This window comes from Lathyrus oleraceus, chromosome 5 (assembly GCF_024323335.1).
Source record: "Lathyrus oleraceus cultivar Zhongwan6 chromosome 5, CAAS_Psat_ZW6_1.0, whole genome shotgun sequence".
Taxonomy (NCBI): domain Eukaryota; kingdom Viridiplantae; phylum Streptophyta; class Magnoliopsida; order Fabales; family Fabaceae; genus Lathyrus; species Lathyrus oleraceus.
Genome location: NC_066583.1, coordinates 637,867,753 through 637,939,841, shown reverse-complemented (window position 1 = coordinate 637,939,841; position 72,089 = coordinate 637,867,753). Strand labels below are relative to the sequence as shown.

Below are 72,089 nucleotides of genomic sequence, written 5' to 3'. Positions count from 1 at the left end.
TCAAATAAAAGAGAGACCTCAAAAATATTTTAGTGTGTGTATGTGTGAGTTTCCTTAGTATCTTAGGAGTTACTCTCCTACTTTCACAAGACTCTTGTAACTCAGACATACACGACCAATCGATCTTTAACACCTTTTCTCTTTTACAACTCTGAAGCTTTCAAATTCCTTTTTCAGATACATCGATCATATAAACACTTCCCTAGAACCTTAAATCTTCTACTTAATTAGTCTTGAGATATCTTCAAATTAATCACCATCATTAAAGAGTTGAAAATACATCACCACTGACTTAAACAAACATCAACTTTGTAATCATCAAAATATTAAAATGGTCAATATACATCAGAATCATTAACTTCATACATTCGAACACAAAGATTCACAACTAGAATGGATATATAAACTTGTTATGTTATGCTAGAGTTCAACTTTTTTTTCTTTTAAATCTAGCATACTCTGTGTTAGGTTTAAAGTCTTTTATTTAATTCAATTTTTTTTCTTCTTTATAAAATGTGATTACTTATACAAGTTAGGATTAAAAGGAACTAACGAGGTCCAAAACATCATGATAAATTTAATTAATAAATTTAGTTAGTTATTTGTACATAGAGTATCCTATCTAATTTATCTAATTAATTACTTAAACAATAAGCTACTCTATTAAAACCTTTTTTCCAACAAAGAGTAATTTCTATTAACATGATGATGTAATCTCGATATTTCCTTTGTTGCTATAGTGGGAATAAGAAAACACATAGTTTTCTTAAAGTCTGAATTCCAACAAAGAGTAATTCCTATTAACATGGCTTAAATTGTGGCATGTAAAATGTTTTACAACCCCATACTACCATAATAACTAATCTAAAATCGTTCATCCGAGTTATGCACCAGACCAATATAACCTGCTTGTTTTGGGTTTGTTTATGCACTACAATCAATTATTAGGATCCAAGTATCATTATACACATATATGTTCCTTAAAAAACAATTTATTTTTGTACATCGCATGTTCCATGCGATCAAAGGGCTTATACCTACTCTAGTAATCATATTTTGTATTGAACTTCAGAATTTCACATTATCTACTTCAAGAAACTTTGTAGGGATATTCATAAAGCCACATCCACTCCAAAAAGACAAAGTAATAAGTAGTGGATAATAGTTTCAAAATTTTCAAAAAATTAAGGATATGTAGGAGAAAGATTAACACATTGATGTTGCAAGATAAACTTAGTTTGAATAAAACTATGACAAATCTTCCAAATAAAAATTTGAACATTTGCTATAAGAGATAACTTTCATATCGATTAAAGTGATCTTTAAAATCATAATCTTAATGCATATATGACGACCATAAAACATGTTTATGGTAGTATATTCAACATTAAGCTTTTACTACACAACTAGCAATATTAGACAAATGTAACCAAATTTGTTTTCAATATTTGAATTGAAGTAGTAACTTTCAAGGATAATAAAAGAATTAAGTTGGATAATAAAATAATTAAGTTCACAATAATATTATTTTACCATGAACCCATAAATTATTGATCTTTAATACCATAAGCTAAGGAAATATATCTTTCATATTTTCAACTAGAGAATTATTTTAGAGCCATGGTTGAAACTATAAACTAGTATCTTCATCTCCTATATTAATACGAAACTATCTTTCAACATATCGAGAGTTTTGACAATGACTTCCATTTAGGTGAGCCCTTTTATATCAAGAAATATAATACATTTAGAGAGTCATTTATCTTCTAGAAGTAAGTCTCGAAGTTTCTTATCTGATTGCACTAAACTCCAAACAAGTTTGTCTAATAGAGAAGTGTTTTGCAAACGGTTCAGACAAGTCCTAAAACACATAACTTATATGCTTAATAATTATTCTAACCAACCATATGCATGAATCAATTCATCGTACCATGCCAAATAAAAGTCATGATAGCATTATAAAAAGTCTTAACAAATTTGTAAACTATATATAGGTAACAAGTCAAGAAAGGTCTTCACAAGTGTGACACACCCTAAATTGTTCAATAGTATACCTTTTCAGGAAAAAGTCTTGAAGCTACCTTATCACATATTTCCAAGAAATCCTATTTCTCATATGTTTATATTTTATTTTGACATCCTCATGAATGAAATAATTTCTAGAATTTTGATTGTTTGATTTTCATGTACGGAGACGAGAATGCATATTCCCGTGAGTTTTTTAAATTTTATTTTGAAAAAAAATACTAATCTAGAATGAACCATCTTCTTCAAGTGTTTTTGGTAACATGTATATGATGACGAACTCTAGAAAGACCTTTTAGATTTGTTTGATAGTGGAGGTGTATCTACAAATACTATGATATTCAAGTTAGTGATTATCATATATATATATATATATATATATATATATATATATATATATATATATATATATATATATATATATATATATATATATATATATATATATATAAATAAAAGGTTTTATGTTAAAATAATATGTACTTGAGACCGATTTGCAGTTAACCTCTTAAAATAAGATTCTAGAATTTTGTGGCTCTAAAATCTTCTGCTTGTTAGAATTGTCTAAGAAGACATATATCAAAACTTCTCTTAGGGTACTATTTGACAACCTCTAAAGTCATGTTAGCTTTGATCAGGTGTACTTATAATGCATGTCCCTCTCAAGATTTCATAGTACTAGAGCTTTCTTCGTGGGCATATGCCTCATGGGGTTGATGTCGGTGGACTTATCTACCTTGTCAAATCTAACGGTATCTGGATCCTTGGTATTAGTATGATGTTAAGATAATGACCATTTTGTGGACCCAAGGCCCTTGAGTTGTTGTTTTGGATATGAATACTATCAAATGTCTCTTATAACCGTTAGGTAAATAAAATGTGTGGATAAATGGGCTGATGTCTTGTGTAATGTGTTGTTGAAGTTGGGGATATTGAACCTAGTTACAGACTATAACAAGTACCATTTTTCTTAAGAATATTACATTATGCGTCAGTTATTTATTTATGAAATAATATTTGAGAATTAAACTTTTATATTTTTAATCTTTTTAGTCCCGCTAAAATATATTTGGATTGAACTATTACATATGTTATGGACCAACCATATTCGTCTTGGAACAACCGACTTGAGATAGCCTATTCTGGGCAAAAGCATCTTGGTCGGCTACACGGTTATGTTTCTAGAATCTTATCCTTATCGTAAGACTATCCTATACCTTACTACAAGAAACTTACACCTCATGCACATCCAACAGTCTTCTGCATTTCACACTTAAAATATAACGAGGTCGTTATTTCTCTCCCCTATATAACTAGGTCGTTATTTCACACTTATCGTTATTTCTCTAGTACCTGTACCAGCCAGAATGTCATACTGACATCTGCTTTAACATCAACACTTGTGCACCATATCAGACATCCTGTTTGACATCTGTAAACAGACAACCATACTGTTGTAGCACCTGTGCACTTCTTTCAATAATAGTTGTCCTCCAGTCCAGCCACATACAACTTCCATAACAACACTTCACTTCTCCCCCTTTTTAGTCAAAATTGACCAAAGGTGACCAATGAGACAAAATAAATGTCTTATTAGCCTAGCAGAGAATGTTAGATCAGATGTTATAACATTAAGCATGTTAAAACATAATATTCAGGAAGTACACACCATCATCCATATTTCCTTATGATTGTAAGTTTCAGAAGGAAATAACAATATTGTCCAAGGCAATGTCATGACATCCGGTCAGACATTCTTCTGCTCACTCAGCCTTGACACACACCACATCATCCCACTAACTAAAAAAGTGCCATACCTTGTTATCTGAGAACACATAGACCACAAGCTTGATGATTACTTGCAGTGCAAAGACAGAACTCTCCCTGTCATGAACAACCAACTCTCCTCTTGAAACTTGGAGATCACACATGAACATGTCCAACACCCCAAAGTTGGACCTTCACATTCTCCCTGATTCAAAGAGAACCCAGACCACTTGATGAATGGAAAACATAAGACGGATATTCATGTCTTCAAGAGCACACCCTCTGTTCAACCCCCTTGGTTGAACACATCCACACTCTGTGTCAATCTCTCTTCCAACCAGAACAGAAAACCACCTCACAAAATGTTCTAACATGAGTTAGAACATCCTTCACAACATAACACCATCTGATAATCTTCAACTATCATTGAGTCATTAGCTTGATCCACAAGAAACCAGACACAAATTGGGACATATACATTCTCATCCCATTACAAGAGATAGTCTTCCATAGATAGCTCAAACCTCCTTCCACAAGCTCCAAGAGATGAATAGAAAACACCTCCTTTTGTCTTCAACATACTACTTTTCTGCTCAAAAGTACCTTGTCTCAGACTATCCTCAAGAATAATCAGTAGCCATAAGTAGATTATCTTGATTCTTCGAACTCACTTCTGAGATAGACCAAATGCCACTCGTTGATTACCTCCTTCATGAATCCTCATATGAAAAAGTCAAATGCCAATCTTTGACCTATCCACGTTTATCAGACTTCTCCCAAAGATATTCTGACCTTCCAAGTGAGACTTGAACTTCAAGCTATATGTTGAACACAACTTAGATTTTCTAAGACATGAACATGTAACATCCTTTCTATCCAGCAACTCCAAAGAACTGCAGCGAGAACGACCTTTTTGAAGTATCCAATCTACAACCCTGTAGACCCTTCTATCTCAAGTTGATGTGCTACTTCACCAACTAAGATTCTGATGTTGAACCAAATGTCATAACATTGTGTTTTGACATCTAGCTGTTGAATTCAGCTCCTTCTTCTACCACTTGAAAGAACTTCCTCCCTTCATAGAACAAGAGTTCAATGTTCTCATAGACTTGATTGTGGAACCAAGTTTGAGTAAACATCCTCCATCCTGTAGGTTTGCAGTTAAGTCATCCAAGCTCACACCTTGATGAATCCCTGCTTCTCCAAAGACATCAGACACTCTGATGCATGAGTCTTCAGAAGGACCAGTTAGAAACTATCCCTTCAGCTATACCAAGGATTCCACTTCCTAAAGCAAAGTTGTTTCCATGATGTCAAGACTGCTGCCACTTATTCTTGACTCCATAGTGTGCATTAGCTAATGCACTTCCTTACCTAGATCAGAAGTTAACTGATCCAAGTAACCACCATCAGGACTATGATGTTTTCTTCTTCTTGTACACACCAAGGCTGAACATGTTTCTTGCCAGGAAACCTTTTCAGAGACCATATGCTTTTGCTGCCACCAAAGTGATAGATCATAAACCAATGTACTATCCTTCCTGTAATTCTGAACAGGATCTTGAAGATGAGATGTTCCAGCATCTTTTAAAAACATCATTTATCTTGAGCTCCAAGGATAATCAATTAAATACTTGTACTTGGCACAAGTAGACATTGATCTTAAATCCTTTCTCAATATTCCTTTCAGATACTTCCACCATAAGAATACTTTGACAATACTCTTCTAGTGTCAACATCTTCTGCCTGCAAGCACCTCAACAGTTTTGAAAATCTTCCCAGATTAAATTCACCCTTAGGAATGAGAGAGATGAATCCTTCCTTGCAAATGTGTCACACAACCACCAGAACCCATGTGACACAGGTCAACAGCCAACCAGACCCTAGGCTGACCGAACGTGAGGAGGTTAACCAAAACACCCCCTCAAATTAACAATCATGGAAACTTCACACCAATATCCATGCATTGTACACAAATGTCTCAACATGACATACATCACCCCTATCGGTGGCAATTAACTCTAAGAGTTATACCTATACATACTCCAATCACACCAATCAGACTCCAGCTGACCATAAGTACTGGTGAGAGAAAACACCACCCGTCACTAGTAGCTACGCATTACCAGAGCATACTACCTCAACCAATCTCTGAATCTTCATATTCTTACTCCTTGAAAGAACTGTCACTTCTGAGCGAGGTGTTTGAATAACTAGATTCATGGTCCCAATCCTCTAAAATGAAATATCAATCAGGTTACCCCAGTATTGACTTCTAACATCCAGGGGACTTATCTTCCAACACAACATAGTACTTCAGGGAACAACTATCCAATCCTGATCAATCTATAGGAATAAGACAGACAGCAGGAAATTGCACCATGTCACATCTCAACCAGCTTCACTTCTAGAGATCAGACGTCTAAAAGTGACCTTCTTGAGCACACATACAGTTGACCCTACCCTTGTCAACTTAGCACACATAGATGTCTCCTCTTCCAGGTCAGGAGTAGGTTCCAAACAAAAGTATCCCTTTGTTTGACACCTAAACACATCTGCTCTTCAACCAGTAGCTGCATACTTGTTGAACAACATGTTCTAACATCACATAGAACATTAGTTCCACCTCCTTGGAACAAAACCCTCCTTGAAAGTCTTCAAGGTCTTCATATACACTACCCAAGAGAGTAAAAGAATCAGTGATCAGGTGATTCTTACAATCCTGAAGTGAGAACGTCATGATGAGTGGACTTGAGGAGACTCAAGTATCTTTGACATCTTCAGTAGATTATGATGAAATCTTGAATACAGCAGCCTTTCATCCACATGAGGGGAAACTACATCAGAGTTTGAGTTTTGCCAGGTATTATGCAGCGGAAATCATAATACAACTCAACCTATGAACACACACTTTTCCAGAACAGCCTCCAAGATCATACCAAGATTGAATATGATTCAATACTAGCAGAGCTGTCCCACACAAAGGCCAATTGCCAACCTCCAGAGATAGGTACACACAGTTCCTGTCATGAATAGTCCATCCACCTACTTCAAGGGACTATTCAGGGAAATCACAGAACCTTCCACAAGTTCCAGCATCAGTACTAACATAACTCCTTGCAAGATACCAGAAAGTATCACCCATGGATCTCATCCAGAAACAGAACAGGATGCCTGCTCTGATACCAATTGAAATTCTGATATAGTCAGAGTTCAGATGTTCTACACGAAGTCATGACATCTGATCCAACATTGTTACTAATACAGCAAGACAGTTAGAAAAAAATAAACCCCAGTACTCATATGCACACAGTCCCAGATGTCACGACATCTGCTACTCTACCACCATGGACAGAAGAACATCCAGTTTTGTCCATCTAGTACAAAGACACAGTAGAGATCAAACATGGCACTTATGTTTATTGATCCTGCCCAGTTATCAGCATGATGTCTCAATATTGATTTGAACATCACCTGTTCCAACATTACAAAAGGATGAACTATAACAGACCAACCAGTCTATCAGTAACAGCAGTCAATAATGAATGTCATAACATTCTGTTTTACAATCAGACTGCAAGCTATGTGTCAAGTCTGTTATTCTCTTCAAAAACAGACTATAAATAGACTGAGTTATAACAGACAAAATAAAGTGTGCAGAAGGTAAAAACACCAGTAATTGTTAACCCAGTTCGGTACAACATTACCTACTCTGGGGGCATACCAAGCCAGGAAGAAGATCCACTACTAGTAGTATTAATTCAGAGTTAAACTCCCCCGTTTACAACTCTTCACTTAATCCCTACCCAATGCAATCTATACCTAGGAACTCCTAGATAGAAACCTCCAGTTTCCATTCCTATCACTACAATTACCATGTAATGTTTAGACAACTTGAACATGCTTCACAGCTTCGTTCAAGAAAATAACAACTCTTGCCTACAGGCTTTGAGTTACACATAATCTCATGCTTTCAAGCACTGAGAAACACTTGCTAACCTTCCCACAGGTTGGGAGGTTTACCTCACACATACCCCTAATTTTTACATTGTTTGAGGCTTACAAAACCTAGGTTACAATCTACTATTTATAACCTAATCACCCAACTGGATTTGGGCCTTCAGAAATCGCAGCAAATCTTTCCTTTGCTGTTACAGAGCTGGCAGAATTCTTCTGCTACAATCAAGGTCTTCAATCTTTTATTTCCTAAAAGATCTCCATATTTGGAAACTGTATATTCACCAAATATTCTGATTGAGTCTTCAAGATCTCCTTGGAAAATAAGTAAATCTGGTTGTAATCCATGATTGAATGCGCCAGCTAGCCATATCTTCAATCATCCAAAGATTGCCATTAATTGTGTAATCACAAAACACCAGACATTCATACTGAATGTTCTGTGTACAGGATGTCATGACATCGGGTCTAACATCTGGAAAAATCCTGCATAATCCAATTTCCTTTTATAGCAGGTACAACCATATCAGATATCATGACATTGTGTATGTCATCTGAAACAATCCTGCATGAGCATGTCTTCCATAAAAGCTCCAGCAGGTACAACCAATATCAGAAGCCTTGTCAATGTAAGTGGCATTCTGAAACAATCCTGCTTGCATATATTCTTTAACTCCAGTAGGTACATAGGATATCTCATGTTAAGACATCACACATGACATCTTGTGAACACACTTTGTTTTACCAAAATTGCTGCCAACACTTAGAATCAACAAACTCCCCCTTTGGCAAATTTTGGCTAAAACATATATCTGTCCTATTTGTTCACAAGGTAAACTATCAGCAGTTAAACCACATAACAGTAGTTTAATCAGCAGCAGAAGCAAAACAATTACTAGCTATGGCTACTAGTAATACACACATGCACAAGGGTACTTCACCTCCCCCTAAATTTGTGCAACAATCAACAGAATTACTAGTTATTAATGCAACTAGTAAGACACACAAATGCACAATGCACAAGGGTACTTCTTCTCCCCCTAAATCTGTGCATTCATAACAGCTACTGATCTCCAGTACCTGTACCAGCCAGAATGTCATACTGACATCTGCTTTAACATCAACACTTGCGCACCATATCAGACATCCTGTTTGACATCTGTAAACAGACAACCATACTGTTGTAGCACCTGTGCACTTCTTTCAATAATAGTTGTCCTCCAGTCCAGCCACATACAACTTCCATAACAGCACTTCACTTCTCCCCCTTTTTAGTCAAAATTGACCAAAGGTGACCAATGAGACAAAATAAATGTCTTATTAGCCTAGCAGAGAATGTTAGATCAGATGTTATAACATTAAGCATGTTAAAACATAATATTCAGGAAGTACACACCATCATCCATATTTCCTTATGACTGTAAGTTTCAGAAGGAAATAACAATAGTGTCCAAGGCAATGTCATGACATCCGGTCAGACATTCTTCTGCTCACTCAGCCTTGACACACACCACATCATCCCACTAACTAACAAAGTGCCATACCTTGTTATTTGAGAACACATAGACCACAAGCTTGATGATTACTTGCAGTGCAAAGACAGAACTCTCCCTGTCATGAACAACCAACTCTCCTCTTGAAACTTGGAGATCACACATGAACATGTCCAACACCCCAAAGTTGGACCTTCACATTCTTCCTGATTCAAAGAGAACCCAGACCACTTGATGAATGGAAAACATAAGACGGATCTTCATGTCTTCAAGAGCACACCCTCTGTTCAACCCCCTTGGCTGAACACATCCACACTTTGTATCAATCTCTCTTCCAACCAGAACAGAAAACCACCTCACAAAATGTTCTAACATGAGTTAGAACATCCTTCACAACATAACACCATCTGATAATCTTCAGCTATCATTGAGTCATTAGCTTGATCCACAAGAAACCAGACACAAATTGGGACATATACATTCTCATCCCATTACAAGAGATAGTCTTCCATAGATAGCTCAAACCTCCTTCCACAAGCTCCAAGAGATGAATAGAAAACACCTCCTTTTGTCTTCAACATACTACTTTTCTGCTCAAAAGTACCTTGTCTCAGACTATCCTCAAGAATAATCAGTAGCCATAAGTAGATTATCTTGATTCTTCGAACTCACTTCTGAGATAGACCAAATGCCACTGGTTGATTACCTCCTTCATGAATCCTCATATGAAAAAGTCAAATGCCAATCTTTGACCTCTCCACGTTTATCAGACTTCTCCCAAAGATATCCTAACCTTCCAAGTGAGACTTGAACTTCAAGCTACATGTTGAACACAACTTAGATTTTCTAAGACATGAACATGTAACATCCTTTCTATCCAGCAACTCCAAAGAACTACAGCGAGAACGACCTTTTTGAAGTATCCAATCTACAACCCTATAGACCATTCCATCTCAAGTTGATGTGCCACTTCACCAACTAAGATTCTGATGTTGAACCAAATGTCATAACATTGTGTTTTGACATCTAGCTGTTGAATTTAGCTCCTTCTTCTGCCACTTGAAAGAACTTCCTCCCTTCACAGAACAAGAGTTCAATGTTCTCATAGACTTGATTGTGGAACCAAGTTTGAGTAAACATCCTCCATCCTGCATGTTTGCAGTTAAGTCATCCAAGCTCACACCTTGATGAATCCCTGCTTCTCCAAAGACATCAGACACTCTGATGCATGAGTCTTCAGAAGGACCAGTTAGAAACTATCCCTTCAGCTATACCAAGGATTCCACTTCCTAAAGCAAAGCTGTTTCCATGATGTCAAGACTGCTGCCACTTGTTCTTGACTCCATAGTGTGCATTAGCTAATGCACTTTCTTATCTAGATCATAAGTAAACTGATCCAAGTAACCACCATCAGGACTATGATGTTTTCTTCTTCTTGTACACACCAAGGCTGAACATGTTTCTTGCCAGGAAACCTTTTCAGAGACCATATGCTTTTGCTGCCACCAAAGTGATAGATCATAAACCAATGTACTATCCTTCTTGTGATTCTGAACATGATCTTGAAGATGAGATGTTCCAGCATCTTTTAAAAACATAATTTATCTTGAGCTCCAAGGATAATCAATTAAATACTTGTACTTGGCACAAGTAGACATTGATCTTAAATCCTTTCCCAATATTCCTTTCAGATACTTCCACCATAAGAATACTTTGACAATACTCTTCTAGTGTCAACATCTTTTGCTTGCAAGCACCTCAACAGTTTTGAAAATCTTCCCAGATTAAATTCACCCTTAGGAATGAAAGAGATGAATCCTTCCTTGCAAATGTGTCACACAACCACCAGAACCCATGTGACACAGGTCAGCAGCCAACCAGACCCTAGGTTGACCGAACGTGAGGAGGTTAACCAAAACTCCCCCTCAAATTAACAATCATGGAAACTTCACACCAATATCCATGCATTGTACACAAATGTCTCAACATGACATACATCACCCCTATCGGTGGCAATTAACTCTAAGAGTTATACCTATACATACTCCAATCACACCAATCAGACTCCAGCTGACCATAAGTACTGGTGAGAGAAAACACCACCCGTCACTAGTAGCTACGCATTACCAGAGCATACTACCTCAACCAATCTCTGAATCTTCATATTCTTACTCCTTGAAAGAACTGTCACTTCTGAGCGAGGTGTTTGAATAACTAGATTCATGGTCCCAATCCTCTAAAATGAAATATCAATCAGGTTACCCCAGTATTGACTTCTAACATCCAGGGGACTTGTCTTCCAACATAACATAGTACTTCAGGGAACAACTATCCAATCCTGATCAATCTATAGGAATAAGACAGACAACAGGAAATTGCACCATGCCACATCTCAACCAGCTTCACTTCTAGAGATCAGACGTCTAAAAGTGACCTTCTTGAGCACACATACAGTTGACCCTACCCTTGTCAACTTAGCACACATAGATGTCTCCTCTTCCAGGTCAGGAGTAGGTTCCAAACAAAAGTATCCCTTTGTTTGACACCTAAACACATCTGCTCTTCAACCAGTAGCTGCATACTTGTTGAACAACATGTTCTAACATCACATAGAACATTAGTTCCACCTCCTTGGAACAAAACCCTCCTTGAAAGTCTTCAAGGTCTTCATATACACTACCCAAGAGAGTAAAAGAATCAGTGATCAGGTGATTCTTACAATCCTGAAGTGAGAACGTCATGATGAGTGGACTTGAGGAGACTCAAGTATCTTTGACATCTTCAGTAGATTATGATGAAATCTTGAATACAGCAGCCTTTCATCCACATGAGGGGAAACTACATCAGAGTTTGAGTTTTGCCAGGTATTATGCAGCGGAAATCATAATACAACTCAACCTATGAACACACACTTTTCCAGAACAGCCTCCAAGATCATACCAAGATTGAATATGATTCAATACTAGCAGAGCTGTCCCACACAAAGGCCAATTGCCAACCTCCAGAGATAGGTACACACAGTTCCTGTCATGAATAGTCCATCCACCTACTTCAAGGGACTATTCAGGGAAATCACAGAACCTTCCACAAGTTCCAGCATCAGTACTAACATAACTCCTTGCAAGATACCAGAAAGTATCACCCATGGATCTCATCCAGAAACAGAACAGGATGCCTGCTCTGATACCAATTGAAATTCTGGTATAGTCAGAGTTCAGATGTTCTACACGAAGTCATGACATCTGATCCAACATTGTTACTAATACAGCAAGACAGTTAGAAAAAAATAAACCCCAGTACTCATATGCACACAGTCCCAGATGTCACGGCATCTGTTACTCTAACACCATGGGCAGAAGAACATCCAGTTTTGTCCATCTAGTACAAAGACACAGTAGAGATCAAACATGGAACTTATGTTTATTGATCCTGCCCAGTTATCAGCATGATGTCTCAATATTGATTTGAACATCACATGTTCCAACATTACAGAAGGATGAACTGTAACAGACCAACCAATCTATCAGTAACAGCAGTCAATAATGAATGTCATAACATTCTGTTTTGCAATCAGACTGCAGGCTATGTGTCAAGTCTGTTATTCTCTTCAAAAACAGACTATAAATAGACTGAGTTATAACAGACAAAATAAAGTGTGCAGAAGGTAAAAACACCAGTAATTATTAACCCAGTTTGGTACAACATTACCTACTCTGGGGGCATACCAAGCCAGGTAGAAGATCCACTATTAGCAGTATTAATTCAGAGTTAAACTCCCCCGTTTACAACTCTTCACTTAATCCCTACCCAATGCAATCTATACCTAGGCACTCCTAGATAGAAACCTCCAGTTTCCATTCCTATCACTACAATTACCATGTAATGTTTAGACAACTTGAACATGCTTCACAGCTTCGTTCAAGAACATAACAACTCTTGCCTACAGGCATTGAGTTACACATAATCTCATGCTTTCAAGCACTGAGAAACACTTGGTAACCTTCCCACAGGTTGGGAGGTTTACCTCACACATACCCCTAATTTTTACATTGTTTGAGGCTTACAAAACCTAGGTTACAATCTACTATTTATAACCTAATCACCCAACTGGATTTGGGCCTTCAGAAATCGCAGCAAATCTTTCCTTTGTTGTTACAGAGCTGGCAGAATTCTTCTGCTACAATGAAGGTCTTCAATCTTTTATTTCCTAAAAGATCTCCATATTTGGAAACTGTATATTCACCAAATATTCTGATTGAGTCTTCAAGATCTCCTTGGAAAATAAGTAAATCTGGTTGTAATCCATGATTGAATGCGCCAGCTAGCCATATCTTCAATCATCCAAAGATTGCCATTAATTGTGCAATCACAAAACACCAGACATTCATACTGAATGTTCTGTGTACAGGATGTCATGACATCGGGTCTGACATCTGGAAAAATCCTACATAATCCAATTTCCTTTTATAGCAGGTACAACCATATCAGATATCATGACATTGTGTATGTCATCTGAAACAATCCTGCATGAGCATGTCTTCCATAAAAGCTCCAGCAGGTACAACCAATATTAGAAGCCTTGTCAATGTAAGTGGCATTCTGAAACAATCCTGCTTGCATATATTCTTTAACTCCAGCAGGTACATAGGATATCTCATGTTAAGACATCACACATGACATCTTGTGAACACACTTTGTTTTACCAAAATTGCTGCCAACACTTAGAATCAACAACATGGTTCTAAATTTACTCCTTCTGCCACCACACAAGATGCTGCTCTAGCTACTTCTGACGCATTACAGATAATTGTCAATCAATAAAGCACAACTCATCCTCCTCTTGGCAAAACGAATCTCAACACCGAGGTTCCTCCGCATCTGAATCAAATTCATCCCCTACCAGGAAGAAAGATTGTCCGAACAATGCATCTTATAGTTCCAAATCCGCTTCCTATTGAGTAACCTAGGATATTGCACATTTTCAACATTCTTGAAGCGAACCTAAGCATCCAAGGAACGAATGAGTTGCTCAACGAAATTTAAAAAATTGTTCAAAATAGAGCTCTAAGAAGATGAAGGAAAGGTTATTTTGTGTATAAGAAAGCCTTCATCACGCTCATCCTCGAGAGAACACGGTTTAAGAGGTCGTGTCTAGAAGAAACCATTCCACCGATCTGGATCTGACCACTGCAAGGGGAAGCAAAGTCCAGAATTCGAAATGTCGTTCAAAAGGTGGAAAACATAATTCTCCTCCCTAGTTCCCGGGCGGAGACCAAGGCAGTCACGCTCCATCCTCAAATCCTGGAGAACACTAATTGATCAGAGTGTATCCTAAACATCCCTTATGTGCCAGGATCTTAGAAAGCAAGATCCCTAAGTCACTACAAAAGCCTCATAAACTAGGATAATACAATGGAAAAAGAGACCCTGACGAGCACGTCCACCTTGTCAATGACTGCATCAACTACTACAACATTGATGAAGCTTCCAAATTCAAGATATTAGCATTAACATTGGTCGGGCCAACTAGACTATGGTTCAATGGTCTCCCTGACGGTTGCATTGAATCATGGGCAGACTTTTGTGATATACTCACATCTCACTTTACTACTTTGAAGAGACAACCAATTACTATAGCTTCCTTGAGAAGCGTCATGCAAGGAGTAAATGAGAGCCTATGGTCATACATCTATCGATCCACTCAAGTTGCGGTAGCAGTAGAGGGAACCGAGGAAGCCCCACAATGTTGGATCTTCGAAAATGGCCTTCTCCACGATCATCCATTCTGCAGCAAACTTGGAAAGAAAAAGGTAAGAAAAAATCAAGAGATGTTAAACCTGGATCAGTCGTACATAACATTGGAAGAGAATATGAATAATATGTTAGACAACTTGGGCCCAACCACCGACACAAGTTCCAACCGCCTATTTGGGAAGGAGTCTCATCAACGAAAATAAGACACTAACAGGGGGATGCATGATTGGCTTGATAAGTACACACCTTTGAATACTTCTCGAGAGAATATCTACCAAGAGTGCACTAACATTAAGTTCCAGAAAGCAAAAATCCGACCCCATTCCCTATCTGTGACTCTTCCTGGAAAGATAAATCAAAGTACTACCACTTCCATAGAGGACAAAACCATAACACGGACGATTGCGTCCAACTTAAGGATGTGATTAAGGATGTGATTGAAGCACTGATTAAGAAGCGCCAAATATCCGAGTATGTCAAAAGAGACTGAAAATAGTCTACAAAAACCAAGTCCCCTACAAAGGTTTATGAAGTAGGTCCTAGTGGCAAGAATAGACAAACCAGCAAGGGAAAACTCTACTATACCGCTGCCATTACCGGCAATGCACCCCAGGAAAATCTATCTTCCAAAGGGACAGTCAAAAAAGGTAAATTTCTGAGATGATGCCAGTCTAAAAAAAGGTAGTTCATCATCCAAGATCCATGTCCGACTTATGCTAGGGTTTCGGAACTTCGGTAAGGTTTGGGGAATTTCTAATTATCTGTTTCCCCTGATAATCACGACCATCATAGGACAATTCGACGTCTCTCGGATTTTGATCAATAGAGGAAGTTCATGCGACACCCTTTATTCATCGCTATTTGAAAAAATGGCCTTAGATAGAGGAAGCCTAATACCATACGACGACTCAAATCTGCAAGAATTTAACGAGACAACCACTCATCCCTATGAATATTTGGAGCTGATGGTATCTATAGGAGAGGAAAGAGACATCTGATCGATCAACACTCAGTTTCTAGTCATCCCATGTAGAAGCATCTACAATTGCATTGTAGGTAGGCCCTTCAAAGAAGCATTAAATGTCTTAGCCTCGCCCGTACACTTGAAACTCAAATACCACAACCTTCATAGAGAGTCGGTTGTTTTGTGCATAGATGTTAGGGACCAATTAGTACTACTTTTTATATCATTTTATTGGTCCCTTTTACCAAACTTTGATGTAATTACACACTTTTATTCTTAGTAATTGGTATAAATGCAATTAGATTTAATTTATTTTGTTTTGAATAGTTATTTCACAAATTTGTTAGTTTTGTAAAATTTTTAGATGAAAGAGCTTTTGGAAAGCAACATCACAAATTGGAAGATTTTGGATGAAGCTTGCAAAGCAAGGAAGCTGAGAAAGCTTCAGTTCGCGCTGCGAACCTCCTTCGCGCCGCGAAGGCTGCGAATCCAGCAAGCTGATTTTGGGCCAAAAGTGCTGTCCTTCATGATCAGCTGTCTTGCCATTTTGGTGTCTGTCTTGGAATAACTTTTCTGCTTTGGATGGAAATGATCAATTAAGGAAATGTCAACTCTTTTAGGAGAGGAAAACACATTATTCAGATTCATTCACTATCATTCACACATTGATACTTAGATATTTTGTAAGAGAGAAAAACAAAGTTTTTCTTCCATAACATTCTGCTTTGTAACAATGATGATGAGGAGCTAAACACCATTTTGTCAAGATTGGAGGTAGTAGCTATTCTCATTTTTTTATGTATTCCATTTGACTTATATATATGATAAAGATTGTTGATGTATTGAATACTGTTTTTGCCCTAAGTTGAAAACCAGATTTGAGTAGTTGTTGAAAGAGATTATTTGAGTCTTGACATAAAATAGATTTTCAAGTAGTGAATAAGTTGTAGAGATAGATTTATTCATTACTCTTCTTTGGTATCAAACATTAAAGATTGCTATATTGATAGTTAGGTGGAGAGATCGTCTAAGGATCAATATAGTGATTATCACAATATCATTTAGACATAAATGACTTTGAGAGGATACTTGAACATCATCGATAATCTGAAATCTATATAGTTATCATAAGGAATCATAAGCATTTGGAATAGTGAACTCCAATCTTGCCAAGCTTTTACATTTGATTAAAACCATTTTACTGTTTTTAGTGACATTTACTCACAAGATAATTTTCCAAACAAAACAACTTTGTTACTTTTTAAACTTATAACAATTTTGATTATAGAACGGCGGTAATAACAACCAATCTCTGTGGATACGATATAAAAATATTTGCCGAAGATATACTTTTCAACAAATTGGCGCCGTTGCCGGGGATTGGTGTTCGATATTACAAGCATTGCAATAATCCATTGTTTAAGTTTTGTTACTTTTATTACTATCCCTCTTTTGTTTCACTTGGGTTGTTAGTTTTGTAGATTCTAGTGCGTGCGAGGAAAAGATACCGAGGAGCAATTTCAATTTGATCCCGAAATTGAAAGAACACTTCGGAAGCTCAATAGTAAAACACGAAGAAGAAGGAAACTAGCCGAAGAGAGGAACCAGAGAGAAGAAGCATCTACTTCCGCACTTGTTCAAATCGAAGAAGTGGTTGTAGAAGCTTGTGACGGAAACATGGCGGATGACAATCGTACCGAAATGTCCGCTAATAGTCCAAGAAGGAATGCTCAATTTGCCCGTGGAGGAAGAAATACGGAGATGAAGACCGAAATCCTCCAACTTCTCTATGCAAATCCGTTCACCGGAATGGATCATGAAGATCCGTATACCCATCTCATCAAATTTTATGAGATTGCGGGTTCTACGGGAATTGATGAAACGAGTGAAGAGGCGTTATTCAAAAGGATGTTTCCACACTCCTTAGTGGGAAAGGCAAATGAGTGGTACCTTGATCAAGCACTGAGAGTGATGACGGATTGGAATTTGTTAGAAGAAAAGTTCTTAGAAAGATATTTCCCTCAATCCCGATTCATGGAAGCCAAAACGGCTATTGCGGTATTCACTCAAGGAAGCAATGAATCTTTAAATGAGGCTTGGGAAAGATTCAAGTAAATGTTGAGAAAATACAAGGGTCATGGTTTTGATGAGCTCACTCAAATCCATATTTTTCTAAACGGGCTCCAATCAACTCACAAGACACTTTTGGATGCTACCGCGGGTGGCTCGCTTATGTCAAAGAATGCGGAAGAAGCTAAAGTCATTATTGATCGGATGACACTCAATGATCGCCAAAGTCAACATGATCGTAGCCCTTCACAACGTAAACCGGGAGTTATTGAGTTGAATACCAATGACGCCATTCTTGCTCAAAACAAGCTACTTTCTCAACAAGTGGAGTTGCTCACTCAACAGATGGCCAAGCTTCCACAGCAAATGAAATAAATTTAAGGGTCTCAAGTTCGACATCAAGTAGCATGTTGCGAATTATGTCAAGGAGATCACCCTACTGGTTTTTGTCCTTCACTAGAAGAAGTGAGTTTTGTGAACAATCAAAATCAGGGCTATCAAAGACAACCTCCTAACAATCAAGGGTACCAACCTCCTAACAATCAAGGGTACCAACCAAGAAACAGTCAAGGCTATCAACCATCAAGGTTCAATAATCAAAATTTTCAGCAGCAAAGTCCTTATCAACATCCAAATTCTCAAGGACAGCAGTCGCAAGGAGGAAGTTCCAAGCTAGAGGACACTCTTCAACAATTCATGCAAGCTTCCATGGCAAATCAGAAGAGTAATGAAGCAGCAATTAAGAATCTGGAAAATCAAGTAGGTCAACTTGCGAAGCAACTGTCAGAACAAAATGCAGGATCGTCATTTTCCGCTAACACTCAAACCAATCCAAAGGAGCATTGTAAAGCAATTGTCACGAGGAGCGGTAAAGAGTTGATAAGTGAAAAAAGTGAGGAAATTATAGTAGAAAATGATACGGATGAAGTGCTGGAAAAAGAGGACATGGTTGTTGGAAGGGAGAAAGTGGCTGGAACTTCATAGTTCGCGTCGCGATCCCCTTTCGCGCCGCGAAAAGAGCAGGATTTGTCAGCAAAGGAGCAGCCTGAATTGGAGGTGAAAAAGGATGTTGAACCAAGAAAGAAAAAGAAAGGAGAGAAAGGTGTGAGCGTCATTCCAACCCAACATCTACCTTATCCACATGCTCCATCAAAGAAGGATAATGCTAGGCATTATGCACGGTTCATGGACATATTCAAACAACTTCAAATCAATATTCCATTTGGCGATGCATTAGAACAAATGCCACGGTATGCAAAGTTCATGAAGGACATTCTTACAAAGAAAAGGAGACACGTGGAAGACGAAACCATATTGCTTGATGCACGTTGTAGTGCCATCATTCAAAAGACTCTCCCAAGGAAGGAATCCGATCCGGGCCGAGTCGTTTTACCGGTAACCATTGGAAGCACATACATTGGTAATGGTTTGATTGACTTGGGGTCTAGCATCAATTTAATCCCCCTCTCCATTGTTAAAAGATTGGGAAATGTTGAGATCAAATCGACAAGGATGACTTTACAACTAGCCGACAAGTCTACCACTTCACCATACGGAGTTGCTCAAGACATGTTAGTGAAAGTGGACAAATTCTTGTTTCCGGTAGATTTCGTGATAGTAGAGATGGATGAGGATCGTGATGTTCCTCTAATTCTTGGAAGACCATTCATGAAAACAGCCCGGATGATGATTGACATAGATGATGGACTAATGAAGGTGAGAGTACAAGATGAAGAGGTGACCTTTAATCTTTTTGAAGCTATGAAGCATCCAAATGACAAGCATGATTCTTTCCGAATTGACGCAATTGAAGAGGAAGTAGTGGAGGTCGCAAATCAAGTTCATATTTCTAATCCTATAGAAAGATCTCTTATCGGAGCATACAACGTGTTGACCGAAAATGAGGAAAAAGAGATTGAAGCAATGTTGCATGAGTTAGAATCTTGTGGTGAGCTTACTTATCAAGAAGAAACAAAGGAGGACTTGGATGCGATGAAGAAAACGGAAGAACCAAAATTAGAGTTGAAAATGCTTCCTTCACACTTGAAGTATGTGTTCCTTGGTGACGAATGTACTAAACCGGTGATTATAAGCAACACCTTGTCCACAAAAGAGGAAGACAAATTGATTCAAGTGCTGAAAAAGAATGAAGGCGCAATAGGGTGGGTGTTATCCGACTTGAAGGGTATTAGTCCGGCCTATTGTATGCATAAGATCATGATGGAGGAGAATTTCAAACCCGTTGCACAACCTCAAAGGCGTCTAAATCCATCGATGAAAGAGGTAGTTCGGAAAGAAGTTGTTAACTCTTGGAAGCCGGAATGATTTATCCTATCTCCGATAGTGCATGGGTGAGTCCAGTACAAGTAGTTCCCAAGAAAGGTGGCATGACGGTTATCAAAAATGATAAAAATGAGTTGATTCCGACAAGAACGGTAACCGGGTGGAGGATGTGTATTGACTATAGAAGGTTGAACCAAGCTACAAGGAAAGATCATTTCCCACTACCTTTCATGGACCAAATGTTGGAGAGGTTAGCCGGCAAAAATTTCTACTGTTTCTTGGACGGGTTCTCGGGGTACAATCAAATTTCGGTCAATCCAGCGGATCATGAGAAGACGGCTTTTACATGTCCTTTTGGCATCTTTTCTTACCGAAGAATGCCTTTTGGGTTATGTAATGCACCAGCCACATTTCAACAGTGTATGCAAGCTATATTCTCGGACTTGATAGAAGAATGCATTGAGGTGTTCATGGATGATTTCTCTGTGTATGGATCATCTTTTGATTTGTGCTTAAAACATCTTGATGTGGTTTTGGGAAGATGCGTGGAGACCAACTTAGTGCTCAATTGGGAAAAATGCAACTTCATGGTCACGAAAGGTGTTGTACTCGGTCACAAGATCTCCTCTGAAGGATTAGAGGTTGACAAAGCCAAGGTGGAAGTTATCGAGAAACTACCACCCCCAACAAATATAAAAGGAATAAGGAGCTTTCTTGGACATGCTGGTTTCTACCGGAGATTCATCAAAGATTTTTCAAAGATAACAAAGCCATTGAGTAACTTGCTCAACAAAGGTACGCATTTTCTTTTCGATGAGTCATGTCTCAAAGCTTTCCTTGATTTAAAAGAAAAGTTGGTCACCGCACCCATAATCGTGGCACCAAATTGGAAACTTGATTTTGAACTTATGTGTGACGCGAGCGATTATGCGGTTGGTGCGGTGTTGGGTCAAAGAAGAGATAAAGTTTTTCATGCTATTCACTATGCTAGTAAAGTGTTAAATGAAGCACAAGTCAATTATGCGACAACTGAAAAAGAGTTACTAGCCATAGTGTACGCATTGGAAAAGTTTAGAGCTTACTTGATTGGGTCAAAAGTTGTAGTCTACACTGACCACTCGGCGATAAAATATTTGCTAACCAAACCGGATTCCAAACAAAGACTAATTTGCTGGATTCTCTTACTGCAAGAGTTTGATTTGGAAATCCGGGATAAAAAAGGTTCCGAAAATTTGGTTGCGGATCATTTGTCTCGTTTGGTCAATGTAGACATTACAAACAAAGAAGAGGAGGTGAGAGAAGAATTTCCAGATGAAAAATTGTATGCGATTCAAGTGAGGCCTTGGTTTGCTGATTTTTCTAACTACAAAGAAACCGGTTTAACACCGGAAGACCTCACTTGCTATCAAAGAAGGAAATTCTTGGCGGATGCAAGGTATTATGTTTGGGATGATCCGTATCTGTTTAAAGTGGGTGTTGACAATATTTTGAGAAGGTGTGTAACAATTGAGGAGTCAAGAGACATCCTTTGGCATTGTCACAACTCTCCGTATGGAGGTCACTATAGCGGTTTGAGAACAGCCACTAAAGTGCTCCAATCGGGCTTTTATTGGCCATCTTTATTTAAAGATGCACATGAACATGCGAAAAGTTGTGATACATGCCAACGGAGTGGGGGAATAGGAAAACGGGACGAAATGCCTCTAACCAACATGCTAGAAGTAGAAGTTTTTGATTGTTGGGGTATTGATTTCGTTGGCCCATTCCCCTCTTCTTTCTCAAATGAGTACATACTGGTGGCCGTTGACTATGTCTCGAAGTGGGTAGAAGCAATTGCCTCACCTAAGGCCGATGCCAAAACAGTGATTAAATTTTTAAAGAAAAACATATTTTCACGTTTTGGTGTGCCTAGGGTGTTGATAAGTGATGGAGGATCACACTTTTGTAATACACCCCTTGAAAAAGTTTTGCAACATTATGGTGTAAAGCACAAGGTGACCACTCCTTACCACCCACAAGCGAATGGTCAAACGGAGGTTTCTAACCGAGAAGTCAAACGGATCCTTGAGAAAACAGTCTCAAATTCAAGAAAAGATTGGTCCTTGAAACTGGATGAAGCTTTGTGGGCATATCGTACCGCCTACAAAGCACCTATTGGGCTAACTCCGTTTCAAATGGTGTATGGGAAGACTTGTCATCTTCCAGTGGAAATGGAGCATAGAGCATTATGGGCTCTTAAATTCTTGAATTTCGACTCCACTCTAGCTGGAGAAAGAAGAAAAGGACAACTCCATGAGTTGGAGGAATCGAGGAATAGAGCTTACCATTCGAATAAACTGTATAAGGAAAAGGTAAAGGCATACCATGATGGAAAGTTCCGTCACAAGGAGTTTCATGTTGGACAAATGGTATTTCTTTTCAACTCAAGGTTGAAGTTATTCCCTGGTAAGTTGAAGTCGAAGTGGTCAGAACCGTTCGTTGTCAAAGAGGTGCGCAACTATGGGGCCATTGTGATCGAGGATCCAAAGTCACAAGAAAGCTAGACTGTCAATGGCCAAAGACTAAAAATCTACCATAGTGGCGATGTAAATCGTGATGTGTGTGTTATTTCTCTATCCGGACCGGGCTAATCAGTGGACCGTCGAGCTCTAAACGACGTTAAATAAAGCGCTTGTTGGGAGGCAACCCAACGTTGTAAGTCTGCACTTTACTTTTTTCTGATGAGTTGATTTTCTGCTGTGTTAAATTTTGTGAAATTGGGTTCTGTTTTTTGCCGTTCGCCCCGCAATCACCGTTCGCCCCGCGAACTGAATGCAAAGCTTCAGTTCGTGCCGCGAACCAGGTTCGCCCCGCGAACAGTGCGTGGCAGAACCACTTAAGTTCTGTTAGGTTATATTTTCCTTTTCATTTCAAATCATTTTCAAAACACCAAGTTTGCCTCGCTTTCACTTTCGCTCCCAAAAACTTCCCAAAACTGAAAATTTTCCTTCCCTAACTCCCTAATCTGCATTTGCTAACAAGATCCAAGTGCTTCAGTAAGGTATGTTATGCTTTTCAATTCCTCTTCTCCATTTCCTTTTGGGTTCACATTCAGGTTTGGTTAGGGATTGGAAAAATTTGAAGATTGACACTTGAAATCATTATGCATGTCTGATTTAGATTAGGAATAGGATAGAGTTGGAGACCTTGACTGTTAGAAGTAGCATACCTCACAATTTTTGGAACCCTAGGAGGCTCTTGGAGATTTCCTAGTTCACAGGGTTCGTGCCGCGAACGGGCCTTCGCGCCGCAAACTGGAAATTCCAGGGCCATGTTTTTATGTTGTTGATTGCTAACTCTCTGCATGTTTGTTTTGTGGTTGTTCTGATGTTTAATGCAGATGTCAAAGAGAACCAAAACCACGGCTCCCGTTCAATCCCGTTCATTAAGAAGGTTCACAAGTGACGAACACGAAGCACGATTCGAGAGCTTAATCAAGAGAACCATCCTGCCGGAGAGGTTCATCCATTTAGCACCGGGTGGGACTTATCAGAGTTTGGTTTCAACTTTTGAGAGACGAAGGTGGATGAAACTGTGTGAACCAGAAGCGGCAATTAACTATGATATTGTTCGGGAATTCTATGCAAATGCCATGCATCAAGAAGATGGGGTAGCTTTCAACTACCAAACGAGGGTAAGAGGCAGAATCATTTCTTTTGGGAGGGATGCCATTAACTCATATTTGGTAACCCTCTAACCCTGGGAGAAAACGAGCGGTGCGAGTATCGTACCCAAGAATTGGCTAATAGGTGGGATCTAGAAGCGATAAATGCTACCCTATGCCTCAAAGGAAAATCCTTTGACCTAAATGATCAAGGACATCCAAAATCTTGGAAAAGAGAAAAATTAAATCTGGGAGCTAGGGCTTTTCTTGTGTTGCTGTTGAGCAATATTCGGCCAAGGAGCCACACCACCACGATTCCTCTGGACGTAGGATGTTTGCTGTACTGCATTATGATCGGGAAATCTGTGGATGTAGCATCCATCATCGCGGGAGAAATGAGAAAGATGGCTTTAAGTGGAACCAAATTCGGTGGTAAAGCAGGTGTGCTTGCTTACCCGGGGCTGATCATGGGACTTTGCCGTCAGGCGAATGTTGCCATCCCGGAGGAAGTACACTTCTCTATCACCAGTGTGATCAACGATGCCTATCTGAATAGGTTCTGCCAAAGCCAAATGGATAGAACTGATGGAGCTGGGACTTCGTCATCCAGACCCCGATCCAGACCCCGACCCCAACCCCACACTACTCCAGTCTTTGACCAGATGGAGTTTGCCAATTATTGTTGCGAGAGCTTTGAGGCCTCTAGGAGGTCTCAATCATTTATCTTCGATGCTATGCAGCAACAGTTCCAGAACACGTTTCTTGCACCAGAAGCCCGCACATTTCCTTCTCAGGCGGAATATGTGGCTTATGCTAATTGGCCTGAGGGCAAGCCAAATTTTATGGGGGTGCAGGAGGTGGTGCAAACCCTAATGAAGAGATGGAGGACGTCCTTGGTGATGTAGGTGGTGGCCAAGAGGAGGAGGATCGAGGAGTTGATGAATTTGAGGAGTTGTTGTCACTTTGAGTTTCTTTGTATTATTTTTGTTTTTGAAATTTTTTGATGTACTTTTGGGTGGCTCTAGTTCACCAAAACTTTGTTTTTTGTTAGTTGTTTTGATAATTGCATGAATACTATTTGAGAATTAAGTGTGTTACAATCAAACTGGTTTATCAACATTTTTGTTTAATTGTTCTTAATCTTAAGTCAAGCTTAAAGCAACCGAGAAATGATCGCAAAGAAAGAAGCATAGGACACTTCAAGTGGTGATGATAAGAATTAGTGTCGGCATTTCAAGGTACACTTTATCGCTTTCTAGACTTAACATGAGTAATTAATGGTGTGTGCAAAATTCATATCATAAACTCATTGAAATGTATGTCACCTTTGAATCAAAATAGGACTTAACCAATTGTGAGGAAGTTTTCCATTGTACACTAAAAAGCGGGAAACCAAGCATTATTTTAACTCATTCTTATCATGCTAAATCATGCATCAATCTATTTTTGTGTGAAAATTTTGAAAATGATAGAGGCATTGTTTGTGAGAAAAACCACTAGACCAAAAAGTTTGAATCAACTAACCTTGTGAGGAATAATCCTTAGTTAAACCCCTTTGAGCTTATTTTAGGATTCACTTTATTGATCATTGAAAAATCAATTGAAAATCGGGGAATAAATGAATCCTAATTTCTTTCGTGTCAATTGAAACCTCAAATCGAGTTGTTGCAAATTTTGCCTTTTGCTTATTTCTAAGTAGGGAGCATTATTGAATAAATTTGGTTTTGGAATCTAAAGTTAGGGAGAGTAAAATGAGAAGTGGTTAGAAACTTGGAAAAGTGAGTTTTTATTGAAAGGGTGAAAAAGTTGAAAAGAAACAAGAAAAAGAAATCACCTTTGAAACCATAGAGCAAAGAAAAAAAAAAGAAAAAAAGAAAAAAGCAAAGAAAATGCTCATGGTTGTGTGGATGTAAAAAGAAAAAAAAATAGGGATCAAAGAAAGGGAAATTGTGTAGAGTTGAATGTTTGGGAATGCTCCCTTAGGATAGGCAACTTTGTTGAATTCTCTTAATCACATCCTTTCTTGTAACCTAAGCCACATTACAACCGTTGAAAGACCTCTTGATTCTCATTTTTCATATGATTTGGTATTTGTTGTGATAACCGTATGATTTGAATTGTTGTTGATTTAATTGTTTGGATGAGTGAAAGTAACCCTTCATGTTATTCATCATTATTATGATGTGTGTGTAAGTTTGATTCAATTTTGACATATATGGCTTTGAATTCCTTGGAATGATTTTTTTCACTCAACCATTTTCCTTATTCATGTTTTGTCTAGAATTGAGATAGGTGGATTGAGAAATTGCCAAACACTTTTGAACCATTTGAATGTCCTTGGTAAATCCTTGTTCCAATCTTTTGTGTCATTGCTTTGGTTGTGAGGGTGGAAACTTTTGTTTAGGGACAAACAAAATGTTAAGTTGGGGAGAGTTGTTAGGGACCAATTAGTACTACTTTTTATATCATTTTATTGGTCCCTTTTACCAAACTTTGATGTAATTACACACTTTTATTCTTAGTAATTGGTATAAATGCAATTAGATTTAATTTATTTTGTTTTGAATAGTTATTTCACAGATTTGTTAGTTTTGTAGAATTTTTAGATGAAAGAGCTTTTGAAAAGCAACATCAGAAATTAGAAGATTTTGGATGAAGCTTGCAAAGCAAGGAAGCTGGGAAGGCTTCAGTTCGCGCCGCGAAGGCTGCGAATCCAGCAAGCTGATTTTGGGCCAAAAGTGTTGTCCTTCATGACCAGCTGTCTTGCCATTTTGGTGTCTGTCTTGGAATAGCTTTTCTGCTTTGGATGGAAATGATCAATTAAGGAAATGTCAACTCTTTTAGGAGAGGAAAACACATTATTCAGATTCATTCACTATCATTCACACATTGATACTTAGATATTTTGTAAGAGAGAAAAACAGAGTTTTTCTTCCATAACATTCTGCTTTGTAACAATGATGATGAGGAGCTAAACACCATTTTGTCAAGATTGGAGGTAGTAGCTATTCTCATTTTTTTTATGTATTCCATTTGATTTATATATATGATAAAGATTGTTGATGTATTGAATACTGTTTTTGCCCTAAGTTGAAAACCAGATTTGAGTAGTTGTTGAAAGAGATTATTTGAGTCTTGACATAAAACAGATTTTCAAGTAGTGAATAAGTTGTAGAGATAGATTTATTCATTACTCTTCTTTGGTATCAAACATTAAAGATTGCTATATTGATAGTTAGGTGGAGAGATCGTCTAAGGATCAATATAGTGATTATCACAATATCATTTAGACATAAATGACTTTGAGAGGATACTTGAACATCATCGATAATCTGAAATCTATATAGTTATCATAAGGAATCATAAGCATTTGGAATAGTGAACTCCAATCTTGCCAAGCTTTACATTTGATTAAAACCATTTTACTGTTTTTAGTGACATTTACTCACAAGATAATTTTCCAAACAAAACAACTTTGTTACTTTTTAAACTTATAACAATTTTGATTATAGAACGGCGGTAATAACAACCAATCTCTGTGGATACGATATAAAAATATTTGCCGAATATATACTTTTCAACAATAGACCTCTAAGGGGCCAAAAGATACATCATGCACTCCAGAGGGGCCAAGGAGAGGAAATAACTATGGAAATTAATGTGTCCTCCCTCACCTAACAACTTTAAATCATGAACCTCCACACGCCCAGACGTGGCTAAGCAAAGGGGATGCCAACAATGAAAATAAGAGGCGGAAAAAACCGCTCTGTTTTGTTTCATTTTATATATATATATATATATATATATATATATATATATATATATATATATATATATATATATATATATATATATATATATATGTGTGTGTGTGTGTGTGTGTGTGTGTGTGTGTGTAAACTGTTATGTAACATGTACAAACAATTATTCATTATGAACGAAATTACACAAAGTCTGAAATGTTAGTTCCTTTGTGATTATATATATTAACGATGAAATTGGGGTACAACCAACACATTTGATGCCCGAGTTAAAGATTTTAGGAAAGCTGTCAGATACGCTTTGCACACTCGACTACAACAATCAATCCCCACTCACGTCAGGCACACTTAAAGATTTCGAGGGAGTACCTTTGCACGTCCAACTATAGAAATTAATTTCCCCTATGCGTAGCTGGGGGAACCCCTTTGAAGGTGAGAAAAACACAAGAAGGGGGGTTAAATTGTGTTGACTTTTTCTTTCTTTTAAAACTCTTAAGTTAGATTCTAAACACAAGGTTATAGAATCTGATTTAGTCAGAGGTAGACAACAAATATAAAATATAAGAAAGAATAATAACACACAGAGTTATCCTAGTTCCTCTCACAACTCGAGAGTAATCCAGTCCCCTTGTACTTACAATATATTTTCACTATAATCACACAAGATTACAATTTGCTTAAGCACACAAGAAAATACTTCATTTTCTCAAACACACAAGTAAGGGACTTCCATTTCTCAATCACACAAGCTAGAGACTTCCTATGCTTAAACACTAAGGTAAGAGACTTTTTTGCTCAAGCACACAAGCTAGAGACTTCCTTTGCTCATACACTAAAGTAAGAGACTTCTTTGCTTAAGCATACAAGCTAGAGACTTCTAACAATATTCATAGCAAATAAATAATTATTGGGAAATTACACTTGATATACAATCAGAGGTGTATAAAGAATACATAGCGAATTGACTCTTTTAAGACTTAGGGATTTCTAAGATATACACAGATGAGAAATCCTAAGTTTAACTTATACTTTTGCTTTGACAAAGTAACTTCTCTTTGATGTCGACTCATGTTCATTGGCGTAATTTTCTTCAAGTCTTTTAGCTCCTTAAATAGAGAATAAAAAGAGTCGTTGAAGATGCATCCCGATAGAGTCCTTTGAGAATCTTTAAAAGAGACTTTGAGACATTTCACCAAATTTTCAGGTTAGGTGAAAGCTAGTTTGAAAACTCTTTGCTACAAAAGGAATTAACAGTTGTATCCCAAAAGACTCTATGAACAAAGTATAGCCTAGGGCTTCACGTGATAAAGCATGTTCAAAGATGAACAATGACCTATCAGGACCACTTTGGTCTTTGCGCTTTGACTGACTCAGGTTCTGATCATCAGAAGTAGACTTCTCCAAATTCTGTTTTTCATATGTTGACTCCTTCAGACTCTGATCTTCAGATGTTGACCTCTTTAAAATTTGACTTCTTTAGAGTCTGGTCTTCAGCTTCAGATCCATCAGATTTTGGTCATTAAGATTCTCTTGAATGTTCAGAGTTAGAACCAATACTTGGATACTATATGAAATTTTAGTCTATGGTCCTACACACTTGAACAAACATTAGTATACCTAATTGTTCTTTAAATACTTTGTTATCATCAAAGCCTAAGGGATATAGAACAAACCAATTTTGTTCCAACACCCCCTTTTGAATCCAGCCCATCTAAGGGATGTGAGAGGTGGAGCTCAAAGACTTCCACCTCGATCTGAGTTATACCTCTTGGTTGGGGAATGATCATATGGGAAGGGGAGTGCAGTTCAAAGCATATCCACATATAACTGGTCTCATTTCATATCATTAAAAACGTGACTCAAAGCATAACCGCATCTAGACAATCTCATGCCATATTATTACAAATGTGACTCAAAGCATAGCTACATCTTGACGGTCTCATGCCATATTATCATAAGCGGGACTCAAAGCATAGTCGCATCTATCCAATCCCATGTTGTACGATTATAAACATGATCCAACACACATCTATATCAAGTCAAAATAACATCTTACCAATAAAGTGTGTACATCTTAACACAACATGCTTGTAAATAAAGCAGGAAAACATGACCTCACGAAGTACTTAAGGTTATTTACACTTTAAGCAAAACATTATTTAACGCTTGTCGTGGCATGCAAACTTTATAAATTTAAGGGATAAAATCAAACACTGATGCTCCTCCAGCTCGCAAACAACATATAGGAGACGACTGAATGCAATACAACGTTTACGTTACAACAAAAGTACATTATACAGGTAATAAGACGAACATTGCTAAAATAGAAAAAAGAACAATGCATACAAATATTTTCCCACATCTTAGTGTTTTTCATGCAAGAATATAGACGACCCTCCAATCTCGGAGCATCTGACCCGATCGAATCTACTCCCTCGAAATAACTAGTGGATGGTGAAAATGATCCACATGTTGTAGCATATTCTCAAAATCTTTTTTATCTGCCCTAAGGCTTAAAGAAGTAAATTATTTCAAGTTTTAAGCAAGAGAAGCTTTTTGACTATGCATAAACTCCAATTTCTTTTGGGAGTAATCAAGAACCTCAGTCTTCTTATCCATCATCCTCGCCAAGTGCATCACCTGACCGCCCGTAGTGCTAGGGAAATTGACGGAGCCAGAGTTTTGTTTACCTCTTTCAAAGAGATGGAAGCCTTTTGCAATTCTTTTAAGTACATATCTAGTTGAAGAGTTAAGTTATTAATATTCATCTCCAACCGATGCTTATCTTCATGAGCCTGGTTCGTCAAAAGAGTTTCCAAGCATCCATACCCGCCTAGGGTTAGAGCAACAAAATATCACTTAGCGTATCACGTCAGTTTGTTCATCTCTTCCCCGAGAGCATGCCCAAAAAGATTGGGAAAAATGCCCAATTGTCATCAAAGACTGAATCTTGGCACTCACAGGAAGGACTGGGACCAGTCCCTAGAGTTGTTTGCAAATTTGGAAGGGCGGAAAAAGGAGCAACATTATGAGGAGGTTCTAGAGGAAGTGAAGAATCTACTGTAGTATCGAGTGATTGTATCCCCCTCTTCAAAATCTGGACATTCATTTCTTCCTTCATCACGTCTACATGTAAATAAGATCATTATTCAGACAAACACCAAAAGAGGGCAAATCAATATCAAAATAATTAAGGAAATTACAAACATACCGAAGGCTATTCGAAGATCCTCGCGAGAGCAAGCCTCTATCAGCAATGCAACGTCAATCAGACTCTTCAAACATTTCCTATGAACCTCAGCCGAGGGAACTCCTCCTCCAAGATAACCCAAGTTGTTAACAAAGCTAACCCATTTTTTCTTTTGATATGAATCCTCATTAGAAAAATCTCCCTTTTTATGAACATGTGTGTCGTTCTCCATAAGGAAATGGCTCGCCGACCAACAATGAGGAAATAATGGCTTACATTTACCCCTTACTCCTAGCTCGGCCCCACTAATGGTCTCATGAGCAAGGGGATGAAGGGGAGTAACCAGGAAAAACCAGTCAACAAAGGGAGACAAATTTAGAAAGTCTCCAAAGATCCATATCGTCGGCACTAAAGAAATTAACTCTTCTTCTCTTAGCTGGGGTGAGGTACCATAATGGCAGGGGAAAAGATGAAAAAGCAAGGTGATGGAAGGTTTCCTATTCAAATACTCACAACAGTATTAGTAAGCCATTACGTGTGCGTAACTCGATGGGTGGAGTTGTGAAAGAGCCACTATCAAGTGATTAAAAACACCAATCAAAAGTAGTAAAGGGTAAGCGAACACCCAGGGTTGAGTAGAGATATTCATAAAGAGGGATGGTGCAACCGTCATACTCGCTGCATATTCTACCATCCTCAGTAGGGATGGTGGAACCCCAATGCGGTGGTTCCCCCACTTCGAGAAAAGCTTTATCCAGGTTTCCCTTCTTGGCAAAAACAAACACGGTGGAAGAATATATAGAACCTTCCCATGGAGACGTTGAATTCTTCTAGTTTCGTTTTACATTCTTCCGTGATTTTTTAGTGATATTGCATTTAACTTTCTCGAATACAAGAAGACATTGTCAAAAGAGAAAAGGATAATCGCTTAAGGAGAGGACATAAGAAAGATCCAAGTGAAAATGACTCTAGTCCTTTCTAGACTTATGATCCGGAAATATGAAAAGAAAGATGTCTTATCAAAGATCGATTCTCTCGAACATAACACTCAAACGTTTCAGTTCCAAGAATGTTAAAAATGATGCTCCCAAATAGACCTTTTGTGTTCTAAATAATGAAAGCAATAAATAAGGGAGATTGGCAGTCGATGGTAAAATTATCCAAACCTTTACCTTGTTACTCAAGTATGAGGGTTTGGGGCAACTGTTTTGAGCCGACCATATTTGTCTTAGACTGAGCACCTTAAGACAACCCGCTCCGGGACAAAGCCTCTTGACCAACTACACAATTATGTTTTTAGAATCTTCTCCTTACCGTATAACTATCTTATACCTTACTACAAGAAATTTACACCTCATGCACATCTAAATGTCCTTCGCATTTCACGCTTGAAAGATAATGAAACCGTTATTACTCTCCCTTTATATATATACATATATATATATATATATATATATATATATATATATATATATATATATATATATATATATATATATATATATATATATATATATATATATATATATATATATATATATATATATGGAATGATGCCAAATCAAGTAACAAGTTGCAAACACAATTTGAATGTTCTTTATACTCTTTCATAAAGTGACTTGAGCATCATAATGTTATTCTTGCATATACACCCCTCTCTTCACCCCGTCGCAACTTCCACATCTCTCTCTATTTCTAGTTCTAGAATGCAACAATATCTAAATAAATTACATGAACTTATTTCATGTAAGTTACATGAATTGAACTTAAAACTTACCTAGTTTAAGTATACATCTAAAACGTTAAGTTTTTTAAGTGTGATCGAATGTTTAAAGAAAGATTCACCTTTATCCACTTTTATTATTGATTAAGTAATATCTTTTTTATATATTTTATATTTAAAAAGTAATTGAGCCACAAATTTTACTAAATATTTAAATTAATTTATTATATATCAGTCATCAAACATCAGTTATAAATTATCAATTATCCATCATAATTATAAATTATAATTATCAACTAACTAATTTTTTCGTTAATCGATGTTTTTACTAAAGTGAGTCTAAGACATCAAAGATATAAGCTAGACAATATTTGTTAATGATTTATTATATAACATACTTACGGTTAAATATTACTTTGTAAGGTTAAAATTTTGAAGTCTAAAACTTTAATTTTGATGGCTTGCGTAATTATTTTATTTTCTAGAAGCTATTTTATTTTATTTATAAACAAAATTGGCAAAAGAATGTGGATCTACGCCATGCAAGGTTTGAAACTTGGAGAGTAAGAAAGCAAGGATTGTTTGATGCTTGATTTCAGGTTGTCATAATGTTCGGTTAGTGTGGCCACACGTAAATGGCTACATTACATGATGGCTTTTTCTTGTTACTTTGTATCGTTTTAGCCGCAAATGTCGCTCACTTTCTCTAAAGAGATAATTTTAGGTAGTTCCACTTTTCGTTACTGGTCTTTTTTTAATTCTTTTTCATCATTGTTTCATTCATTTAAGATAATTATAATTAGAATCTACATTAAGGGAGAACCAAACATCTATTCAATTTTTTCTTTACAAAAATAATAGTTTAACTGACTTGAAATAGTTAAATTAATTGTTAAAAGAATTTGAAGATGCAGACTTCAAATTTTTACCAAGTGTAAATATGTATTAATATTTAACCATTAACGATATTTTTATTAGATTTATTTTTACTTTAATAAAGTGGGCTGCAACTTTTTCTCATGTGTTCAGCTAGAAAAAAAATGTCAAAATTTTGTCAGCTTTTCTTCATGCTTACTTTTCTGTTAACTTTTTTCTTTCATCCACGTCATTGTGCCTAGAAGTTCATGTTAGTATTTTTCCCTTTTCTTTTTTCTTTCCATGCATTTATATCTGTAACTTTTTCTTTGATTTTTTTGTTTTATTTATTTTCAGCTCATTTGTAGAATAAACCGAAAATATACAATTTTTATTCAATTATTTTTATAATATTAAATAAAACTATATGAAATCTATAACGACATGCTTGATTAATATATTTATTTGTTCTATATTTTAAATATTTCTTTTATACTTTTGGATATTAAAATTAATTTTATAAATCAATAAACAAAAAACTATTTTAAGATAACATGCAATTTCTTATTTATTAATAAAGGGTAAAAACTTTTCTTTCGTCCAGGAATAAGAAATACTAGTCGTTAATGAAGTGAAATATGACTCAAGTGTGGTTGAACGAGCTTTTAGTACGGTTGAACGGGGCGAACCTATAATGTTAGTCTCCAACGTCCAACTCAATGAATGAATGAAAAGTAGTATGAGTGTGGAATGAGTAAAATACAAGAGTCTAGGCACATCAAGAGCTTTATATTAAGAGGACTGTTATAACTGTTTATGCTTGATCCAACATCATGTGCGAGTCACCATCTGATTAAACATGATAATGGAAATTTGGTAGGAGGTCGAAATTATGTGCTTCGAGCTTGATGAAGGCTGCACCTGTTTCTTTGTGCTTTCCTTCATAGCGTTTGTTGTTGGGTCTTGACATGTGGTCCTTGTGAGCGACCTAAAACACTTGCTCTCAAGTCCTTGTTTCTGCTTGTTGAAATGAACGTTCTAAAGAGTTTGATGCAAGATCATGATCGTTGGTGGTATGGTAACATTTTCCTACACATGTTGTCGAGGATCAAACAGTTGCTTGAAGAGGTTCTTAGGTAACTGCCTATCTTTTCACCATTTGCAAATTCCAAGAGTTCTTTCTCTATTTTCTACGATTGCCTATTATCTTCATCAACAATCTTTCACATGTCATTACACAAATGTCTTTGCACCGCCTTCTCATAAGACACTCACTCAATGACAATCGTCAAATTCATCTCTTTCAAGGTAACCATTCGAAGCCCCTTTATCTCATATACTTATCTTTCTTTTACTAGGGTTCCTTGAGAAGGTGGTGATGGACGATTTGAGAGATGTAGTTATGATCGTTGGTGGAAGGGTAATTGGTAGCCTCACTCCTTAGGAGGTTGCTTAAGGTTTTACCATTCATGCCTTGCCCTGATGAACCTCATTGTTATATGTGATTTTAAGAAAGAGTTCAATGCTCAGACTTACAATAAAGCACATTATCGTGCTTTTAATTGTGACCCCAAAGACGACAAGATGAATTTGTGGTTGTAATCCCAATCTCGTGCTTATACTCATGGTCGTTTTTTGTATGTTAACAGTAACTCTGAAATAGACAACTTTGGCTCAGGAATACATAATGTTGCAGGACATAATTCAAATGTGCAGGTGGATAAAAAAACATTAGATGTTGAATCCGTCTTCGAGTTTAAGGACGGTCTAGATCACGCTTTCATCGAGGTGAATCCTTTTAGGACTGAGAATTATTTTCCGCCAAATAAGATGAAAAAGTGTGCATAAAATATGATAGATGTGTCACCCCTTTCATGAATGTTTGTTTTATTTAATAGGTTTCAGCTTCCCTTTCAATGACTTTGAGGTGGACGTTATGAATCATCATGTGATCGCCCCTCACAATTATATCTAGTGAGTTATGTTTATATTAAAGTCTTATAGTATTTGTTTTGAGGGAATTGCACCCAACTTCCTTCATTTTCACAAGGCACAAATCCATTATCATTCTCACTTTTCTACCATCACCAATTCTCCATCTACAACCATTTTAAAAGACATGTCTAGATTTCTAAATGCTAAGGGAAAAGTAACTAGAATTATAACCAAGAATTACTTAAGGAAAAGAAGATCATGAAAAGTACTCAACTTTAAAGCGTTTAGTCATCATTAACTAATAATAAAAATTTGTTCAATTCAAACACATTTTTTTTCTATTATATAAAACACTTGACAAATAATTGGCGATGAAGGCTCATTAATGGAGGGCTAACACTTGGGAAATATGTGGCAAAGAAGACTCATTTATTGAGGGTTGACGTTGTGCGGCGAGGTAGTTATAATTTGGTATATTCAATAGAATTTTGGGTCACTTCAAAGACAGCTTGAAGGGATTCATATCTATCTCTTCTTAGTAGAAAATTATTTTACTTGAGGCCAATGTGACATCAACTTCAAATTTGTTCTTTGATGAAGTTCTTAAAGTGATAGATGATAGAATTTTGATGTTTTTATTTAAGGTCTATTGGTTTAGGGGTAATCCTCTTATTGAAAAATTACAAATGATTTTTTTGGTTTTAAATCAGATGGAATAATTGCTAGATAATATGGGGATTGGGTAAGAGTGTGTGAGTTTGAGGAGGAAATTGTTTGTTTGGGAGCAAACATTGTTAATATCCTTATTTACTATTATTAATAGGATAATGTTATTCTTGGAAAAAAGAACTCCTCACCACGAAGGAGTGAATCTTTGAGTATCCACTCAATTAAATTAGTTATTCGATGCTCAAAGAGACGACTTAGGTGGGAGACAGTTGTTCAAAGGAGTAAAAAGTCAACATTTTTAGTGGGTGACTAGAAGAGTAAAAAGTCATTCAATTAATGTCAAGGTCTTTTTTTGGTAAAGTATTTTAGGATAAAGCCCCAACTCACCCGAGCTTCTTTAAGGAGAGGTCAATTGTGAGACCTATACATATTTTGTGTTTGAACTAAAGATGTCTAATCAATTGACTTATTTGTAAATTTGTGATTTTTTATTGAGTGTTAGATATAGTAATTTTAGATGGTTAGGATGAGAAATAGTGATACATTCAAATATTTTTTTCTATAAAAGTTTTCTTTGTTTGGAGTTGAAAATAATTTTAGATATTGTTTTACTTTGGTTTTATAGGTGGTGAAATGACTTATTTAGAAATCGCCTAACAGCCTCATCTTTTTAGATAAGTTATTATTGTTTGCGGATCTTGGACATAGTCATCTCTTCAAAGATATGGTTTCTTGAATGAGAAGATGATCCTCTTTTATGCATGACTTGATATTCTTTTGGCTGGTTGGTTGATTGAAGTGGTCTGAATTTGGCGTGACCCTTTGCATGTCTCTAATGCTCCTTTTGGGTGAGTTGGCGTTGATCTTGTGAAATTGAATCATCCTAAAGAGTAGCAGTTAGTTATTAGGAACCATTTGAGGGGAACAAAGAATTTAGGAGAAAAAGTAGCTATTTGGGGCAGGTTAAGTTCATGTGCATCAAATTAAAAAGGATAGTCATATTGGTTTAGCTTACCCTGAAAGCCATGTGCCTCAACCACTTTATACTCTTCTAATTGATAATAGGTTCACCAATTCCTCATGATTTATTAAAGTAAAATACCCCCACCAAACGGAGGACAAAAGCAATAATAAACACATATACTTTTCTTCAGTAGTTCCTACCCCGTTTTTTACCCTAATACTTATATTAAATACTATTCTTCGTATTTATACGATTAATAATACTTTTTAAATAAAATAATATTAAATATTTATTTTGAATAACCATATTTATAAAAAATATCTTTTTAAAAATTAATTTTATAATAAAAATATAATATTTATTATTAATTAATTTATTATTTCATTAATCACAAAAATATATATTATTAACCATGTATTTTTCTGCTGATAACTTATTAACCCACCACTATTTTTTTAATCAATAAAACGCATAATATTAATCAAGTTTTGAACATTAATTTATAAATTAAATTATAAATTAATATCAAAACTTAATTAATATTGTGTGTTTTATTGATTAATAAGACATTAAAGTTGGTTAATAAAATATCAGGAAAATACGTGATTAATAACATATAGTTTTATGATTAGTGTAAAAATAAAATTGGTTAATGATAAATATTATATTTTTATTATAAAAATGTTTTTTTTTAATTTTTTTTATTTAATATAAAGTATCTGCAATAACATTCCTTACTCTTAGTAGATGACATGTAGTAAAAGAATGAGTTAATATTAATTAGACAATGTTTGATGAAATAAAGAGACACAAGAAAGTTTTGCTGGAAAGCATGTATATTGGAATTCAACTATGGTAAAAGAAACAATACAGCCCCGGTGGTATGGCAGGTAATATTTTTAGTTTTAAAATTAAAAAAAAAAGAAAAATCTATTCTTATTAGGCCATAGATTCTCTATTAAAACCTAATCGTCTTTCTTTGCGACACGGATATGTTCTATTAAATTATTATTTTATTAAATTATATTTTAATTATTAGTTTTAAAAAAAAATCTCAATTAATTAATATAAATATCTTTTTATATAATATACTTTGTTTAAAATATAAATTAATAATTATAATGTTTTGAGACATTATTTGATTATTTAAAATAAAATTTATATTAATTGATTTATTGATGATTGATGTTGAATTAGATAGAGAGGATCACAGTTCAATCTTCCACAACTACAATCGAATGGAATTTGAATCATTTGATGCCATATAAAATTCGAATCAGATTAGTCGATCTAATGAACTAAATACTGATAGTAAAAATAAAAATAAAATAAAATTTACACGATATTATTAAATAAATAAATAAATATATCACATTCTTAATTTAAAAAATAAGTGAAGTAGAAAAAAGTTAGAATAATGGAAGAAAAGAAAGAAGAAATAGTTTGAATTGTAAAATAAAAATAAAATAAAAACAAATTTCTCTAAATATATATGAAGAGATTTATAGAAATCCGGGGTGAAAATTAAAAAAAAAAGACCAAAAAGAAATTATTTGCTCTCATGATCATAGAGTTTATAAGTCTTTGATTCTTCACTAACTCCTAAGAGAGAATATTTTTTACTCTTGACATCTAACTTTTTTTCTGTGCACATCAGGAATGTGTACAAAACCTATGCACCCAAACACCTTGAAGTGATGCACGGAGGGTTTTACACCACTAGATACCTCTTTTGGAGTCATGTTCTTCATAGATAATGTTGAACTTCTATTGATTACATATGCTTCCCATTTAGCTGCTTCAGGCCAAAAGCTCTTAGGAACATTTTTACTTGTCATCATGCTTCTGATCACATTCATCAGAGTCCTATTCTTTCTCTCTGATACTCTATTTTATTGTGGAGTATAGGTTGTTGTCAATTTCCTCTTGATGCCAAAAAGACTGCAGAAGTCACAAAAAGTATTTAATGTAAACTCTACTCCTATGCATGTCCTAATACATTTGATGTAGAGGTCTAACTCTTTTTATAAGAAGGCTTTAAATTGTTTGAAAACATCAAAAGCACCAACTTTTTCATATAAAAAGTAAATTCATGTCTTTCTACTAAAGTCATATGTGAATGTAATGAAACATTTACTCCCACCATTTGATGCAAGTCTGATAGGTCCACACACATTTGAGTGGCTTAACTCAAGCTTTTCTGTGGCTCTCGATGTGGCTTGCTTTGGTATGACTTATCTATGATGCTTTCCCATTAAGCAATCTGAACAAGTCTGCTCCAAGTCCTTGAAACTAGGTATTCCATTCACCATCTCATTCTTGATGAGTGTGTCAAGATCTTTAAAGCTCAGATGACCATATTTGCAATGTCATAAGTGTGTGACATTATCTGAAGAAATCTTCATGCACATGGGAAAAACATCAGGTGTAGACACAACAAACATTCAGTTGGATTAGATTTTTGTGCTCATGATCAATCCTCTATCAGCATGATGCATTTTACAACCTCCATATTTGAATAATATTGTTAGTTCCTTTTTCATTAGTTGACCAACACTTAAAATATTATTCTTCAAGCTTGGCAAGTAATACACGTCAATGATTACTTGAGTAATTCCATTCATGTGAAGCTTCAAATTTCTCTTTCACATTACTTGCATTTTGGAATCATCCCCTAACTTGACAGATTCACGAAAAATTTCATCAAAATTGAACATCCATTCTTTTGTTCCAACCATATGATTAGTACATCTTGAGTCTAGGAACCACACTTGATTGTTGGTTTTTGTGTCTTCCTTTTGAGCCATGAATAATAACTCTTCACTTTCATTAAATTCAGCAAAGATGACATCATTCTCTTGCCAACTTGGACATTCACATTGATAGCGCCATATCTTATGGCACTTGTAACATTAGATATGATCTCTGCTCAGTCTTCCTCTTCCACGACCACGAAAGCCACCACGCACTACCTAGATTGTTGATACCACGACGACTATAACTTGAAATCTTTAACGCCTATTCATCCTCCCTTTCTTGAGTGATCTTCATCCTTTACTCATGCACCAAGAGACTACTTTGTAGCTCATTAATGGACAAGGTTGTGACATCATTCGATTCTTCTGTGGAGCACACCACATAATTGAATTTTATGGTCATAGACCACAACACCCTCTCAACAATGATGGTTTTCTCAGTCTTCTCACATTGAATAGTCGTCTTGTTTACAATAGACAAAGTTCTTTGAAAATATTCATCAACTATTTCGTTATCCTTCATGCAAAAAACTTCAAAGTCTCAACGCAAAGCCTGTAATTGAGCTCTCTTCACTTTCGTGGACCCTTGATACTTCCTGCACATGGAATCCCATATATCTTTGGTTGTGTCGCGATTTAGAATTGTTTCAAGAGTTGTTCGATCAATTGCTTGAGACAAATAGTTATTTTCCATGAGATCTTTAAGTTTGCTTTCTTTTGCAAGTTTTCTTTGTCCTGACATTGCATATGGTGGTGGAACCGTAACACCCTTATCTACCAACTCCCAATACTCCTTAGTTTTAAGGAGATTCTCCATAAGCATGGTCGAATGATCGTAGAATCTATTGAATTTGGGAATTGCTGGTGTCAAGAATTTTGATGAATCAACCATGGAGATGATTTAGATGAGGGATTGATACGAGAGGATAATAGAAATACCGACTTTCTCTCACCACAATATCGAAACCGCGTTTCTTGAATGAAAGAGGCACACCTGGATCATCAACCAGTGCTTTAGATACCACTTGTTAGAATGTGAGAGAAAGTTGTAATTAAATAATGCAACTTCAAGCTATATGTTTACATGAATGATCAATTGCTTATATAGAAAGGAATCACACTCATAGCTAACTATTTTATAACTAACTCCTAATTAATTATTCTATTAGCCAACTATATTTTAACATTTACACGTTGAGTATAATGCTGTAACATTTTGTTTGACATTCCAACAACAAGGTTATAGAACAATAAAAAATAATAATGAGTGTGAATTATAGTTTGCAAATATGTTGGACAATGATCCATTCCAATATTTCATATAGTTTTTGTGATGCCGTGCAATGTCATATCATGCGAGGCTAGGGCTTATCCTTGTGCCGATTGTCAAAAAATGTGAAAATATGCAATAATTAATTAAGATTATCTTATAAAAGATAGACTGCAAATCAATGTTAGTTACACACTAAATCTCACACCTAAATCTCATTGACTTGATCTTCGAAGCGATCGAAAGAGACCCCTACCCTGCTCGAGTCAGATGTTTCACGGAGGCCGGCGACAAACCTTTAGCTAATGGACTAGCTATTATTAAGTTTGTATCATTACATTCAAATCACCGTTTTTATTAGTTTAAACTCATATGTATAATATCTTTTGAATACATAATATTTTTAGAGAAAAAAACAATTACAAAATTATCACGATAAATCCTTAACAGTTTGACTATATTGTGGATAGTACTAAGCTTTAACATCAAGTTTCCCAACTCCAAGCCTATTTGGAGGAATGGTACACTTTATATATTGATTCAAAGACTTATGTTCTTAAACATTCCGCCTCTGTATATTTATTTCTATAGTATATGGGTGTACATTAGACACCTTAACTTTATAATAATTATTGAACATAGTAGTTATAGTTTGGTTTTATTAATATTTGAAGAAAAGTCTTGAACAAGAACAACAAACATTGTCCTACAAACTACCAAAGTGAGTTTAATAACAAAAAAAAAATCCACCAGTACCTATTCCTTAACCAAGTCACTCAGAGTCCTTCTATCCTCTATTTCAACACTTTTAGCTTTGTCAGAAAGCACAACATTGCCTCCAATTTCGTGTAACACATTTTCTTGGTTCATTTTTCCATCCACTGATTATTTGACATGAAAAAATAAAATACCTTGCGTCAGAAATGATAACTCATCATTTAAAATTCATTATGTTAGAAATTACCTTGTGTTTTCTTTTTCTTCCTTAAGGTGCAACCTAAGCAGAAGATAACAGAAATTGCAAGGGCAACTCCTACCCCAATGATAATCCATATCCACCACTTGTTTTCTGATAGAACAATATCATAAATAAATTATTTGCTTGTACAAGAAGTAACAAAATAAATTTCATTCAATGGTTGTAATATATATAAATTTTCTACTATGACAAAACTTAAGTGCATTTTTTTAGAAACCTTTTCTACTATTGTAACAATACTAGAAAGAGTTTCCATAATTGCACTTAAATTTTGTCGATAACAAGAACCTTTGCGACGACATTGAGGAGGCTTTTGTTGAGTGCATAGAGAGCTTTTAATATAGCTACTGTATCCACTTTGTTTATCATAGTATGTCGCCCATAACATTACACCACCATAGTTACGCGACATTGCTACGACGGGAAGAACAATCTCACACAACAAATCAACAGGAATATAGCCATTATCTGCAGCTGCAGGAGAACCAGGCAATCCCAAAAACAGTTTTCCGACCGTCAATGATTCCGTCCATCGCTTCCACGAATCCAACAACCGATTAACATCATTTTGGTTATATTCACACTCAGGATTATTGTAAAACTGTATCCAAACATAATCGAAAACGCCCATGTCAAGTGCCGCACCCAAATCTCCATTAGGGAATGGACATTGAGGTGCGGCACTTAAATAAACATGTTGAGTTGAATTTCTATATGACTTTAGGAAAATTGCTAGTTCATCCCAATGTTGTTGTTTTCCTTTCAAGCTTTTCTCTATATCAAAATCAATTCCATCTAATATCGCATCACCAAACGGACGCAAAGACGAGTTTCCACCCAGAAACTTGTTCCACAAGTAATCAGAAACGTTTTTAGCATCGTCAGTAGAAACCAAACCATACTCTCCATCTGCTCCTCCAATTGAAAGCAAGACTTTGATTCCTTTCGCTTGACAATTCTTGATGTCTGTGCGCAACATTACGCAATCATTCGAATAAGGGTCACAGTGATCTGCTAAGTTGATTTCTGGCGTTGTTCCATTCCCAAATTTGTTCATAAAAGCTATGATCACATACGAGTAATTTTCTGTTGCACATGTTTGTGTTAGGGTACCTTCATTGTTGTTTTGACCCCAATAAATAGCAATGTTGTTTGGTTCTGCTTCTGCAGTATTATATACTAAGAAAGTACTACTAATAAGGAATATATGTAGAACCAAAGAGGAAATGGAAACTACTATTCTATTTATAATCATCTCTATATGTTTCTTTTCATCATCAATTTTTGTATCAATTTATCATTTCTCGTTAATTAATGCAGGCACAAAGAATATACTATTTTACTATAGAGAATTTTCAGCATTTGCTAAAACTTAATTATTAAATGTACAAAAAGATAAACCTATTAACCTTTTATCTTTTTCATTCATCGATGAAAATTGCCGTCCTTGGGGAATCATATAAACAATATATATATTTTTTAAACAACGACTGCAACAATGATGAATAAAATATGTATCCAAAAACTGAAATTTGTTAACATATGACTTTGTATTATCATAATTCTGTCATTAAGAGATGAAAACAGAATAAAGGATAAAAAATATTTTTAGCAAATATATTTTAAATAATTTTTAGCAAATATTTTTAGATGAAAAACATATGACATTATTTATAAAAATATATTTTAAATAATTTTTTTTATTTTAAACATTCTTTTTATGTATGGAATTATTTTTTTCATATATGTTTTTTTAAAAAGTATTTTAAGATAAGTATCTTAATATTTTTTATTTTTAGTTAAAATAATGATGATTAATAAAAAAATATTTTTTTATCTAAGATCTAAAAATCTAAAATTAATTGACTGAAAAAACCTAAAATATAAAGATTCTTTAGTACTAGATCTTTCTCCAATTAAAACTAGTCTTGTGGAGCTTATGTTTATGTGTCTAATCGTTCATGTGATCAAACGTTTCTTGGAGGCGTTACCAACCACTATTTGATTTGATGACAAGGGTGACCTTCCGTTGTACTACACACTCTTGAATTTTATTTCAGTTACAAATCCATCAACTATCTCATAGGATCATTTAATTAATTCAACGGTCTTGTCAGATGGATAACTTTTAGTTATTTAATGATGCTTAACATTCTAAGGTTTGAATATGATTCTACCAGTAACTTGTCAAGATAGGATTAACAAAGTTGCGATGTAGTTTATTTCAATTTTTTTAGGCTTGACAAGTCTTTCGTGGTCATAATTACATTTATGATCTTATAGCGACTCATGCTATGAAACTTAAGTAAGGGTCATATGAAAAATTTATTGAAGCCTATATGGATAAGATATTAAATACCTTGGTGTCACCATTGGATAATTTTTTTTTTATGAGTTACATGTTTTGATTCTTCAGTATTGCATAAAGACAACTTCTTGGGTATAATGTACTTTTCAACGCCCGATCTGATGAAGGTACGAAATTTTATTCGAGTATCCCTCCAGTGTATTTATCTACTTTGACTTTCAAAAATCATTGTGATCTCTCATGATATAGTTAGAAAAAAAATTCTTAAGATAAAATTCCGTAAAGGTTATATCATAAAAACTATATTAAACTTAAACTTTGAAACTTTGAGAGTCGGAATTTTGAATTTTCATATTAGTACGTGTATTTCAACATATTAGTTATACACACAAAATTTTATGAACTAATTTCTATTTAAGGAAATGTTCAACACATTTATAATTAAACTTATAACCATATGTTATTTAAATCTTTCTAAATTTGAAAAATAAAAAAGATGAACATTCAAATTAGAAATAATACAATTAGTAATAATAATAAATTACTAGAATTATCATTTCAAATATAAGTCTTTTAAGCCGAGCCAATATTGCCCGTCTAGCTCAGTTGGTAGATCGCAAGGCTCTTAACCTTGTGGTCGTGGGTTTGAGTCCCACGATGGGCGTTAGTACATTATATACAATACATTTTAAAAACAAAATGTTTAAAAAATGGAAAATTTTCTTGTTTGCTACCATTAATGTTTTCATCCATTAATAACTTCAATTACTTATTTTTATATATGAAGATGAGAAAAGGTATTCTCGTGAAATTTAATACAATATTTTTCTCCAAAGAAAAAAATTAATAATTCTAAGAAAACTTACGATGTTTTTAAAGTAAATAATTGATTAGACAATAATCGTCGTCATGCTTGCAAAAATAAAGGATCTCTTGAATGAAATATTTCCAATTATGTTTATCGCCTGATTTTTTTGTCTTTCATGGACCATTTTCGCCAAGTAATGGTGGGTGTGATTGATCAATCAAAGAATTCATGTTTTTCGTTATTTCTGAAGATCGGAAGATGCTGGGTGAGGGTGCACATTTAAACACTCTGACGACTAAATCAATTTAAACTGTAAGTACGAGGGTTAGCTTTAAAAAGTATGTACTCATTTGTAGTATTAATTTGATAGTGATGTTTTACATATTTAAGACCCTATAGCATTATGATAATTATTCTTACCACACGGTACATACGTTAGATGATATTTAAGAGTGGGATGTGGAGGTCTCCATCATCGTGTTAGTTGTGACCAAGCACAACTCTCTAACTAAACAATATAAAGATTCTTTAGTACTAGAACTTTCTTCAATTAAAACTATTCTTGTGGAGCTTATGTTTATGGGTCTAATCGTTCATGTGATCAAAAGATTCTTGGAGACGTTACCAACCACTATTTGGTTTGATGACAAGGGTGACCTCCCGTTGTATTCAACACTCTTGAATTTTATTTCAGTTACAAATTCATCAACTGTCTCATAGGATCATTTAATTAATTCAAAGGTCTTGTTAGATGGATGACTTTTAGATATCTAATGATGCTGAACATTCTAAGGTTTGAATATGATTCTACCAGTAACTTGTCAAGATAGGATCGACAGAGTTGCGATGTAGTTTATTTCAATTTTTTTAGGCTTGACAAGTCTATCGTGGTCATAATTACATTTATGATCTTATAGCGACTCGTGCTATGAAACTTAAGTAAGGGTCATATGAAAAATTTATTGAAGCCTATATGGATGAGATATTAAATACCTTGGTGTCACCGTTGGATATTTTTTTTTGCATGAGTTACATGTTTTGATTCTTCAGTATTGCATAAAGACAATTTCTTGGGTATAAGGTACTTTTCAACGCCCGATCTGATGAAGGTACGGAATTTTATTCGAGTATCCCTCTAGTCTATTTATCTATTTTGACTTTCAAAAATCATTGTGATCTCTCGTGGTATAGTTAGAAAAAAAATTCTTAACATAAAATTCCGTAAAGGTTATATCATAAAAACTATATGAAACTTAAACTTTGAAACTTTGAGAGTCGGAATTTTGAATTTTCATACTAGTACGTGTATTTCAACATATGAATTTTCCACACAAAATTTTATTAACTAATTTCTATTTAAGGAAATGTTCAAAACATTTCTAATTAAAATTATAACCGCATGTTATTTAAATTTTTCAAAATTTGAAAAATAAAAAGATGAACATTCAAATTAGAAATAATACTATTAGTAATAATAATAAATTACTAGAATTATCATTTCAAATATAAGTCTTTCAAGCCGAGCAAATATTGCCCGTCTAGCTCAGTTGGTAGAGCGCAAGGCTCTTAACCTTGTGGTCGTGGGTTCGAGTCCCACGGTGGGCGTTAGTACACTATATACAATACATGGGCGTTAGTACACTATATACAATACATTTTAAAAACAAAATAGCAAATAACTCACATAAAATTGATACCATAAATGTTTTCATGCATTAATAACTTCAATTACATATTTTTATGTATGAAGATGAGAAAAGGTATTCTCGTGAAATTTAATACAATATTTTTCTCCAAAGAAAAAAATTAATAATTCAAAGAAAACTTACGATGTTTTTAAAGTAAATAATTGATTAGACAATAATCGTCGTCATGCTTGCAAGAATAAATGATCTCTTAAATGAAATATTTCCAATGATGTTTATCGCTGAAGCGCTGTGTCGACCGCCACACATGGTGTGACGAGCGTCACGCCCCTCCGCTTAGTGTTACGAGCGTAACACATGGTGTGACGGACGTCACACCCCCACTCCTATTTTTTTGGCTTTGACGCATAATAGAAGCACGTTCTCTCCTATTTTTCCTCTGACTCGTTGACACGCTAGAAAACCTACTGAAGGAACTTTTGGGAAACGGTTACTAAATGGATGAATATAAATAGACCTTAAGTGGTGCCCTGCCGTACAGACTCTTTTCCGTAGTGCAAGCTTTTACAACAATATATTTTCCAGCATTCTACTTTCTTAGCATTTTTTATTTCCTTTTCTTTTCTATTCTTTTCTAGTTAATTTCCAAAGCATTGAATTTATTTTCTTTCACACTAGTTTCTACACCGGAAACTATTGTGTAGTTTGTACTGGATCTAACCTTACGTTAGGTCATAGTATTTTATTCCTTCGTTTTTATTTTTCTGTCTGATCGAAGATTGTGAAGAACAAATCCAATCGGTTTGTGGTGGAGTGTTCAAGCATCGAAGTTAGGGAACAACCAAGATTTCTATTAATTTTACAAGTTCATTAATTTATTGTTTTAATTTATATATGCTCTGTACTGCTGTTTATCAATATTGTTTGTCTGATATGGATGTATTTAGGCATAATAATTGTTTAGGCCTGTTTAGCATGTCCGGCTAATTAATTTAGATATCGGTATATAAAGTAAACGGAATAAAGGAATCAAAACTGAGTTGGTTTAAATTTATTTAAAAATATAGTCACTCTTTTTATGGTCTCAATTTACAAAGTTAATACCAAAGTTTTTGTACGAGAGTAAAAGACATAAAGAAGTTAAAATCAATAGAACGACGGTTTGAGCTTTTAACTGGATAGTGTAAATTGGACATTAACTTTAAATCAGGGTGAAAGCAATTTTTAGAGTTAATTTAATTCTAATCATTTTCAAAAAGTATTTTTAAAGGTTAAATGTGAGGACGAGAGTTAAGAATTTAAGTTTAATCATATAATCTAAGTCAACAGAGCGAGAGTTTGAGACGAGGGTGTTTAAACGGTTAGTATTTTAATAAAAAGAGTTTCTATAGATTCTATTGTTTTCAAAAAGTGATTTTAGATTTAACTAAATAGTGAGAGCGTACGTTAATATAAAGTCATAGTCTGATTCAACAGAGCGAGAGTTTGAGAAAAGACTTTTAATCAATAGTGTCTACTGAAAAGACTTATTTTAAAACTAAGAAACCAACGAAGATTTGATTCCCTAATTACGACGAACTACATACCGATATCCGTGTTATTTGATATTTAATCTAGATCCGATTTTAGTTTTATTTTTCCCCCTAATCATCAAAGTATCATCCGCCTTAGCTTTACGAAGTAACCTTAGAAAAACGGTATATCGATTCATTAAGTCCCTGTGGGATCGATATCTTTTAAAACTACGCGATTAGACTGTGCACTTGCAGTTAATACCCCAATAGACTCATAAAGTCGCGATCAAGTTTTTGGCGCCGTTGCCGGGGACTTTTATTTAGTCGATATCGTAACTCTTCTGTTATGCTGTAGAGACTAAGGCAATTTTTATTTTTCCCTTGTCTTTCGTTGATTTGTATGCCACACACTCGCTCACAAGGCGAACCGTACTACTTACGAATCAACGACGTTGAACGATATCTCCGAGTCTTACGACGAATTCGGGAGTATCATGCTACAAACAATCTTCCTCCAATCGAAATTCATGATCTCAAAAATCTCCTTCCTTCGCTGATACCCGAGATGGCAGAACCAGCTCGTGCTCTTCGAGATTACGCCGCTCCATCGCAAGATGAGCCGCATTCGAGTATTGCTCCACCCGCAATCGAAGCAAACAACTTTGAACTTAAACCTTCGTTGTTGCAGGCAGTGCAACAAAATCAATTCTCTGGAAATCCTACTGAGGATCCAAACCTTCATTTATCCGTATTTGTCCAATACGCTGATACTGTTAAAGCTAATGGTGTCACTTCAGAGGCAATTCGACTTCGTCTCTTTCCTTTCTCGTTAAGAGATAAAGCTAGAAGATGGCTTCAGTCTCTTCCTTCCAACTCAGTCACCACATGGAATGAGTTGAAGAAAGTCTTTCTTGCCCGATATTTTCCTCCAAGAAAAACAGCTATGTTAAGAGCCCAGATAAATGGATTTAAGCAGAAAGATAACGAGTCTCTTTTCGAAGCTTGGGAAAGATACAAAGACATGATGAGACTTTGTCCACACCATGGTTTAGAGGACTGGTTAGTAATTCATACCTTCTATAATGGTCTCTTGTACAACACAAGGTTAACAATAGACGTCGCCGCCGGTGTGCGCTTATGGATAAACCTTACGCTGACGCTTATCAACTTATTGAGAGCATGGCCCAAAACCATTATCAGTGGGGAAGCGATCGAACAATGGTAGAAAAACCTCAAACAAAAGGAGGCATGTACGAGATAAGTAGCCTTGATCATGTTAATGCATAAGTGGATGCTCTTGCCCAGAAAATTGAAAGTTTAAATGTATCACCTCCAGCCACCGTGGTTGCCGTAACTCAAAATTGCGAAGTCTATGGAATCCAAGGTCACACTCCTACATATTGTCAACTCCTAACAGGAATCCAAGCAGAGCAAGTGAACTATGCTCAAGGAAATCCCTACTCGCATACCTATAACTCAAACTGGAAGAACCATCCTAATTTTTCATATAAGAGTAATAATGCTTTATACGCACCCAGTCAAGCCCCAGCTATACCTCCCGGATATCAAAAGCCGACCCTATCTACGTCTAACAATAACGTTCCTAGGAAATCCAACTTGGAAATCATGATGGAGAACTTCATAGCTTCTCAACAGCAAACGAATAAAGAGTTCTTAAACCAGAATGTACACACTAGCGAACAGATTAAACAACTAGCAAGAAAAGTAGATGCCCTGGCTACCCATAACAAAATGCTGGAAACACAAATCTCGCAAGTAGCTCAACAACAAGCGCCTACTGCTGCCCCAATTGGTACATTTCCTGGACAGCCTCAACCTAACCCGAAAAGCCACGCTCATGCAATTATATTAAGAAGTGAAACAGAGGTAGAAGGACCGTCTGACCCAAGGATTGAGAACCAAAACTCTAAAAAGTCAACTGAGGAAGAAAGTAAACCTAAGGAAAAGGAAGAGAGTAATAAGGAAACCGTAGAAAAGAAAGAACCTTATGTACCTCCACCGCCTTACAAACCACCTATCCCTTATCCTCAAAGGCTAATTAAATCCAAAGACGCGGGCCAATTTAAAAAATTTGTTGACCTACTGAAACAATTAAACGTCACAATTCCTTTTACAAAAGCTATTACACAGATGCCCTCATATGCTAAGTTCTTAAAAGAAATTCTTTCTAATAAAAGGAAACTTGAAGATAGCGAAACCGTTACACTCACTGCTGAGTGCAGCGCGATAATCCAAAATATGCCTCCTAAACTTAAAGATCCTGGTAGTTTCTCTATACCCTGTCACATAGGAAAATTTGTCATAGACAAAGCTCTATGCGATTTAGGAGCCGGTATCAGTGTTATGCCCTTGTCCATATGCAAGAGACTTGAAATGGGAGAATTAAGACCAACTAAAATGTCTGTGCAATTAGCAGATCGTTCCGTTAGATATCCCGTAGGAATTCTTGAAAATGTTCCCGTGCGCATAGGTCAATTCTACATTCCCACCGATTTTATAATTATGGACATAAGAGAACATGAAGTTACCCCCATTATATTGGGAAGACCCTTCTTAGCAACCGTCGGTGCTATCATAGACGTAAAACGAGGACGACTCACTTTCGAAGTAGGAGAAGAGAAAACTGAGTTCATTCTTTCCAAAATATTTGAAAGCACCTGCAATAGATGACACATGTTACTTCATGGATATCATTGATGAATGCATAAAAGAAACAGAATTAGAAAATGACAAATTGTCTGACTATCGTGTAGAAGACAGACTGAACCAATGTTTAGCAATAACATCGGATCCTACGTAATGCCTTAAGAAACCAACCCTCGACCTGAAAACACTTCCCAAAAATCTGAGATATGAATTCCTAGATTCAGAACTTGAACGACCAGTGATAGTCAATGCAGACCTAGGAAAACTCGAAACCGAAAAACTCCTACATATCTTAAGAAAATATCCAACCGCACTAGGATACAACATCACCGATCTTAAAGGGATAAGTCCTTCTATTTGTATGCACCGCATCATGCTAGAAGAAGACTATAAAACTTCTAGGGAACATCAGAGGAGACTAAACCCGATCCTGAGTGAGGTAGTGAAGAAGGAAGTAACGAAGTTATTAGAGGCAGGTATCATATATCCTATATCTGATAGCAAATGGGTTAGCCCTGTACACGTAGTACCAAAGAAAGGGGGTATAACCGTGATCGAAAATGAAAAAGGAGAAACTATAACCAAACGAATCGAATCGGGATGGAGAATGTGCATTGACTATAGGAAGCTAAACAAAGCAACCCGAAAAGATCATTTTCCTTTACCATTCATAGACCAGATGTTAGAACGATTAGCCAAGCATTCTCATTTATGCTATCTGGACGGTTACTCAGGCTTCTTTCAAATACCAATTCATCCTGATGACTAAGAAAAGACAACGTTCACGTGCCCTTTTGGTACCTTCGCTTATCGACGAATGCCGTTTGGCTTGTGCAATGCTCCTGCAACCTTCCAAAGGTGCATGATGGCAATATTCGCCAATTTTCTCGAAAACATCATGGAAGTCTTTATCGATGACTTTTCCGTATGCGGGCAAAGTTTCGAAGAATGTCTTGAAAACCTAGAAAGAGTTATAGAACGATGTGTAAAAGTAAACCTAGTACTTAATTGGGAAAAATGTCACTTTATGGTACAAGAAGGAATTGTTTTAGGACACATCATATCAAATAGAGGAATTGAAGTAGACAAAGCCAAAATAGAAGTAATCGAAAACCTTCAACCTCCGAAAACTGTGAGAGAAGTACGAAGCTTCTTAGGACATGCCGGTTTCTACCGACGATTCATTAAAGATTTCTCTAAAATAACTAAACCTTTAACCGGATTATTAATGAAAGACGCTGAATTCACCTTCGACAATAAATGTTTAGAAGCATTTCAAACACTTAAACAAGCATTGATCTCCGCGCCCATAATGCAGACTCCGGATTAGAATGAACCATTCAAAATAATGTGTGACGCAAGTGACTACGCCGTAGGCGCTGTTTTAGGACAATGAAAGGATAAAAAACTTCACGTCATATATTATGCAAGTAGAACCCTAGATGAAGCGCAAATGAATTACGCCACAACCGAGAAAGAACTTTTAGCAGTAGTATTTGCACTAGATAAATTTCGTTCTTACTTGGTCGGAGCTAAAATAATCGTTTACACTGACCACGCTGCCATTAAGTACCTATTAACAAAAAAAGACGCTAAACCTAGACTCCTAAGGTGGATCTTGTTGTTACAAGAATTTGATTTGGAAATCAAAGATAAAAAAGGAACTGAAAACGTAGTAGCAGATCACCTCTCTAGACTTGAAAACCTGGAACCGGAAAGAACATCGATCAATGATGACTTCTCGTACGATAAACATATAGCTAATTTGGAAGAAAATAGAGCTGATGAACAGGTAGAGACCACCTTGGCTGTATGCGTTACACCATGGTACGCTGATTTTGTCAATTATTTAGCCGCCGGAGTGGTTCCACTTGATTTAGCCTACCAACAAAAGAAACGATTCTTCCATGACATAAAACATTATTACTGGGATGACCCTTTACTTTTCAAAAGAGGCTCCGATGGTATTTTCCGTCGTTGTATACCTGAAGAAGAGATAGAAAGTATAATCCAACATTGTCATTCCGCTCCTTATGGTGGACACGCAAGTACATCCAAGACCTGCTCTAAAATCCTACAAGCCGGGCTTTATTGGCCAAACATATGGAAGGATGTGCATGCTGCTGTCAAGAAATGTGATAGGTGTCAACGCACAGGAAACATATCTAGACGTGACGAGATGCCACAAAAAGGCATTTTGGAAGTAGAAATTTTCGACGTGTGGGGAATAGATTTCATGGGACCTTTCCCACCTTCTTTCGGTAACAAGTACATACTCGTAGCGGTTGACTACGTATCAAAATGGATTGAAGCTATAGCTTCTCCAACAAACGACACACGAGCAGTAACTAGACTCTTTAAGAGTATAATCTTTCCAAGATTTGGTGTCCCAAGAATAGTCGTCAGTGATGGTGGATCGCATTTCATATCTAAGATACTCGAAAAATTATTGTTTAAGTATGGTGTAAAACATCGAGTAGCGACACCTTACCATCCGTAAACCAGTGGACAAGTGGAAGTGTCTAACAGAGAAATTAAACAGATATTGGAAAAAACAGTCGCCACCTCGAGGAAAGACTGGTCATCAAAATTACCCGAAGCTTTATGGGCATATCGAACCGCTTACAAAACTCCCATAGGAACAACCCCATTTAGGCTTATTTATGGTAAATCTTGCCACCTCCCAGTAGAGTTAGAACATAAGGCCTATTGGGCTATTAAAAATTTAAATGTAAACTATAAGGCCGCCGATGAAAAGCGAATTCTTGATATAAACGAATTAGAGGAACTTAGACAAGACGCATACGAAAATGCCAGAATCTACATGGAAAGAACGAAAAAATGGCATGATAAACGCATATCAAGGAAAACTTTCAAACAAGGCGATGTAGTCCTATTGTTTAACTCTAGACTTAAGTTATTCCCAGGAAAACTATGCTCTAGATGGTCAGGCCCTTTCCAAGTCACTAATGTCTTTCCTAGTGGGGCTGTGGAAATTAAGGGAAAATCTATTGAAGCATTTATCGTAAACGGGCAGCGTCTGAAACATTATCACTATGATGAAAACAATGAAGACTCGCGAGTCCTGCACTTAGACGTATTGTCTCCTAAATTTATAGATTAACATTTAATAGTTTTATGTCGAGCTTGCGACATTAAACAAAGCGCTTCGTGGGAGACAACCCACAAATTTTTACTATTTTTTCTTTTCTTTGATTATTCTTTTGATTTTATTCAGTATTCATTCTTCATTTAATTTATTTTATAAAACTTTTCTTCTTTTCTTCTTTCGGCATCTGGCCAAATCCTGACTAAATTCTTGTTTTTCTTTTCCTTAGTTAACACTAACCTGATGGGACATATTGATCGTATGGGTATCAAATTCTGAGGGAGAGCTCAGATATAAAAATTTGAAGAACTAGCGGAGAGAGAGATGCACCCAAGTTTTTATGCTGATGATTGGGCAATGACTGTCCTTGGACTAAGAGAGAGTGTCCTATATCTGCTGAGTCAAATAGGGTGGGAAACCACTCCTATTCGAAGACAATTTGTTACTTACCGGAGGCTAACTCTAGAATTCCTTAGCTCCCTGATCTATTTACCAAACCATGGAAAAGGAATAAACTGAGGTTTCATTTAGTTCAGGATGTTCAATATGGAGTATCAGTTTAACATTCAAGAATTCACTAACCTTTTAGGGTTCCCTACTTCTTTTGATACATTCACCATGAGCCAAGAAAACCTTTTTGAATATAGAGAGCTTGAGAATTTTTTGGGAAGTTTGACAGGAAATGACGACCCTGAGGAACATGAGTTTCTTTCTGGAAACATACACAACCCGGCTTTTCGTTATTTCCACAAGATCCTAGCGCACACTCTTTTTGGGAAGAAATCAAACACTACCACAATCTCACGTGATGAACTCTTCATAATATTTTGTGCTTCCCAGAACCGTCCAGTGAATGGTGCCACTTATATGTTGGCGAGTTTTGACCGCCTTATTCAAGATGACCGTGCACCGATCATAATAGGAGGATTGATAACTATGATTGCTAATGCTATTGGATTGCGCCAACCCATGCTTGATTTGAACCCTTTTTGTGGCATTGAGCCTATGAATATACCTTTCCTCTTCAACACTATGTTTATAGGAAACCTTGGACCTGAAGAGTTTGAACTAATAATTAATAACCAAGTTCTTTGCCTATTCACCATGCCTAGTCCGATGACTAGTGTCCATAACCGAAATAATTGGCTCTACAACCTGAATGGAATACCTTCTCCTGTTAGATCTGTTGAATCCATCCAAGATTATGAGATTTGTGACGACCAGATTCCTTATGCTGAGTCTGATCCACAGACACCAACTGGTTACCATGATGTTGCCTCTCCACCTCATCCTATCCCGTCCGCAGAATCGGCAATATCTGATCTTAGACATCATATGCCCGGAACTGATTATAACTCCGCCATTCAAGCTTTGATGTCAGAACAAGATGCCATTAGGGAAGAGTTAACTAATATGGGACATGAATTCATGGAATACATGGGTAGAATGACAAATCAATTTCACGAGTTGCTACACAGTGTCAATTCCTTTGCTCCTCCGGCCAGAGATCCTACAAGTGGCTAGAAGTTTTTAGTTAATTAGTTTTAGTTTTAGACAATTTATAGTTTCGTTTAACATTGCTTTTTATCTTAGTATTTACTTTTCGCATGTTTTTTTCTATCTTCAAATGTTACATTATGTTTATTTTATTGAAGTTATTGGCATTATTGGTTAAATTTTATTTTATTTTGATTTATGCAATATCTACAATTACCAGTAATGATATTCACTATATGCTACTACTTACATAGCCTATTAGAGAAAAATATATATATATATACACTATGGTGTATAGTAGAATAGCATACATGGCAATTCAAAAAATATAACAATAGCAAATATAATAAACAAAACAAAACAAAAAAAATAATAAAATAATAAAAACAATTTATGAAGCACCCACGTAAGCAATCACGAGCGCCAGTGACTGTTGCAAGCTAACCGGTGTGACGAGCGTCACACAAGCCATCATGGTCGCCACGCAAGTGCACATGACGCCCGTAACACCTTCTGTCACGAGCGTGACAGCTTCAGAACAGGTGAACGTTGGTGACCGTTGGGGACATGACCGTTACCCCCTACCTTTTTATTTTCCCCATTCATTCACCTCTTTACTCCATCCCACTCACATTCATCCATATTTATTTTTCTCTCACCCACTCCTCTTCCCAATTCCAAAAACTTTTCCTATAAATACCTACAATACCTTTCTTCCTACACCACATCATTCCAACAAACCATTCTATACAAATACATTTTCATCCCCTTTCCTTCTTTCAACCTACCTACCAATATGGCGGAGAACCAACAATTCGGAAATATTATCTTCCGATCTGAAGATGATAACTATCAACGGGAGCAGTTCGATCGGTTCCAACAACGAGGTGTCGTATCTACCAGGTATCCTGATTTAAATTGCTTACAAGAATTAGGATTACTTCAAGGTGTGCAATGGATGCTTCGGCTTTCTGATTTAACTTTTCTTTGCACACGAAATCACCCTACATACCCATCACTCACCTTAGAATTTTTAAGTTCTTATTCATACACCACTCCAACCGGTGAAGACGAGTACTTAACCGGTACCGCAAATTTTCGCATGTTCAACACCGAGTACTCACTATCCCAGGACCAGTTGAGTGCCATGCTACACTTTCCTGTAGGAGACCAAGTCCACCCAAGAATCCCTCCGAACTCACAGTGGCACATAAACGCCTTCGACCTCTTTGGAAAAATATCCGGTGTGGAAACCAATAATTGGGATGCACTACTTGCTTCGCACATACATAACCCCACTATCCAGTATTTTATCCGTATTCTGCAAAACACCATTTTTGGTCGACCCAACAACAACAAGGTCAACGCGAAGGAATTATTCTTCCTCCACTGCGTCCTTGAAATGGATACAAAGGTAAACGCCGCTTCTTTCTTACTTCACCATATTCGTACCCTTTGTGCTAGAGGCCGCCAACCTTTTGTGATTGGAGGATTAATAACCACCATCGCACTCGGTTTAAATCTAGGGGACCGACTTCAGAATTTACAATCTTTGCCACCCCTATTTATGGATATAAGCTATTGTCGCTCCAGCCGCTTAATCAAAAATAGGGTAGGCGGAAGGTATTATCTTATGGTGAATAACCAAGAAGTCCCAAGCGTTGTTTTGCCCAACATTGCCCTCACAGATATCACCAACCCCAACCGATTCATCTATGATCTGAATGCTCCCGAACCTACCGAGCATACACAAGCAAACCCGCCCCCGGACGAGTTTGAGCAAATGGCGCAAGGTGATCAGGGTCCTGAACAACAATCAGCCCCGCTTAATCCTTCTGATACTGTGGCTGGTCAATCCTCCCGACGTCGTCGAAGAAGAAGGCCCGCAACAAACGAAGACATCATGGATGCTATTGATGCCATGCAGGTGCAGAATAACGAAGTGATGCAACTGATGCACCAGATGCAACAACAACAAGAAGCGAGGAATGCAATAACCGACCAGCGGTTCACTGACTTGCTCAACAGGTTTGATGACTTGGAAGTATGTCAACGCTCACCAGGTCCGAGAACAAGAGGACGCAGGCAGAATTAAGCATATTTATTTATTTTTCCTTTCTTTTCGCTTTTCTTTAAAACATTGGGGACAATGTTTCATTTAAGTGTGGGGGGGAAAAACTTTGTTTCCGTTATGATTATTTCTCTTTCAACATTCCTCTTTCAAGTATGTTATTTCCCTTTCATTGTTATTTCCCTTTTATTAACTTATAAATATATATATATATATATATATATATATATATTTATTTTAAGTCGAGTCCCTAGTGTGAAAAATCTTTATTATCCACTCCCCTCAACTTTCTTGAGCCATAACAAAAATTTAACACACTCGATAAGTATAAAGGTTGCTTATTTTATAAACCTTGAGTGAAATTAAGACAAAATTATTACCGCCCCAAAGCTCTAAAAACCTCAACATGTTAGATCAGGCTAAGTACCTATTATACCAATTCCTTGAACTTTTAGTTTTATAGTAACCCCGAGTAGTTTATACGAGAAGTCGGCACCATCTTAATAGCAAACTACGTGGAGAGCCGATGAATATAAGTGAATGATTCCCAAAACAATATATTAAAAATCAGGAAATGCACTAATTAAGTTAGGTGATCCTTACCCGATCATTTAATCCAAAGGTTGCAGACCCTTTAAAAACATTGTATGAACGATCCATTGTGAGTTGGTTCAGCGGTTTCTGGTGCTAAACTTGGTAGGGCGGACTACGATCCGATCCCCCGCAATTTGCAATGGACTAAATAATGAAGTTATCCAACTTATGTACCATAACTTCTAGCTAAAAGAGGATCAGAATCGGTAACCGGTTACTCCACTATGTGCGCGAAAAGATAAAGGGCTTAATGTGATTTCGCTAGAATGAAAACGGGTGAAGTAAGAGTAAAAGAACTAGGATAGCTATAATAGCGTGGCTCGAACTGGTTTGCATAAGGTGGGGTTATCTGATGTTGTAACGGTAGTTGTTGATGTTAAGATTAAGCTCAGGTTATTTCAAATATTAGTCTTTCAAGCCAAGCTTGTATTGCTCGTCTAGCTCAGTTGTTAGAGCGCAAGGTTTTTAACCTTGTGGTTGTGGGTTCAAGCCGCACGGTGGGCTTTAGTACATCATATACATTACATTTTAAAAAATGGCAATTTTCTTATTTGCTACCATAAATGTTTTCATGCATTAATAACTTCAATTACATATTTTTATGTATGAAGATGAGAAAAGGTATTCTCGTGAAATTTAATACAATATTTTTATCCAAAGAAAAAAATTAATAATTCAAAGAAAAATTAGGATATTTTTAAAGTAAATAATTGATTAGAAAATAATCGTCGTCATGCTTGCAAGAATAAAGGATCTCTTGAATGAAATATTTCCAATGATGTTTATCGTTGGATTTTTTTTTTGTCTTTCATGGACCATTTTCGCCGAGTAATGGTGGGTGTGAATGATCAATCGAAGAATTCATGTTTTTCGTTATTTCTGAAGATCGGAAGATGCTGGGTGAGGGTGCACATTTAAACACTCTGACGATTAAATCAATTTAAATTTTAAGTATGAGGGTTAGATTTAAAAAGTATGTACTCATTTGTAGTATTAATTTTATAGTGATGGTTTACATATTTAAGACCCTATAGCATTAAGATAATTATTCTTACCACACGGTACATATGTTAGATGATATTTAAGAGTGGGATGTAGAGGTCTCCATCATCGTGTTAGTTGTGACCAAGCACAACTCTCGAACTGACCAATATAAAGATTCTTTAGTACTAGAACTTTCTTCAATTAAAACTATTCTTGTGGAGCTTATGTTTATGGGTCTAATCGTTCACGTGATCAAAAGTTTCTTGGAGGCGTTACCAACGACTATTTGATTTGATGATGATAACATGAAACTATATCACATTTTTGGACTCAATTTAATTAAATTATATTATTATTTGATTCGATTTATTTTATATTATTCGATATTACTTGGTATTTTCCTTCTATTTATTTCAGGTAACATTATTTGAAGCATATGTGAAAAAGAAAGAAAAGGGGGTGCAAAAAGAGGATTCTCTAGGAAAAGCGTTCCACTAAAGCCCAGCCCACAACTACAAGGAGAAGCGCTGAAGCGCTGTGACGACCGCCACACATGGTGTGACGAGCGTCACGCCCCTCTTCTTAGTGTTACGAGCGTAACACATGGTGTGACGGACGTCACACCCCCACTCCTATTTTTTTGGCTTTGACGCGTAACAGAAGCACGTTCTCTCCTATTCTTCCTCTGACTCGTTGACACGCTAGAAAACCTACTGAAGGAACTTTTGGGAAACAGTTACTAAATGGATGAATATAAATAGACCTTAAGTGGTGCCCTGCCGTACAGACTCTTTTTCGCCGTGCAAGCTTTTACAGCAATATATTTTCCAGCATTCTACTTTCTTAGCATTTTTTATTTCCTTTTCTTTTCTATTCTTTTCTAGTTAATTTCCAAAGCATTGAATTTATTTTCTTTCACACTAGTTTCTACACTGGAAACTATTGTGTAGTTTGTACTGGATCTAACCTTACGTTAGGTCATAGTATTTTATTCCTTCGTTTTTATTTTTCTGTCTGATCGAAGATTGTGAAGAACAAATCCAACCGGTTTGTGGTGGAGTGTTCAAGCATCGAAGTTAGGGAACAATCAAGATTTCTATTAATTTTACAGGTTCATTAATTTATTGTTTTAATTTATATATGCTCTGTACTGCTGTTTATCAATATTGTTTGTCTGATATGGCTGTATTTAGGCATAATAATTGTTTAGGCCTGTTTAGCATGTCCGGCTAATTAATTTAGATATCGGTATGTAAAGTAAGCGGAATAAAGGAATCAAAACTGAGTTGGTTTAAATTTATTTAAAAATATAGTCACTCTTTTTATGGTCTCAATTTACAGAGTTAATACCAAAGTTTTTGTACGAGAGTAAAAGACATAAAGAAGTTAAAATCAATAGAACGACGGTTTGAGCTTTTAACTGGACAGTGCAAATTGGACATTAACTTTAAATCAGGGCGAAAGCAATTTTTAGAGTTAATTTAATTCTAATCATTTTCAAAAAGTATTTTTAAAGGTTAAATGTGAGGACGAGAGTTAAGCATTTAAGTTTAATCATATAATCTAAGTCAACAGAGCGAGAGTTTGAGACGAGGGTGTTTAAACGGTTAGTATTTTAATAAAAAGAGTTTCTATAGATTCTATTGTTTTCAAAAAGTGATTTTAGATTTAACTAAATAGTGAGAGCGTACGTTAATATAAAGTCATAGTCTGATTCAACAGAGCGAGAGTTTGAGAAAAGACTTTTAATCAATAGTGTCTACTGAAAAGACTTATTTTAAAACTAAGAAACCAACGAAGATTTGATTCCCTAATTACGACGAACTACATACCGATATCCGTGTTATTTGATATTTAATCTAGATCCGATTTTAGTTTTATTTTTCCCCCTAATCATCAAAGTATCATCCGCCTTAGCTTTACGAAGTAACCTTAGAAAAACGGTATATCGATTCATTAAGTCCCTGTGGGATTGATATCTTTTAAAACTACGCGATTAGACTGTGCACTTGCAGTTAATACCCCAATAGACTCATAAAGTCGCGATCAGATGACAAGGGTGACCTCCCGTTGTACTCAACACTCTTGAATTTTATTTCAGTTACAAATCCATCAACTGTCTCCTAGGATCATTTAATTAATTCAACGGTCTTGTTAGATGGATAACTTTTAGTTATCTAATGATGCTTAACATTCTAAGGTTTGAATATGATTCTACCAGTAACTTGTCAAGATAGGATCGACAGAGTTGCGATGTAGTTTATTTCAATTTTTTTAGGCTTGACAAGTCTTTCGTGGTTGTCATACCCCAAAATTTGCCTGTTAATTTTTATGATAAATTGATTCATGCATGGCATTCATTTCACATTTGCATTCATTCATTAGCATACATTCTCATATAAATTATAATTTTTAATTTATTTATTATGTGATACAGATATAAAAAATAATAATGATTTTGGTTATCTGTATGATATAAATAAATTATATATATATAAATAAAATAGTTTTAATTTAATGATAAATAAAAATAGATTTGAATTTTAATTGTATAATTAAAATTTTAAATTAATTTTATTTGTTAAAGCTCATTAAATTATAATAACTATTTTTTATAATTTAGTGACTCATGTTCCATTTATTCATTATTTATAAATAGTATTTATTTAGTAATTCACGTTTTTTACTTAATAAAAATTATTTATAAGAGTAACATTTTTTTAAAAGCCCATAAATTATAAAATAATTTTGGTTGATATAAGTAAGAATAATTTTGATTTTTTTTTTATGAAAGTAAAAATAGAAATAGGTTTAAGTTTTAATTCAATTATGTAACTAAAATTTAAATTAATTTTTATTTAAATTATTCATTATTTATAATAATATTTGTATCTAATAAATATTTAGCAAGGTTAAACCCTAACTCTCCTAAAGTATAGGAAGGGATCCAAATATTTAGCAAGGCTAAACCCTAACTCTCCTAAAGTATAGGAAAGAATCCAAATATTTAGCAAGGTTAAACCCTAAAGTATAGGAAGGGATCCAAATATTTAGCAAGGTTAAACCATAATCCACACCATTATAAATACTTCATATGGCTGCAGCGAGAGAGAGGAGAGGAAAAAGAGGAGAGATACAACAGAAGAAGATACACAAGGCAAGGCAGAAGCAAGAAGATTCACGGGCAGGGAAAAGAGAAGCAACCATAAAGCGCTCATAGCCTGAATAAGAACAACACACATACAGTGAGCAAACTAGAAGAATCAAATCCCCAGTTTGTTGTATTCACATGAAAGAAACAGCATGGGAAAAATAAAGTAGCTTGCCGTAAGAGAGAAAGTTGTAACATGCATGGTGGTGTTGTGTCAAAATGGAAAAATCCATGTAGAATTAATATATATTTTAATGAAGGCGAATAAATAACGAATGGACCAACATGGCTCGTTGGTAGCTCCCCCCTCACTACAACGTAGAGGTCCTGGGTTCGTGTGTTTTTACTATGTTTACTCCCTTTCCACTATAATTAATTCACCACTATTTTTCTATTATTAAAATAAAACCCATTAATTAATTTTCTAATTAATATATTATATTAGTTATTTAAACTAGGATATAATTTAATCTAGTTTATTAATTAAATTTTCATATATCACTTAATTAATTAAAATGGGCTATTTTGAATAATAAAAATCTAATTATATATTTTTTTCTCTTTTCTTTTAAAATTTCTATCAATTTAGTCTAAGTTTTTCCATAAATTCCTAAAAAAAAGTTTCTATTATTATAGACTAAAAATATTCTTAATTCATTCTTAAATTTAGTTTATTTATTTCATTTGTCATGAACTTTCTATGCCCTTTTAATTTTGTACTCGTTAATTAAGATTTAGATATTTTATATCCCCTTTTAAATTATGTACCCCCCATCCCGAAGCCATGTAATAGCGTAGTCTTATTTTTCGCACTTTAATTTTTCCATACTGTGAATATAATTGTCTAGATGTATGCTAATAGGATTGCATGGAAAGATAAATAATCGAATTTAGATAAATTAATTCAAGATAATATATCCGAATCCAATCATTTCCACACTTGCACCTCTAGGGTAACCCTCTCTTTGTTGCCTTACGATATTACGGTCATGTCCCACGAATGTGGGGATACCCTTAAGCAAAGACCCTTTCGATTAAATCATCATCATCCCTAAACAGATAAGTCATAGTCCCTTCGATCAAAAGGTCAATGTCCCTACAAGATAAATCATAGTCCCTCGAACGTTGCCTTCGAATATATGACCTTGTCCCTCGAACGTTGCCTTCGAATATATAACTTTGTCCCTCGATGACCCTTCGTTGTAGCCTACGATTAAATGATGATCGTCTCTTCGAATGCTAAGGTATCCTTACAAATGTTGCCTTCAATGACCAATCGACTACCCCACGATGTCCCTTTACATCCAAAGGATAAGACTACTTACTTCTCAATAGTAAGGACAATTTTACCCTCCTAAGGATAGGAAATACCTATAAAGACCTTGGTTAGGTATAACTCTTAAATGCTTGCTCACAACTTAAAATACTTTTCACACCTCACACTTTTCAAAACATCTTTTAGAAAATCACCACTTGGTATACATTCGCACCAGAATCATCGTAGAGTTATATTTTTCTAAACATCTTTCAAAATCAAACGAGATAAACACTTTGTATACATTAGTACAAGAATCATTACAAAGTTAAACTCTCCTTTCAAAATATTTTCTAAACACACCACATTTCTCAAACACTTTCTCAAACAAGCAAAACATAAGTGAGTTAAGCAATTAAGAGCCCATGGATAACCATGGATACAAAGGGTGCTAACACCTTCCCTTTGTATAATGTACCTCCCGAACTCAAAATCTAATCAAGGTCTTTCCTGTTCTTTTCCGCCTTTCCTTATTGGATAAAAGAAAAGTCGGTGGCGACTCTTGCTATCCGCAACATAGCTTTTCAAAGCAAAAACACAAAGTCAGTTCACCGTATCACAGAACTAGCGACTCTGCTGGGGACTCTTAAAATGAGAGGTTACCTTAAAGATAAGATCACTTATGTTTTCGAATTGTTTCTTTGTCTGATTTACTTTTAAGGGATTGTTTGGGTATTCTATGCTTGAGTGAAAGATCCTACACCCGGATCTAGTGTACCTTAGGTAAGTAGCAAGAGATCATCGCGATTGTCCGGTGTATACTGGAATGGTTAAAATGATGGCTAGGGTTAATGTGACACTTTGGATGTCCTGATGTTCCTCATGTTTACTTGAGGAAAAATTTGGCGTCTGCGTGGTGTCATCAAAGCATTAACCAGACCTTTAGAACCCTAATTGACTCATCCTATCCATTAGAAAGTAGTGAGATAACTGACTTCGGTTCCGACTGGGGTTGGTTGATACTCGATACTACACTCTTTGAGATTGGACTTTAGGGAAATTTTGGTCAACCGCTTGGTGTTGCACTGAAGTGGACTTAAGGAAAGGTCAATGATTTGAGATCCTTCTAGAACCCGGTCACTATTCTAGGACAAGTTGAACCAACCAAACTTCAGTGGGGAGGGTACTTACCTATGGAACTCATGCAAGCCTTAAAACCTAGGAATGATTGTGGTGTGACTTGTTTGTGCTTGTTACTTACTTGACATCATAACATCATAACATCATGACATCATGGTGTCGCAACCTGAAAAATACAGTGCGAAAAAAAAACAACCGGCGAAAGAAAAAGACAGGAGAGTCGCCACCGTGCGTTATTCATCCCAAAGGAGGGAAAGGAAACGCTCGAAGTAAACTTGAAAAAGGAAAGGACAAGACGGGGTCTCGCAACCAAATCTTGGGTTCGGGAGTCGGTTATGCGAAGGGAAGGTATTAGCACCCCTACGCATCCGTAGTACTCTACGGGATCCACTTTTGTAGTTCTTGTCTAAAGGGTGTGGGTTTATCTTGTGCTGTTTACCAAAAAAAAGGGTTAAATGAAAATGACTCGCGCGGATGTCGCATCCACTACATACGTATCTCATCTGAATATGAGAATCAGAGTCTTCGTAGCTCGGCTGACCTATGGATTGGGGGATGTGTGCTCGCTAAGACATCGCGTCTTATGCCTACGTATCTCATCTGGCCTGAGAATCAGAGCAAAACGTAGTTCGGCTAACTACGGGTTAAGGGTTATGTTATGGGGTGAACGACATCACTACGCAATCTACCGGATGCTCGACCTTTGGAGACTTACTCGCCTGTAGTAGAAGGAGTTAACGTGTTGCTTTGGGTTTTAGGGTTTGGGATGCTCGAGGGCAAAAAGGCAGTCTTTGACGAAGGAACCGCGCTACCTGCAGGGATATGAATACAAAACACAAAACATGTATCTCAAAGTAAAATGCCACCAAGGGGCTCAAACGTTGCCTCCTATCGAGGTCTTCCAGCTAGGAAAGCAGAAAAATGCGGGAAAAATGTAAAAGTACCACGCGGATAAAGATCCGAAGTAACAGCAATTAGAGGAATGGGAAACCCTGAGATCCTTCCAAGCTAACATCATCAAAGAAAGTGGGTCAGTACAGGTAATCGGGATGAACCTCCAGGGGTTATCCCACAAATAAAGTGGGAAACCACGCAAGTTATCCCTGCAAAAGTCATGTGAGCCCTCACAAAAACTCAACAAAAGGGTTAGTGAAACACCATAAGCATTTTTTTCATGAATAACAGTATGGTTTCAGAAACCTCAAACCCTGTGGCATACATTTCAGAAATTAAACGGTTAAACATTCAAGGCATTGTTTATACATTCATATACATATTAAACCCATGGGCAAAGGTAATGGGAATAATGGCAAACCTGATTGGAGAGCTTGATTGAAATTGAGTTGCACCTGTGAGGTTTACAAAACAATCTTCAGGGTTTAAGTGAGGCAGAGGTGATTCTGTGTAGTTGAGTTCCCTTCGGGGTTTGGAGGCTGCTCTGAACTCCGTTAGGTCTTCTCTCACTATCTTTTTCCTCAGGGTTTTGTTCCAAGGAAACCTCAGAGTATTTTGCTTCTCTTCAAAATCCCCCTTTGTTCTGTGTTCTCTCAAGTGAAGCCTTGGTATTTATAGACTGAATTTCATGGTTTTGTGGGCTCAAATGAGAGAGACCCAAGTCCAAATTTTTTTATTATATTTTATTTATTTAATTAATTAATTAATTAATTAATTAATTTTTTTATTATTATTATTATTATTTTTTATCTAATTCTGATTGACATGATGAAATGCAATATGAAATGCTAAATGAATGCATGAATGAGGAGGGCAAGTTTTGGGGTGTTACAGCTGCCCCTATTCAATCATCAGCTAAACCGAGTAGGATGAAAGCGAACAGCTTATCAGACAAACAGGGTGAGCTGTGATTGAATACCAAAGACAGACCGAAAATTTGTGCTCCGAGAATACCACAAAAACGCGGAAATACACCGCGCTGTTTATTTTTCTTCCGATCCTCTGGCTTAATCTGGAGTTTCGATCCTCTGGCTGAACCTATACTCAATTTAGTCCTCTGGTTGGATATTAATTTTGATCCTCGGGCTGGATACGATTTTGATCTTCTGGCTAGATCTTCTTCGATCTTCTGGCTAGATCTCCTTCGTTTCGATTCTCTGGCTGAATCCATTTCCTTTGATTCTCTGGCTGAATCTACTTCGATCTTCTGGCTAGATCTGAATTGTTGCGATTTTCGATCTTCTGGCTAGATCTTCTTTGTTTCGATTCTCTGGCTGAATCTATTTCCTTTGATTCTCTGGCTGAATCTACTTCGATCTTCTGGCTAGATCTGAATTGCTTCGATTCTCTGGCTGAATCTATTTCCGGTCTTCGGGCTAGACCTGACTTCGATCTTCTGGCTAGATCTGGATTGTTTTGATGATAAATTCCCATCATTAGGATCCCGCATCTGAGGCATGCGCTGGTTGACCCTCTTTTGAAATCTACACCCAACCTTCATATTAGATATGCAGCTTCGAGAATATTCCACTTTTGGGCTTCGTACATATTCTTCGGGCTAGAACATGTTGTAACGACTCCTCAATTAGACTTGCTGGGGAAATAAAGCTTGTAGGCGACTTCACTGGGGAATCTTCAAATTGAGCCTCAGGCTGACTCTTGGGAAAACGATTCTCAGGCTGAATCTTCAAAAATGACCCTCATGCTGGATCACGGGAAAACGATTCTCAGGCTGAATCTTCAAAATGACCCTCAGGCTGGATCACGGGAAAACGATTCTCAGGCTGAATCTTCAAAATGACCCTCAGGCTGGATCACTCACGCTTGATCCTCTGGCTGGATCTCATGACCTTGGTTGTAAAGTAATTCTTCAGTCTGCTTGGAAGAACCTGTTTATCAGCTTATGTGTATGCTTGATATGATATGCATGCAAATGCAAATGTTATGCATGGTGTAAAAAGAAATCTGCTTGGGGAAGCAAACTCCGGTAGGGAACAGATTGCTGTATCAATCCTTGAATGCTCTGTGGGGAATGATCCATCTGCCGGGACCAATGAGCCACCAAAAATAAATTAGCTGCTTGAAAAGTTGACCTTGCGGGGGGAGTATCAACTATGGAAACTTTTCTCGGTGAGGCTATGTGAGGAGAGTCTGTGGGGAAAACACTTCCTGGGGAAATGTCGTAGGAAACGACCTTTGCTGGGGATATGAACTTGCTAATCGCCCTCAAGCTGGGGATTAGAACAAATCTGTTAGAAATAATCTGCTGGGGATGAGATGAACACTGGGAACACCACCCTCTTGTCCGTTGGGCATGCAACCACTCCGCTGTTGCTAGGAAGATACAGTCTGACACTGTCAACTCCGCTGGGGATATATAGTCTGGATACTGTCAACTCTACTGGGGATAGACAGTCTGGATACTATCAACTCTGTTGGGGATAGACAGTCTGGATACTGTCAACTCTGTTGGGGAACATGCTCTGCTGAGGAGAGACTTTGTCAACCGCTTGGGGATGAGGATTCATGACTTGGCATCCGGTTCCTGTGACCTGCAACCAAAAATACACGTATGCCTCGGGGGAATTACTCGGTTTGAATTCACCGTCCGGGATTAAGCACATTCAAAGCAATTTTAAATGTTTTCCTGTGCAAACCATCTGCAAAAGCCACCATTATGTTCATATGCAATATGTTTTATCATAAATTCGGACATTTTTGCAAACAAACTGATAAATGAAAAATAAAGAGGCTCTTTAACTGAATTATTCGACTCTTACTGGGGAGAAAATTTGTGCCAGGAATAGGCGAGGGCATCAGGAAGCTGATCCCTGAAAAGAGGTGATCGCTATAAAAAGAGAACTATCCTAATGGCAATGGGGAAACGGGGTCCCACTGAGTTTCGACTCTGCTATGACTCGTATGTCCTCAAGACGCTCTGCTCATCTTTCTTTCTGAAGTGGATGATTAGTCGATCTTTAACCTTCGAAGATTGCCGGATTGAATGAAACGGTGATATAACACTGATGAACTCAGATCATAGTCATTCGCTTATTCCCTAACTTTTGCCTGGATGGCCCCCTTTTCGGGTTTTCAATCCACCGGGATACCCATTTTTGCCTGAGCCGCCCTTTTGGGTTTTCGAATCACCGGGTGTACTCTTTTTTTATATCTATCCCTAATTTTTGCCCGAACCTCTTTATTCTTTTTTTTTTGTTCGTCGGGATGCCCCTTTTTTTGCCTGGACTATTCTTTTTACTGTCCAGCGGGTCTATTTTATGCGAAGTATTTTTTAACCACGTCTGAGTTAATAGGGGACGGGAATCCTTCGCCCTCCATGGTTGTTAGCGTCAAAGCTCCGCCATAGAAAATTCTTTTAACCACGTATGGACCCTCATAGTTCGGTGTCCATTTGCCCCTGTGATCTGTGTTGGGAGGAAGAAATCTTTTGAGTACCAATTCACCGACTCGATACTCCCGAGGGCGCACTTTTTGACCAAATGCTTTCTTCATTCGTCTCTGACCGAGATACGTCAATTCTGGGTACGTAGTTCCAGCATAGCACCATTTCCCTGTTGGTTTGATTGATGACCAAAGCTGAGTCCCCGTATACATCCAGGGATTTAATCTGTATATTGACGGCTTCCTCAAGTCTTAGGATACAAGCTTCGTATTCGGCTTCATTGTTGGTGCAGGGAAAAGTTATTCTGGCACCAAATGGCATATGAACCCCCTTCCGGTGTGATCAACACTATACCAACTCCGCGACCATTGACGTGGACCGCCCCATCAAACATCATAACCCATTTGGATTCAGGGTCAGGCCCCTCCTCCGGGAGTGGTTCCTCTCAATCTTTCGATTTGAGAAACATGATGTCCTCATCAGGAAAGTCAAACCTCATAGGTTGGTAATCATCAACCGGTTGCTCTGCAAGATAGTCTGACAAGACACTTCCCTTGATGGCTTTTTGTGAAGTGTATTGGATGTCATACTCTGTCAGTATCATTTGTCACCTAGTAACCTTTCCGGTAAGTGATGGCTTTTCAAAAATATACTTGACTGGATCCATTTTTGATATCAATAGAGTCGTGTGAGTCAACATATACTGTCTTAGTCGGCGAGCAGCCCATGCCAAAGCGCGACAAGTTTTCTCGAGCAATGAGTATCTTTGTTCACAGTCGGTAAACTTTTGCTAAGGTAGTATATTGCATGCTCTTTTCGACCTGACTCGTCATGCTGACCGAGCACACAACCCATTGACCTTTCTAACACAGTCAAGTACATGATCAACGGTCTTTCCTCTCGGCCTATAGACTGGCCCCGATCTTGATCTCTTTCTTGTCGTCTTTGGTACCAACGTTGATGGTCTCAACCACCTCCTGATAAGGTGTAATAGCTCGGTCCTCCTGTTTCAACAATCTGGCTAACCCTTCAGGCAATTCACAATCTTCCTCAGCCCCTTCTTCGGCTTGATAGATAGGATTGTCGAAGTCATACTTGACCATAGCAGTGTCGTTAGCAGTGAGATCCGGGTGGTCGGCTCTGCATGATGGAGGATCATGCTTTACCTTAGAATGAGAGTTTTTTTTTTTTGAAAGAAAGGAAAAACGAAAAAAGAAACATTGCCATTTTTTTTTGTAAAAAGTAAAAAAACTGAAAGAAAGAGAACACAAAATTGTTTGCAAAAGCCGTCCTTTATTGATGATAAAAATAATTGCGAAACGTAACTAAATGGATGGCCCTACAAATGAGTCGTTACACCTTTGGGCAAAGTGTAAGACTTTATTATGCATGTAATAAAGGAAAACAATAAAAATCACTCTTTCAGTAGAGTAACCCGAACGGTTTTTTCAGACGACCAATTGTCGAGCTTTTCTCCCGGGACACACGGGCGAATCCAGCTATCTAAGTCACAGTCGCTGTCAGCCTTGTCTTCATCTGCAGCATTGACGACGTGGGGAGAAACCAAACCCCCGCTGGAGAAAGTACCGGCTTCATTCTTCTGAGATCCCGGAGCATACCCCAATCCAAACTTGTCTTCTTTGATGACTGGCTCCACAAATTTGCCCCAGCCTTGGGCATTACCAGCTTCAACCACTTCGACAGCATTAATCCCCTGCCCGCCGTGAGCCGGCATCGGGTTCTGGATAACATTAGGCACCGAAGCAAAATTGATAGCCTGGGCATCTCTCAAATCTTGTACCTTTAACTGGAGAGCCTTGCAATTATCTGTAGTATGGCCAGGTGCGTTGGAGTGAAAAGCACATCTGGCGTTGACATCATAACCTCTAGGCAAATTATTAGGATCGATTGGTGGGGCCAGAGTTCTCAACGTAACCAGATTCATGTCAATCAGCTTGGGAAGTAATACTGAATAAGGCATTGGGATTGGCTCAATGACCCGGTCCGCCTGCCTTGGACATTGTTGATAGTGTCTCTGTTGACCCGGATTACCTCCTTGTTGTTGATTGTTGTACCTGGGTTGTTGTTACGGATGATATTGCGGTTGAGGAACAGGTGTTGGAATAGTGACTGCGGCCACTTGATCTTGATAATAATTAGGGCGTCCTTTACTCCTGCCTTTGCCGGCATACACAGCGCTTGTCTCGCCTTCTTTTCTTCGCTGACCGTTACCAGCAAACGGTCTCTTGGGACCACTACTCGTATTCCAACAATATTCTCAAGAGAGACTCTTATGAGTGTAGTATCGCGTAACAATCGTATCAAATCTCACACTTGAACGACTTTCGCACTACGTCCTACGAATAGGCCAAGATGGGTTTGGTAAACTAAGGTCCTTGGCTTCTTAGGTCTATATTGGAACAAGTAATGTCTAACCACAACTTACTTATGTGACATTATTGATCTCAACATGACCTCCACCAAGTGAATGGGCTTGCAAGTCAACTCGCTAAGGAATACTCCACACAAGTTGACAGGACTATGCCATTCTCCTATCTTAAGTGCACTCGAGTTCGGGTATAGAACTCATCTCACAAAGATCACCAAGCAGCCATAGCCAGCTAACAGATACAGCAATGATATGTACACAATGCAATAAGGTAAAGCAGGTAAATAAATAACTGTACAAAAGCATGAACACCCAATAAACAAACTACAAAAGCTAGGAGGGACTCGCTTAGGGAAACCGACTCCCCAGCAGAGTCGCCAGCTGTCGCAACCTGAAAAATACAGTGCGAAAAAAAAACAACCGGCGAAAGAAAAAGACAGGAGAGTCGCCACCGTGCGTTATTCATCCCAAAGGAGGGAAAGGAAACGCTCGAAGTAAACCTGAAAAAGGAAAGGACAAGACGGGGTCTCGCAACCAAATC

General features: G+C 36.6%; 1 protein-coding gene and 3 non-coding genes across 4 annotated transcripts; 2 read left to right on the top strand and 2 right to left on the bottom strand.

Annotated features, from left to right (window-relative positions):
* Positions 1-41,835: 41,835 nt before the first annotated feature.
* Positions 41,836-43,313, bottom strand: LOC127082604 (acidic endochitinase). The gene is made up of 2 exons (XM_051022833.1): positions 42,323-43,313; positions 41,836-41,960 (listed from the first exon to the last, which is right to left on the bottom strand). Exons 1-2 carry the CDS (start codon positions 43,311-43,313, stop codon positions 41,836-41,838), a joined length of 1,116 nt encoding a protein of 371 aa, XP_050878790.1.
* A 3,393-nt stretch (positions 43,314-46,706) lies between these two features.
* On the top strand, positions 46,707-46,779 carry TRNAK-CUU (transfer RNA lysine (anticodon CUU)). Its single transcript has one exon. It is a non-coding gene; the product is annotated as a tRNA-Lys (tRNA).
* A 2,498-nt stretch (positions 46,780-49,277) lies between these two features.
* Positions 49,278-49,384, bottom strand: LOC127089432 (small nucleolar RNA R71). Its single transcript, XR_007791029.1, has one exon. It is a non-coding gene; the product is annotated as a small nucleolar RNA R71 (small nucleolar RNA).
* Positions 49,385-58,703: 9,319 nt separating this feature from the next.
* Positions 58,704-58,776, top strand: TRNAK-UUU (transfer RNA lysine (anticodon UUU)). Its single transcript has one exon. It is a non-coding gene; the product is annotated as a tRNA-Lys (tRNA).
* Positions 58,777-72,089: the final 13,313 nt, after the last annotated feature.

Coding starts and splice junctions, on each gene's coding strand:
- LOC127082604 (XM_051022833.1), bottom strand. CDS start 43,313: ATGATTATAAATAGAATAGTAGTTTCCATTTCCTCTTTGGTTCTACAT. Junction 41,961..42,322: donor TTGTTATCGACAAAATTTAA/GTGCAATTATGG, acceptor TCAAATAATCAG/TGGATGGAAAAATGAACCAA.